The 60948-nt window shown below is 55.9% G+C and overlaps 7 protein-coding genes across 23 annotated transcripts in view; 5 read left to right on the top strand and 2 right to left on the bottom strand.

Annotated features, from left to right (window-relative positions):
- AGFG2 (ArfGAP with FG repeats 2) overlaps window positions 1–11447 on the top strand; it is a 17181-nt gene extending 5734 nt beyond the window's left edge. Inside the window, exons 2-13 of one of the 3 annotated variants that reach the window (XM_016193306.2) lie at window positions 2875–2968; window positions 3601–3716; window positions 4710–4863; window positions 5298–5466; window positions 5961–6086; window positions 6580–6612; window positions 8506–8614; window positions 8700–8779; window positions 8931–9014; window positions 9710–9838; window positions 9954–10036; window positions 10622–11447. In XM_016193306.2, the coding sequence (XP_016048792.1) occupies window positions 2875–2968; window positions 3601–3716; window positions 4710–4863; window positions 5298–5466; window positions 5961–6086; window positions 6580–6612; window positions 8506–8614; window positions 8700–8779; window positions 8931–9014; window positions 9710–9838; window positions 9954–10036; window positions 10622–10681 (1237 nt within the window). In that variant the 3' untranslated portion in view covers window positions 10682–11447. The remainder of the gene's footprint in view (window positions 1–2874; window positions 2969–3600; window positions 3717–4709; window positions 4864–5297; window positions 5467–5960; window positions 6087–6579; window positions 6613–8505; window positions 8615–8699; window positions 8780–8930; window positions 9015–9709; window positions 9839–9953; window positions 10037–10621) is intronic. The other 2 variants (XM_060173407.1, XM_007534814.3) reach the window with 2 other exon arrangements.
- A 3314-nt stretch (window positions 11448–14761) lies between these two features.
- Window positions 14762–16293, top strand: LOC103124145 (insulin receptor substrate 1-like). Its single transcript, XM_007534837.2, is given in 2 exon segments — window positions 14762–15225; window positions 15277–16293. Coding segments are annotated over 2 exon segments (1377 nt in total). The 5' UTR covers window positions 14762–14865.
- A 327-nt stretch (window positions 16294–16620) lies between these two features.
- SAP25 (Sin3A associated protein 25) lies at window positions 16621–17998 on the bottom strand. 3 transcript variants are annotated; one of them, XM_060173412.1, is made up of 5 exons: window positions 17718–17998; window positions 17561–17640; window positions 17370–17476; window positions 17023–17286; window positions 16621–16952 (listed from the first exon to the last, which is right to left on the bottom strand). In XM_060173412.1, the coding sequence occupies exons 1-5, from the start codon at window positions 17858–17860 to the stop codon at window positions 16686–16688; spliced, it is 861 nt and encodes a 286-aa protein (XP_060029395.1). In that variant the 5' UTR covers window positions 17861–17998; the 3' UTR covers window positions 16621–16685. The 3 variants fall into 3 exon arrangements, with proteins under 3 accessions (XP_060029395.1, XP_060029394.1, XP_060029393.1); XM_060173411.1 differs by having other exon boundaries at window positions 16621–16886; window positions 17370–17640; XM_060173410.1 differs by having other exon boundaries at window positions 17370–17640.
- Window positions 17999–18087: 89 nt separating this feature from the next.
- On the bottom strand, window positions 18088–26638 carry LRCH4 (leucine rich repeats and calponin homology domain containing 4). Of its 4 annotated transcripts, none has more exons than XM_016193304.2 (18): window positions 26345–26637; window positions 23835–23979; window positions 23616–23742; window positions 23412–23517; window positions 21884–22020; window positions 21672–21787; window positions 21460–21559; window positions 21072–21162; window positions 20923–20999; window positions 20787–20848; window positions 20589–20711; window positions 20450–20503; window positions 20260–20366; window positions 20093–20176; window positions 19799–19884; window positions 19569–19706; window positions 19402–19479; window positions 18088–18347 (listed from the first exon to the last, which is right to left on the bottom strand). In XM_016193304.2, the coding sequence occupies exons 1-18, from the start codon at window positions 26562–26564 to the stop codon at window positions 18243–18245; spliced, it is 1956 nt and encodes a 651-aa protein (XP_016048790.1). In that variant the 5' UTR covers window positions 26565–26637; the 3' UTR covers window positions 18088–18242. The 4 variants fall into 4 exon arrangements, with proteins under 4 accessions (XP_016048790.1, XP_060029391.1, XP_007534897.1 ...); XM_060173408.1 differs by lacking the exon at window positions 18088–18347 and adding an exon at window positions 18663–19142 and having other exon boundaries at window positions 20260–20363; window positions 26345–26638; XM_007534835.3 differs by lacking the exon at window positions 18088–18347 and adding an exon at window positions 18663–19142.
- A 481-nt stretch (window positions 26639–27119) lies between these two features.
- On the top strand, window positions 27120–39264 carry FBXO24 (F-box protein 24). Of its 5 annotated transcripts, XM_060173415.1 has the most exons (11): window positions 27120–27239; window positions 30243–30445; window positions 30954–30989; window positions 31237–31420; window positions 32757–32995; window positions 34244–34478; window positions 35830–35988; window positions 37701–37822; window positions 37952–38083; window positions 38384–38554; window positions 38702–39264. In XM_060173415.1, exons 4-11 carry the CDS (start codon window positions 31342–31344, stop codon window positions 39062–39064), a joined length of 1500 nt encoding a protein of 499 aa, XP_060029398.1. In that variant the 5' UTR covers window positions 27120–27239; window positions 30243–30445; window positions 30954–30989; window positions 31237–31341; the 3' UTR covers window positions 39065–39264. The 5 variants fall into 5 exon arrangements, with proteins under 5 accessions (XP_060029398.1, XP_060029399.1, XP_060029396.1 ...); XM_060173413.1 differs by lacking the exon at window positions 27120–27239 and having other exon boundaries at window positions 29239–30445; XM_007534813.3 differs by lacking the exons at window positions 27120–27239; window positions 30243–30445 and adding an exon at window positions 30655–30784 and having other exon boundaries at window positions 30954–31052.
- Window positions 39265–40965: 1701 nt separating this feature from the next.
- On the top strand, window positions 40966–46609 carry PCOLCE (procollagen C-endopeptidase enhancer). 2 transcript variants are annotated; one of them, XM_060173417.1, is made up of 10 exons: window positions 40966–41147; window positions 42043–42151; window positions 43791–44049; window positions 44185–44259; window positions 44770–44894; window positions 45283–45419; window positions 45506–45759; window positions 45888–45965; window positions 46057–46230; window positions 46362–46609. In XM_060173417.1, the coding sequence occupies exons 1-10, from the start codon at window positions 41053–41055 to the stop codon at window positions 46526–46528; spliced, it is 1473 nt and encodes a 490-aa protein (XP_060029400.1). In that variant the 5' UTR covers window positions 40966–41052; the 3' UTR covers window positions 46529–46609. The 2 variants fall into 2 exon arrangements, with proteins under 2 accessions (XP_060029400.1, XP_016048779.1); XM_016193293.2 differs by lacking the exon at window positions 44185–44259 and having other exon boundaries at window positions 40969–41147.
- A 9600-nt stretch (window positions 46610–56209) lies between these two features.
- MOSPD3 (motile sperm domain containing 3) lies at window positions 56210–59378 on the top strand. 5 transcript variants are annotated; one of them, XM_060173420.1, is made up of 6 exons: window positions 56210–56305; window positions 56710–56977; window positions 57211–57286; window positions 57498–57727; window positions 58856–59059; window positions 59155–59378. In XM_060173420.1, the coding sequence occupies exons 2-6, from the start codon at window positions 56773–56775 to the stop codon at window positions 59184–59186; spliced, it is 747 nt and encodes a 248-aa protein (XP_060029403.1). In that variant the 5' UTR covers window positions 56210–56305; window positions 56710–56772; the 3' UTR covers window positions 59187–59378. The 5 variants fall into 5 exon arrangements, with proteins under 5 accessions (XP_060029403.1, XP_016048782.1, XP_060029404.1 ...); XM_016193296.2 differs by lacking the exon at window positions 56210–56305 and having other exon boundaries at window positions 56502–56977; window positions 58984–59059; XM_060173421.1 differs by lacking the exon at window positions 56210–56305 and having other exon boundaries at window positions 56506–56977; window positions 58920–59059.
- Window positions 59379–60948: the final 1570 nt, after the last annotated feature.

A 60948-nucleotide genomic window follows, 5' to 3' on the forward strand; every position in this document is an offset into this window, starting at 1 on the left:
AGGGCCTGGGGAAGGGCTGTTGGTTTCATCTGCTGGAAGGCAAGGCCTCTCTGATTCAGAAAGCAGCGCTGTGACTCAGACCTGGGTACAGCAGCGCTGCTAGGTGGTGAATTCTCCCTGCCCCACCTCTGCTGTGGCTCCTGATACATGCAGCCTCCAACCTGCAGAGTTCTGCCAGGTTCATTTGGCTCAAAACAGGGAATTACTCCTTATTTTCCTCTGCCTCCTCCACTTTTCCTCCAGCCCAGCCCAGGAAGTTCTGTGGCTGGAGACCCCTCCGCCCTCCCTCACGAGGAAGCAGCAAGCAGCCTCCCATGTTCAGTCTGTTAACAGTTCCTCCTTGTCCTTTCAGGAAATGTCAGTGACCTTCTTGTGATGGGATTAGGGCCCATTTTTCTAGTGTAAACATAATACCTTCTCCCGTGACCACACTTCTCTTTCTTCTGCCCCCCCCCCCCAATCCTGGAGCCACATTTTCCTTAATCTTTCCTTGTGTTACCTTCCTACCAGGAGTGCCCTCTGGACCCTGGGGAGGGAGCTCTGCCCCAGACATCCCAGGGCTGGCCTGCCTGAGGCCCCAGAGGTCCAAATTCTACCTCTGCAGACACCCTACACCAGGGCCCAGCAAAGCACCATTCTCTCTCGGATGAACAAAGCTTTCAAAGAAAAAGCAGTTAACAAGAGCACAGGGCTGGCATGTGACGGTTCATGAGATGGAGTACCAGCCCAGCCAAAGTGACACATGTTCTCTCTTGCTAACCACAGAATAGATCTTTTGCAAACAGAGCAAGGCTCCCCCCTCCTGCCCAGGCTCCTTGGGTCCCTTATGTGAGCAGTACCCGGTGACTTGACTAGATCTTCCTCCCCAAGGTGCCCACCATAGCGCCTTGTGGGCAGAGAGAACTTTTGTCCAAAGGAGGTGAAGGCAAGGAATCAGAGAAATGCTCTGCACAGCTGGGGCTCCTGGTTCTGGTTGTCTGGGCCTCATCTGGTGCTCAGGTTAAGGGCCCGGAAAGGAGAAGCAGGCTGTGTGAACCGAGGCCCTGTGAGGACACTGGGGTTGGGAGTTTTGTGTTTAGGGAGGGTGGGTAGAGGGCGGCTGGCTGCAGGTCTCAGAGCTACTTTAGTTCCAGTGCTGCTGTTTCAAGGGTGGCAGCAAAGCTGTCTCTTGGGGTTTCCTTGTGGGTCATCAGCCCATTTTAAGGGGTGTTTGGGGAATGCTGTGCGTCAGAATCCAGCCGAAGAGTTGCAGAAAACGCCCTCAGCTGCAACCTCTAGTGTCCTGCCCTTTTAAAAAAATATTTAATATTTCTATTTACTTATTATTGAGACAGAGAAAAATTGAGAGGAGAGGAGGAGATAGGGAGGGAGACAGAGACACACCTGCAGCCCTGCTTCACCACTCGTGAAGTTTTTCCCCTGCAGGTGGGGACTGGGAGCTTGAACCCGGGTCCTTGTGTACTGTAATATGTGCAGTTAACCAGGTATGTCACTGCCTGGCCCCTCCTGCCTGTTTGTTTTTTTTTAAACACCCCCCACTCAGTCCACAAAACAGCACCTAGAAGGCCAACCTGGTCTTCTTGGGTCACTGGCACTGTCAGCTGTGCCCCACACACTCACACGAATGCCACCTGGCATACACGTCCTGGCCTCACATCTGCTCGAGCCCATGTGTTCTCTCCGCCTCCCTGTGGGGTCTCTGTGTGGCAAATGTCATCTTTCTCTTCCTCTGCTTTCCTGAGGTTACCATCTGGGACCCTGTCCTCCTGTTACACCTGTACATCTTTTTAAAAAAAAGGTATTTTAAAAATTTATTTCACAGGATAGAAATCAGCTTAGGAAGGGGTGCAGCAGCTCGGCTGCCAGATTTGCTAGCATGAAGCCCCACATGCCATCCCCAGCATCACCCCATGTCGATAAATAAATCTTTAAAAAGGAGAACAAGGTGGATAGAGCTAGAGCACCACTGTGGTCAGGTGCTGCGGGGTGAAGCCAGGACCTCCTGCAGGGCGGGCACTCTACCCTGTGCCACCTGGGACTGAGTGCTTCCCAGTGCAGAACTGCCACTGCCTCAGCAGTGGCCTTTCAGGGACTCTGTCACTCGCTTTGGTTTGGCCCATTTTGTTTTAATCTGAGAAAGCAGAGGCAAGCCTAAAGACTGAGGGGAGCAGCACCAGGGGAATCCTGCCTATTTCACCCCAGACTCCCTGGTAGAACACTCCGGAAGGCAATGGGGACGCCTGCTGGCCTTTCTCCCTGCACCACAGGCTCTGTGGGCAGGCGTGGACTCCCAGGGGCGAGAGGAACAGAAGCCTCTCCACAGGGCACACGTTCCTGACTCATGCCAACCTCCCAGCTCACAGCTGACCTTGACTTCTCCCTGCTTTATTGAAAGATCTAGAAATGAGAGAGGACTCATTCTTTTCTCAGCATGCTGACAGAGAGAAAGTATGTGTGGGGGAGAGAGGCCTCCCACACCCATTCACCTTCCCCATCAGGGGCTCTGTCCTCTGTTTCCAAATCCTACCTCCTCTGCAACCTTTATCCTGTCCCCCTCAGCCTCAGGGGCTGTGTCTTCTGGGCCTTTGATGGTGGGCTGTAGGCCTAGATCAGTGCCCACTCACTTGTGGGTGGGGGGTGAGTCTCAGTGGAGGTGGAGAAGCTTCTGGATGAACAGGTGGGCTCGCAGGCTCTGCCTTCCTCACCAGAGTGACGGCCACTGGTGATGTGTCCTCCCTTCCTCTCCAGAAGCCTCCCGGAGCTGCGAGGCTGAGGCCAGCAGAGGGCTCTGCTGGGCTGAATCCCTTCCCGTTCTCTCCCTCTCCTCCCACACACAGACCTGGCTACCACATCAGGCCTCTTTCTCTCCTGCAGGAGAGGCCTGAACCCCCCTCACCGGGTGAAATCCATCTCCATGACAACTTTCACGGAGCCTGAAGTCCTCTTCCTGCAGTCCCGGGGGAATGAGGTGAGGAGAGTCACAAGCTCCAGCTGTTTCCTTTCCAGCCAGGAGTTCTCTACCATGGGGATTTCTTGTGGAGACAGCTTACCTGGTAGAGTGCAGGCTTTGCCTCCCACCAAGACCTGGCTTCCTGCCCCCAGCCCCCCATGGGAACACCATGCAGGGGGAAGCTTCATGAGCACTGGAGCAGTGCTTGGTGCTTCTCTCTCCCTCTCTGTCCCCGCCCCCCCTTCTCTGATACTGAGAAGGGAGGAGAAAGGGCCTCCTGGTGCTGGGCCAAGGCTGAGCAGCCTAGGCATCAGCCGTGTGCTTGGAAGGGAGTTCAGCCCCTTCCCCAGAGGCTCTAGCTCGGTAGTGAGGGTGCAGAAAAAGCACCCCTGGAAGGGGTCCTGGGCCCCAAAGCCCTGACCCCACCTCCATCCACACTGACTCCTCCTCACTCCTTACCCTGTGGTCCTTCCTAAGATATGTCAGCATGTGGGTGAGAAATCCACTTCTTTGAGGTTCCACTGGGGGGTGCAGGGCCCCCATCTGTCCTGAGGAACCCTAGTACTACCCACATGCCTTCCTCCTGGCATTACTCACCACACAGTGTCCTCGTGCCCAGTCGAGCTCTCTGCCCTACCTGCCCTCCTCAGGTCTGCAAGAAGATCTGGCTGGGCCTGTTTGATGCCCAGACATCTCTGATACCAGACTCCAGGGACCCACAGAAGGTGAAGGAGTTTCTCCAGGAGAAATATGAGAAGAAGCGATGGTAAGGGGGCGGGATGGCATGTGCTGTTAGACTTCTCTCAGCGGCAAGCCTTGGGTGGCATCTGTTCCACTCAGATTCCATTCAGGCTGAATCCTGACTTCAAATAAGACCAGCACAGGAAAGGACAGCTTGTGCTCTGTCACTACCTTCAAGAGAGACAGGATGATGGGAGAGACAGTGGCCTGTGGGTTTCCATAGCTCAGTTGATCCCTGGTGGGGAGACCCCTGGAAGTACACGGCCGGTGCCTTCCTGAGGAGAACTTCACCCATGCTGCCTGGCCTCTCCCCAGAGTCACCTCCCAGCCTCTTCTCTAAGGCATAGCCTGTTGGGGCCCCTCCAGGATAAAGGAGTGTCGTCCAGATAAGGAAGCAACGTCAGGGCCCAGGCCACACACCCAGTGGTGGAAGGGCTTTGCCTCAGGAGTCACTGGAGAGACTGAGGGCACCTACACAACGAGGTGGTGCCACACACACCACAGATCCCCCTGAAATCGAGTGGCTTCGAGCAGGATTGGGCCTAGGGCCGCCTGTCAGCCGACAGTATACCAGTGTTATTACTAGAAACCCAGTGGTTTGAGGTGTTGAGAAAAGAGGGGAAAGAGCAGAACTGGAGCAAACTGACCCAGCAGGAGAGTGAGCGGCTGAGAGAAAAGCAGAAGCTCAGGGTCACAGAACTTGGCCAGCTTGTTGAATTCCTTCTATTCACAAGAGAACCACAACAACCCTGACCCCAGTGTCCACCCAAAACCCAAAGTCAGCCCTAACTCCAGGGCTAACTCAGCCCCTACCTCTAAGACTAATGCTAACCCTGGTATTGACCCCAGCCCTACTGCTAACCTAACCCCAGCGCTAATTCTGAAGCCAGTGCCAACCCCAGCCCTAAGTGAAAACTGGGAAAAGACTCCTGCCGTGGACCTTGTGTTTACCCAAGCACCTGAGCCCAGCCCCATCTGAAACCCCCTCCCTCTTCAGACTGACTCTGCTTTCCCAAAGGTATGTTCCCCCAGACCAAGTCAAAGGGCCCACTTACACCAAAGGCAGTGCCTCCACCTCCAGCCAAGGCACCAACCCAGAGGGGCAGACCCTGCGGACACTCCTGGGAGACCCTGTGCCATCTCTCTCAGCTGCTGCCTCCACCTCCAGCCAGGTAACACTCCCACCCCACCTGCCCTTTGAGGAATTTTGGGGGGTGGTCCCCAGGACCAGGCAGTCACCAGGACAGGAGCTGGGGGTTGGCCCTCAGCCCCACTGCCATTGGTACTTGTCTCTGTCCCCCTAGACTTGTATCTTGTGGAAGAAAGAGCCCAACTGGAAGTAGTACTTGGGGAGTGAGAGTTTGGCTCCAAAGGTGACCACTTTCTGCCAGAGCACACAGGGTGGGGATGGGTGACGAGGGAGCCTAGCATCACTGTCACTGTGACAGCTTGCTCTAAAAGGGGCTCTTGGAGCCTGGGGCTAGGTCAGCTGCCCAGAAGCTTCTGGCTCCATCCTCTTTCTGCTTCTCAAGGGGCAGCATAGGGGTAGGGGGCTAACAAAGGGAGCAGGTCTGGGATGAGCTGTTTGTGATTTCTCCCCTCCTAGCCTGCCAGCCAGCCCCAGGCGCGACCGGCCCAGCCCCGGGGCCCTCAGCCAGCTCCCCACTCCTCGGGCTTGAAGGCCAGCACTGACCTGCTGGCTGCCATCGGTGGAGACCCTTTTGCTGTCCCTCAGACAGCGCCTGCCTTCGCTGCTGCTTTCCCTGCCTTTGTGGGTACGTGGGCCTGGGCGAGAGCCTTCCTTCTGCCAGTGTCCCTCCAGAGTGGGACACCACTCAGTAGGCTGGAGTTGGGGTGTGTGGGTTGTGTTAGGGGTCTGGCCAGAAAACATTAGTCCGCTCCATGCACTGTAGGAAAGTACAGGTGCGCTTTTTGTCACTTCTCTTGAAGTGGGGGCAGCAGCCCATCTATATTCTGTTCCTCATACCTGCTCCCCCACACACAGCCACCAGTAGCCCAGACAGGGTGGTGTCTGGTTCTCCCTTTTCCTTTCTAAGCCCCTCACCCCTACAAAAATGGTTTTCACGTGGTTTTTCCCAAACGGGGCCCTGACAAAAGTGTGAATGCCTTTTGAGTCAGGGACCAACCAGTGAGGACTGGACAGGGCAGCCATGTGCCCCTTCCCTCTGCGTGTCTCACTGCCTGGCCGCTCCTGGGGGGCTCTGGGAAGCCACCTCATGTAGACCCCCTTCCTCTCTTTCTCCTGCAGGCCAGATGCCTGCCCACAGGGGCTTTGCCAACTTTGAGGCCTTTGGTGGTAGCTCTGGCTCATCTGCATTTGGAAGCATTCCTCCAGCTGCTCACGCCCCATTCCAGGCCCAGCTAGCACCCCCAGGTAAGCCGCCCGCAGCATCCCTTCTCTCCCCGTCAGCACAGCTTGTGCAAGGGCTCTGGGTCCCACCCCAGCACCACCAAAGCCAGTCGATAAATGCCATTTATAACAAGAAAAAGGGCCTGTGCATTGGAGAAGGGCCCCAGGAGGGCCTGAGAGCAACTGGAGTCACGTGGGAGAGGCTTCCTTATTAGGAAAATGGTGAAAGTCTCAGCAGTAAGACCCAGGTTCTAGAAAGATCCAAGTGGGCAAGGGCCTGGATTATCTTGTAGTCTGGCCAAATGGTCACAGGCTGGGCAACCCCAAGGTGCTGTGTTGTTCTGTGCTGGGAAGAGGCCGAAGGTCACATGTCAGACACTGGGAGCTTCTCATCTTCAGGCCCCCCTCTTCCTCTGCTGTCCTGGATGGGAGGGGTGAAGTGCTTTCTGGGGGAGCAGTGAGGGGGAGCACTCTCTCCCCCTCCCAACCTCACCCTTGACTCCCCCCTCACTGCCAGCCAGTCGGATGCTCACTGGAAGTTACAGCTTTGGTAAGTTCTCCCTCTACCCACCCCCCCACATAAAGTGGATGCTGACCTCAGGCCTCTGTGGTGGGATTCTGGGATTGGAAGGAGCCCCTAGAATGTTCTAGAGGTGAGGCAGTTTGCCTCCTTTCACAACCACAGAGCCTTTGGCGGGGAGGGTGGAGTGCAGGCTGGAGTCTTCCTTAGAATTCACAAAAACTGGGGCCTGGTCCTTGCTGGTATGTGTGTGGAGGGCATATTCCATGTATGCACGATGGCAGGAAAGGAAAATGGAGCCTCATTCCTGGGAGCTAGGAGCGAAGGCACACCCAGCCTTCCCTGCTTCAAAGAGCGGACTTGGGGCAGGACAGCACAGGGCTGCCAGCCTGAGGCCCCAGGTTCCCTCCCTAGCGGCTCAGCTGCAGTGTGGCTCGGGTTCTCTGTCTCCCCCTTTCTCTATAAATCTTTTTTTTTTCTTCCTGCCACCAGAGTTATCACTGGGGCTTGGTGCCAGCACGACAAACCCACTTATTCTAGCAGCCTTTTTTCTTTCTTTCTTTCTTTTTTTTTTTTTTTACTATTTTATTTGATAGCATAGAGAGAAATTGAGAGGGAGGAGATAGGGAGAGAGCAAGAGACACCTGAAGACCTGCTTCACTGCTCATGAAGCTCCCCCTGCAGTTAGGGAGCAGGGGCTTGAGCCTGGGTCCTTGCTCATGGTAATATGGCACACCATAGCCCTACCCCTGGCTCAGTAAACACATCTTTTTAAAAAGAAGGCATGCAGGCGTGGGTAGTCACACAACTGGTTAAGCACACAATTTACCATGCTCAGGGCCTGGTTGGATTCAAGACCCCAGTCCCCACATGCAGGGAGAAGCTTCACAAGGAGTGAAGTAGGGCTGCAGGTGCCTTTTATCCTCTCTGCCTCCCCCTTCCATCTCAGTGTCTCTCTGTCTCTTTAATAAAAAAAAAAATATTAAAGTAAGTTAAAAAAAAACAAAAAAACAGGGCTTAAAGGGTCAGGCTGTGTAGAGAGAAGGCAGCCCCTGCCCAGCACCCCCCCCCCCCCCCCCCGTTGTACCTTGTCCCCTGCACAGCCAGGCAAGAAGCTCCTCCTCGCACTCCGGGAAGGAGGACTGGGGACTAACCACCCACCACCACACACACCCCTCAGCTGTCAGGGTTCATGGCTGTCAAGTGGGCCTGTTGAGGTGAGAGGCATTGTCTCTTCTGACTGTCCTGGTGTTGTTTCCATAGTTCCGAATGAAGGGTGGAATGAGGAGAACTTTCTAGAAGGCACAAGGCCAGGCCCAGAGCCATTGTGCACACCCCAGCCCCCACAGGCCAGGGCCCAACACTGCCCTCTGGTGTCCACAGAGGCACAGCACTCCCAGTGGCTTTTTTTTTTTTTTTTTTTGATTGGACAGAAAAATTGAGAAGGGAGAGGGAGGAGAGAGACACCTGCAGCCCTGCTTCACCACTTGTGAAGCTTTCCCCCCTGCAGGTGGGGAGCAGGGCTTGAACCTGGGTCCTTGTACAGGGAAACGTGTGTACCACTGCAAATCTCCTTTTCTTCAAATGTCATGGTCTGAGCATTTGAAAACTACACCTATAAAGATGCCCCGGGCAGCGGGCTTTGCCCAGTGGGGTCACAGTTGAGGCCGAAAGAAATAGCTCTCCCTGCACAAACGTCAGGTACACTGAGAAGGAAGGGGCCAAGGTGCTTGGAGCAGAGAAACAGGATCAGAGTCACCTGGGCTCAGCCAGAGGTGTAGCAGTGGTGGCGCACTGGTTCAAACCCCAGCACCTGTGCTCCGGTCACATAAATGAGTAAAAGCCCAGAGGAGGCTCGGCATCTATGAAACCTCCCCTTCCCCCTGCCCTTCTCAGCAGCTCTGTGCCTTCCCTCCTTCCCAGGCAACAGCCAGGTAACTCCCTTTGGTGCCTCACCCCTAGCCCCGGCCAGCCAGCCAGACATGAGTGGCCTCCTGGGTTCCCGGCCACCAGCTGGAGGGCTCCCTGCCAGGTAGGTCTGTACCGAGAGCTGCCCCCACCCCGCCCCATCCCTGAGGTCTGGGCAAGGTGTACTCCACTTCTCTCCTGTATTGCAGCATCTTCGAGGGGGCTGGCCCGGTGCCCCTACTCCAGTCGGCCATGAGCGGAACTGGTGGCCCAGGACCTGGCTTCGGAGGTGAGTCTAGTCTCCTGGCAGGGCCTGGGGCACCATCCACAGTAGCAGGGACTGTGGGTCTTGGGGACGGGTGGCGGCAGGCTGAGCTGCCCTAAGGAAAGAATTTCCTATAACCCCTTTTCCCCCACCACTGCACCTGTGCCCCGAGCAGCCTTCACCAACCCGTTCACTGCACCTGCAGCCCAGCCCCGACCGCCCTCCACCAACCCTTTCCAGCCCAATGGCCTGGCCACAGGTAAGCCCCCAGCAATCACTCTGGGTGCTGGCACCCCAGCCGGCCCTGGGGTTCTGCCCACACCACGCACCCCAGCCCAGGCCGTGACTCAGGCCACCTTGAGGCATCGCTGTGAGGAATCACAGAGCCCAGAAGTTAGAAGCAGCCCCTGCCCATTTTGCCAGCCCCAAGGCTGCTCTGGCAGACAGGCCAGGCGTCTCTGCTGTGTCCTAGGCTGAGCCACCGGAGGCCACCACCCTGCTCCCCAACCCTCCACCTTCTGTGATCTGTGGCCTCACAGTGCAGCTTCATGGCTCCAGATCTTGCTTCCACTAAGAAAGGGGGAGGGAAGCGCCAGGGCTAGAACCTGGGCTGAGAGAAAGCAGACACATGCCCTGCCTGGTGGGCTGTCTCTGCAGCCTATGTCTCCTCCCCTCCCCTCCTGGGAGCACTGAGTGGGAGAGAAATAGCTCATGGACGGCAGCACCAGGGGACAGTGGGTGGCTGGTGTCCCTGGAGTGGGGAGCCGGCCCTGTGCCCATACTTTGCCCGCAGCCTGGCTGGCTTGTACAGAGCTGAAGAGCTGGTGGGGGCACCCAAGGGGAGCCTCTAACCGAGGAAAACTGGATCTTGCTTTCCCATCTGGGGGAGTTTCTGGAGCCCTGTCCTCCAGCCAGGCCCCCCCAACTTCATCTGAACCCTGCATTCCTCCACAGGGCTCACCTTTGGGGTGAGCAGTGCTGGCCCTGGCTTCCCCCTGGCTGGCCCACCCGGCGGGGCTTTCAGCAGCACCTTTGCCCCTGTGCCCTTCCCCCCACAGGCCTCCCTGGTGCCACAGCAAAACAGTGAGTGCCCCTGCATCCATGGGAATTGGGAGAACCCCAGGCAGATCCCTGCTGGGACAGTAGGGGGAGTCAGGGCCAGGCCATGGCTGGCAGCTGAGCTGGCCCTCTCCTCCAGGCTCCTCCTTCGGGGACTTGGGGACAGCCAAGCTGGGACAGAGGCCGCTGGGCCAGCCCTCAATCTCCACCAACCCCTTCATGGTGAGCGCCCAGCTGGGCTGGGGACCCGCACCTCCCAGACCACATGGGCGGACCCCTTGGGACCCCAGTGACATCATCCTCCAAATGGGGTTCCCCCCCCCGCCCTTAGCCCCTCACTTCTCACTTCCCAAGCCAGTTCTTTTTATTTATTATTTAAAATTATTACTTTAAAATTTAAAGACATTGTTTTGCTTTAGTGAGAGGGAGAGGGAAAGAGAGAGAGAAAAGAGCCCTGTTTAGCTCAGGCTGATAGTGGTTCTGGGGATTGAACCTGGGACCTCAGGGCCTCAGGCAGGAATCTTTTTGCAGAACCACTAATGCTGTCTCCTCAGCCCCACTTTTTGTTTTTATGAGAGCACTCACATACTCAAAAGAGAAACCAGAGCATTGTTCGTCTCTGACACATGAAGATGGTGAAGACTAAACCCAGGGCCTCAGGCATGCAAGTCCTGTGCTCTAACACTGAGATGCCTCCCTACCACTCAGCCCCGGCTCCCCCCCCCCCACCTCTGGAGGCAGAAGAACCCCATCTGCATTTCTTCCACAGCCTCCCCGACTTAACAGGTTGTTCTTGTGTCTTTGCAGACTGGACCATCATCAAGCCCGTTTGCCTCCAAGCCTCCCACCACGAACCCCTTCTTGTAGCACTGTGTTGGGGGGTCCTCTACCCCCCGAGCCCCAGTGACCACTGGCCTGAGAGTCTGAAACCAGAGAGGGGTCTCGGTGGTGGATGTGCTGATGCTTCGCTGGGGCTACAGACCAAGGGGCAGCTCCCCCACCCAACACACCCAAGTAGGGCAGGGTGTCACCCTGGAGTCATGGTTCACTCCTCCAGCTCTGCGTGAGGATGGCAGTACCCTGTTTTTCCCAGCCCCTGAGTGGACAAAGCTGGGGCAGTCTGGAAACACCCCCCCCCATCTCTGCAGCTGCTCTTGCTCTTGGTGGCCAGAAGCCCAGCAGAAAAATGGGGCAAAGGTTCTGGGTCCCTACCACCCAGGCCCAGCCGCCACAACCTCCAACCTTCCCAATCCACCCCTGGACCTCCTTGTGCTTCCCGGCTCCCCGCTCAGTCCTGGGCCCTGGGGCGCTCTACAGGGGACAGAGGCGCCCGCCCCCCTCAAGCACTTTAGTCTTCAACTCCGGAGACCAGTGTTTTATATTTATACATAGTTTTCTAACAGCCTATTCTATAGACACGTCCACACATGCTGCTGTGCTCCCCTCTCAGATGTGCCACCCCCCCATCTGTGCCCGGGCCAGCAAAGCCAGAGCTGGGGGGGGGTGCAGGGAGGGTGCCCCAGGCTTCTCTGGGGAGCACTGTGCAGCTGGCCTGCTCCTCTCTTTCCCAGCCCCAGTCTCTACACCAAAGTTGTTGCCCCAACGCTGGAAAAGAAATGCATTTGAAAGGAAAGACTGAGCTTGCTCATGTTGCTTGGACCCGGCTTCAAAGGGTGGCTGGTGTCACCCATGTGTGACCCCGGACTGCCCAGTCACCAGTGCATTGATCAATCCCCAGGGTGAGGTGGGCACAGGAGCAGAGGGGGCAGTGAACCTCACAGAACGACCACCCCAGGTCACCTATGTCTCCAGAATCCCCGCCTGAACATGTTGTGTCAACAGCCCCAAGTCAGGGCCGTTTGTGTGGGAATAAGACACCACCGGCTTGGGCTAAACACATCACCTGACTGGCCACTGCCCCCACTGCTGTCCTAAAAACCCCTGGGTCTCCCCTCCCATGACCTTCAGCAGCAGGGAGAAGTGGGGGACTCTGCTCTCACTTTACTGACTGAGGAATTTTCTGAAAACACCTCCACCCGCTGCTCTTGGCCTAGCCAGCCCCTCACCCCCTTTCCCAGAGCCAGTTGAGTCTCCCAGCCTCTGCCCCCCACTCAGGTGTGGTGCCTCAAGGTGGACTGCCTGCCTTCTCCAGATGTGTCCTGGGGTCTGTTCTGTCCTCCCAGGACTTTTCTCTTGCCACCCTTGATCTCTGTCCTGAGCCCAGGAGAGCAGAGCCACTGGCATCTGCTAGACATTAGGGGGAGGGGGATTTTTTTTCTATAGCACCCCCTTCCTTATCCCCAAAACACTGCAGTTTGGAGAGGATTTTTATTTTTTAACTATTTTCCAATTAATTTATTGGACAGAGACAAATTGAGAGGGAAGGGGAAGAGAGGGAGACACACCTGCAGCCCTGCTTCACTTGCAAATCTTTCCCCCTGCAGGTGGGGATTAGGGACTTGAACCCAGGTATTCTACCAGATGTGCCACCACCTGGTCCCTGGAGGGCAGCTTAAAAGCACTGGAGCTGGGGGTGGGTAGGCGGTAGCGCAGCAGGTTAAGTGCACATGGCACGAAGCACAAGGACTGGCGCAAGGATCCCAGTTTGAGCCCCTAGTTCCCCACCTGCAGGGGGTTCATTTTACAAGTGGTGAAGCAGGTCTGCAGGTGTCTATCTTTCTCTCCCCCTCTGTCCTATCCACAAACAACAGCAGCAATAACAAGGGCAACAACAACAAAAAAAGGTGGCCTCCAGGAGCAGTGGATTCTAGTGCAGGTACTGAACCCCAGTAATAACCCTGGAGCTGCAGAACCTCTGTGAGCTTCTGTCATGCCTGTTGGTTCCGGGTCTCTCCTCACTTTGGGGTCCCCTCCCCTGCCTCCCATCACTCTGCCCCACATGGGCCCTAGCCAGCTCGCCTCAGAACTGGGTGACCAGTCAGATACCAAGGCAGAGTCACTGCATGGGCGGAGTCTGGGACAGCAGCGGCCCTGCCTTCTCCACCCGCCCCCTCCCCAGTATCCCCTCCTCCTAGCATGGCCCAGCCCAGCCACCTCTACCTTTGACCTCCCTTCAGGCAGGCAGCAAAGGGAAATGCCCCTGGCCTGTCAGAAAAAAACCCAAATGACACCACCCCCCTCTTCACCCCAGGGTGGCTCTGCCTGGCAGTTGCAGATTGGAACCCTGCTTCATGTGTGACAGAGGAGCTGGAGGGACTAGGGTGTCCCCCACCAGGCTTCCAAGTCCTGCCCCTCCCTGACACAGCTCTGCAGGAGTCTGCCCCCAGAACCCCTCAAAGGGCTCAGTCCCCTCCACATGGGTGCCTGGGAGAGGTGGAGAGAGCTGAAGGGCCACAAGGCCACTGTCATCCTCCCCCCCCCCCAAGATTGACAGTGCAGATAGAGGGGCACTTGGCCTGGGGGCTTAGCAGGTGAGCCCTCGGGTTACAGAAGGGGTTCTCACCCAGCAGAGCTCTGCCATCTCCCGTCCCTGGGTAGGCACTAGCGTTACCAGGGCAGTGGGCCAAAAGAAGCCTTGACTGTGGAGGCCAAGGGCATCGCTGCTGCGGGGGCGGCTGACAGGGCCGGCTGTGTGTCAGCAGAATCACCCTGCCTGGTGCCCCCAACTCTAGCAGGAGGCACCATGGGGCATGAGCATCTCAGCCCATTCCAGGCCCTCGACACTGGAGGCCACATAGGGGCTTCACTAGGGTCCTGCCCCCCACATGGTGGCAGCTGCCTGACTGGCACCACCCAGGAGGTACCAGCTGTAGGTGGGGGGGGCGCTGGCTGCCCAGCAGACATTCTGCACACTCCCAGCTTTCCTGGTATAGCGGCTCACAACTGACCCCCTGCCTTCCAGACCCGAAGTGGGGGCTCCCAGCACAGGCTACCTGGCCTTCACTCCTCCCCAAAATCTTTCTAGCTGGGGACACAACTGTCCCCCATAATTAGTGTCTTACTGGCCATCCCCATGTCTGCTAAAGGGCCTTGCAGAGCGGACTGAGCAGCATCAAGACCAGCACCGCGTAGGTGGTCCTGGGGGGAGGTGGGGGAGAGAGTGTAAAGGACTCTGAACCCCAAGCCCATCTCAGACCTCTCAAGACATAAGGGCTGGGGTCAGGCGGTAGCGCACCTGGCTAAGCACGCACATTACAGTGTGTAAGGACCCTGGTTCAAGCCCCTGGTCCCCACCTGCAAGGGGAAAGCTTCACAAGTGGTGAAGCAGGGCTGCAAGTGTCTCTTTCCCTCTCTCTCTCCCCTCTCAATTTTTTTCATCTCTATGCAATAATAAATAAAAATATTTTTAAAAGATGGAGTTGGGCGGTAGTGCAGCAGGTTAAGCGTATGTGGCGCAAAGCGCAAGGACCAGCGGAAGGATCCCGGTTTGAGCTCCCAGCTCCCCACCTGCAGGGGAGTCGCTTCACAGGCGGTGAAGCAGGTCTGCAGGTGTCTATCTTTCTCTCCCCAACCCCACCCACACCCACACCCACACCCCCGGTCTCCTCTCTCTGTTTTGTTGTCCTACCCAACAATGACATCAATAACAATAACTACAACAATAAAATAAGGGCAACAAAAGGGAATATATATATATATATATATATATGTATGGCAAAGGGCAGAGGGTGTGGCGGCCATAGCGCCCCACCCCCCTCCGGCCAGGCAAGGCTAGGGCCCCATAGAGAGCCGCCTCTGTCCCAGGATGATCTGTGACCACAGAAGCCTGAGCCCAGCCCAGGGCCCCTCCCAATCCCCTTCCTACATCCCCCAAAGCGGACACGCGACGCGCAGCTCCTCCCAGGTCGGGGAAAGGCGGTGTCCAGGGCCGGCCCCCAAGGGAAGAGGCGCTGGACACTGGGGGGGGTGGGGGGGTGGCGGCAGACACACCCCCTGTTCCCGCCCCTGCAGCCGCCCATCCGAAGGCACAGGGCGGAGTGCGGGACCTAGATTCAAACTCGGGTCCGCGGCAGGGCGGCCAGAGCCCGGGGCGCGCAGGCTGCAGGCCGCGGGGTGGGGATCCAGACGGCAGCCTCCCTTTCGCGGCCCCCATGAAGCCGGCGAGCCCACAGCCCGAGCCACCCCCCGGGGCCTGCCCAGCCGCCGTGCGCCTTTGCGGCCACCTGCGCAAACCCGCGTCGCAGAGCCGCCGCTTCTTTGTGCTGCACGCCGCGCCGCCGCGCCTGGACCGCTACCGCAGCGAGGGCGCCTTCCGCACTGGCCACGCGCCCCCGCAGCGCAGCGTCAGCCTGGCGGGCGCGTGCACCGTGAGCAAGCGCGTGGACGCGCGCCGCCGCCCGCTCTTCGTCGTCTACACCCGCGAGCGCAGCCTGGGCGCCGTGGCCGCCAGCGAGGCGGAGCAGCAAGCGTGGTACAGCGCACTGCTCGAGGTGCGCGCCGCCGCCGCCGCCGCGGGTGAGGCCCCAGTGCAGCCCCCTGGGCGCGCCCCCGGGGATGTGGAGGCGGCGGGGTGACTCCCCACTGTCTCCACAGGGCCCGGTCCCCCCGACGACCCCTGCACCTGGCTCGCCGCCCGGGCGCAGGACGTGTGGCCAGTGACACTGCAGCCCAAGGGGCTGGGACGCGCGCGGGGCCTGGGCGGCGGCTACCAGCTGTGCCTGGGCCCCGGGGTGCTCAGCCTGCTCCGCAAGCCCCGCCGGGCACTCCGGGCACCCCGCGCCCCGCCCGCCCTGCGCCTGCCGCTACTCAGCGTGCGCCGCTGCGGCCACGCCGATGACTTTTTCTTCCTGGAGCTCGGCCGATCGGCGCCCACAGGCCCCGGGGAGCTGTGGCTGCAGGCGCCCGACACCGCGGTGGCCCGGAGCATCCACGAGGCGGTGCTGGCCGCCATGAGACGGCTCGGGGACCCGGGGGCCCGCGTGGAGCCAGCGCCCAGGGACCCGCCGGTCGGCAGCGCCAGGCCCGCCGTCCCCGCACCGGACGAGGCCCGGGTCTCCTCTCGGCCGAGTGGCCGCAGCCGTCGAAGAGCTTCGGGCGAGTCAGCAGCGCTCCCGGCCTCCATCTCCATGGGCACGGGGAGCGACTATGAGCCCATGGGAGGGGGCGGCGAGGCGGCTGGCTACATGGTGATGGCGCCCCCGGGATCCCGGGAACCCGAATACGAGCCCATGAGCCTCTTCCCGTCAGGGGCCCCCTCCAGCTGCCTGCCGCGCTCCCACAGGGATGGGGCGGGGGCCAGCCAGGGACCCGAGGGGCCAGCCGGGGAGTACGTGTGCCTCCGCCGTGCGCCCGGCGGCCGCCTCAACTACATCGACCTGGAGCTGGTGCCGCCGCTGGAGGCGCGGGGCGGCGCCCGGGGGGGCTGCGCTGGGAGCGCGCACAGCTACGCGCACCTGGACTTTCAGAGCCTCAGGGAAGCGCGGGTGAGCACGCCCGGCGCCCCGCACCCTCCAGCGCCTGGGCAATTGGGGCGGGGGGGGGGGGGGGTGTGTGTGTTCCTGCAGGAAGCTATTCTTTGAAGAAAGAACAGCGCCTCCTCAGCGAGTCCTTGCTCCTGTCCCCTCAGAGTCTCCGCAGCCGCCCCTGACCCCACCCCGCCCTGCCCCGGATGACCGCGCGAGCCCACCGGGACCGGCCCCTCGCCCCGCGCTCCGGAAAGTGTCTCCCCAGCGCGGAAGAACCAAAGCGACCCTCCTCAGAGAGCAGGGCCTGGGCAGGCCCCATGGCACTCGCAACCCCACCCTGTCCCCAGTTGCCCCCTTCCCGCCCCCTCCTCATTAAAGTGCCCGCAGAGGTCTGGAGTGGGGAGTGACCCGCGTGGCCCGAGGGTGAATGAGAGGCACCTGTTTGCAAACTAACGCTTTTACTATTAACAGAATCCTCGCGGGGAAATGCCGGGCCCCCAGAAGGGCTAAGGGGTGTGGGGGTCTCCGGACCCTGGGGGGGAGGGGTCAGTGCCGTGGGGACAGTTCCGGTCGCCACTGGGCCCCGAGTGGTCAGCGCCGCGGTCCGGGGGGCTACGCCTGGGCTCCCCCTGGCTCATCAGCAGGAGGCCAGTGAGGGCGATGAGCTCGGGCCCGGTAAGCCAGGCGAGGGAGCGGCGGCCGGAGACCTGCGGGGGCAGCACGCAGGGGGTGGCGACGGGGGGCGGGAGCAGCAGTCGGAGAGAGCCCCGCGCCTGCGGACAGAAAGGAGGGGCCATGGCTCCTGCCCGGGCGGGGGCTGGGGGGCCGGCCGGAAATGCTCACCTGCTGGGGCGACAGGTACAGGGGCACGCGCTGGCCCGCGGGCAGCAGGGGGTCCAGGAGGAAGTCTTCCCGGCGCAGCGCCGGCAGCGGCGGGGAAAAGGTCTCCCCGGGCATCGAACCCGGGGCGCCCAAGCCCGCACCCGCGTCACAGGGCAGCAGCTCCCGGTTCTCGGGGCCCCTGAGCAAGGCGGGCTCGTACATGGGCCAGAAGGTGGGGTGACACAGGGTCCGGCAGGTGAAGGAGGTGCAGGAAGAGCAGCGCCCCTTGGGGGGGGGCAGGAGCTGTCAGGGCCACTTCCGGCCCCCTCCCCTGCCCCTCCCCCCAGGGCACAGGCACCCCGACTCACCCCCAGCAGCCAAGTTCCGGCTTTAGGCTCGTAGTTGGGGTCCCAGGGTGCCGGCAGGGCCATCCGTGAGGGGGCCACCTCCCAAGCCACCCTGGGGGAGAGGGGGGCTGGGGGCGGCAGGGCCTTGAGCAGGGCGACGTGGCGAGCGCGGCGCGGGGTCTTGGGGCGAGCGCGGCGGGGCCTGCACCTACCTGGGGCTCCGCGGGGCTGCTCCGCGCCCAGGCTGGGCTGCGCCTCGTCGCGGCTCCAGGAGGGGCGCCGGGCCCTCGGGCTGTGGGGGGCGGCACTGAGCGGCGGTGGCCCGCACCCTGCCCCCCGCCCCCCCGCCCCCCCCCCCCGCGCCCTCACCTGTACTCTCGGGGAGACCCCGGCGCCCCCGCAGCGTGCGCTACGCTCCAGGCCGGGCCAGGGCCGCCGCCCGCCGAGGGTCCCGCCTCGTCAGGGGCCTGCTCGTCCCCCGTGCCCCAGCGCCGAGGGGGCCAGGGCTGCATGCCGCGCCCGGGGTGCAGCGGCCCTCGGGGCCCTGCCTTAGGTCAGTAGATGCCGCCTCCCGCCTCCCACCTCCCGCCTCGAGGGCTTCGTCGCGACGCCGCTGGCGCGTTTCCGGGCCACGAGGCGCGCTCCCGCGGGCGCCCCCTGGCGGCGGGAGCAGAACGGGGGCGCGCACGGTCTGTGGCGCAGACACACACACACACACACACACACACCTGCGGGCCGCTGGAGGCGTCGCATCTCTTTATTGCAGGGGCACAGCCCCGCCCCTTTGCCACCCTGACCCGTGGCGCGGGTCCAAGCGTCCAGGGCCGACCCAGCGCCCTCACCAGTCCTCCGCACTGTCTTCTGTCTGGCCCGGCCGGCGGGACCCCACCGGCGCTAAGGCCGCTCCAGCAGCGCATGGACCACAGCAGCAATGTGGGGGAGGCCCCTGCCCGGGGCCCCCTCCTCCTCCAGGATGTGGTGGGGCTGGCACAGGGACTCCTGGGGGGAGGGGCCAGGTTAGGACCCGGGGGGGGGGGGAGGGCACCTTAAGGGAGCCTGGGGGTCACTCACAGCAAGGCCAAGGCCAGGCCATCGGCAGGGGAACAGATGGCAGGGGGCAGATGCGGAGCCTTAGCCTTAGCCTGGGGACACTGAGATGCGAGGAAGCTGCCAGCAGATAACAGGAGGGAGGTGACACAGGGCGGGGGGGGGGGGGGGGGGACCTGTGCCCCGCCCCCCGCCCCCCGCAGGCAGGTGGGGGGGCTGGCACACAGAGCCGGGCGCGCAGCAGACACACACACACACACACAAGCGACCAGTCTGTACAGTTTATACAAGAGACCCAGCCTGGGTCCTGCACCCCTACAAATATAGCGCTCTCTCTACAAAATATAATTTCACCCCACAGCAGGTGGAGCAAGGGCAGAGGGTGGGACACCCCCCCCCCCCGGGAGGCCTGAAGGCATGGGGCAGGCTACAGGAGGGGGCCCAAGGTCAGTGGGGGCTCGCTAGTGTCTTTGGTGGGGGCTGAAGGCACCACGGTGGGGGCAGGTCGCTCAGGAGTCATAAATAGAAATAGGGGGTGGACTTCCGGTCCTAGGAGCCCAGGAGCCGAGTGTAGACGACACAGAGCAGCAGCATGAGGACCACGTAGAAGAGGACGAAGCCGCCCAGACCAGAGGGGGGCCAGAGGGGAGGGGGGGCTCTTCCCCCCACCCGCTCCACAGCCTCCAGGGTGGTCCACAGCCCCCGGGTGGTGCCCTGGAGCAGGTCTGAGGGCGAGCACAGGTCAGCCTGGGGAGGGAGTGGGATAGATGGACAAGGACAGAGGACAGACGTCAGCGCAGGACAGCCTCCCCAGCCCTGCCCCCAAGGTCTGAGCCAGCAGCGCAGCAGCGCAGGGAGGGGACAGCATGCGGGAGGGCGTGAGGCTTCCTTCAGGGAGCAGCCCCCCACCCTGTAACTGCGCAAGCCGACCTGACTGTGCAAAGTGCCCACCAGGCCGCCCTCCACAGGAGATGAGACCAAGCCGGCTCCAGAGAACAACCCCTACCTCCGGCACCCCCATTTTTCGACAGGCTTCTAAGAAACTCTCCACATTCTTCCTCGACTTGAGAGCACTGAGTTTTGGCTGCGTGGAGAGGGAGATGGAAGTAAGGGGAGACCCCAAGTGTGTGTTGGGGGGGCCATCTGTCCCAAACTTCTGCCCTGGGCACTGACCACAGCAGGAGAGGGCACGTGGATGAAGGGCACAGAGCGGGGCCGCAGCTGGTTGGCTAGCTGACAGAGGACGACCCCGCTGGCCAGAGCCTCGCCCAGGTCCTCAGGCAGGGGTCGCTGCAGGCGAGACTCCAGGACCTGGGAGCAGAGTGGGTGTGGCAGGGTCAGCCTGTACCCTCATGGACTGCCCCCCTCAGCAGAAGCACCAGGGTGGGTGGGGCTCTACCTACCTGTCGCAGCTGAGCCATCAGCTCCTTCTCGTCCAGAAGCTGGGGGGGGCGCCTGGCTCGGGGGGCCGCATCTGGGGAGGAAGGGCCTGGAGAAGGTAGAGGAGGAGAGTGTGGGCTGTCTGTCCCCTCCCCCGGGCTGGGTGGTAGTGGCTGGCACCCATATCTCCGGCCTCCTGGGGGATTTTCCACACAAAGAGCCAATAGATCCAGAGAGGCAGGGCAGGAGGGGCAGTAGAGGCCCAGGGGTGAGTGGGGTGCATAGGCAGAGGCGGGGGTGGGGGAGGGTGGAGGCACCTGAACCGCTCTGGGAGGCGGATCGGAACAGGAAGCTGTTTGGTCTCTGGATGGAGCCGAGTGGCCGGGGAGTGGGTGCTGACACTGTGGGACCAGAGGGAAGGGCACAGTGAGAGAGACCCGCCCTTGGGACCCCTACCCCCAGACCCCCAGGCCCCTTGTCCCACCTGGTACAGCTGCAGGGAGGGGCTCCCGGGGGGCAGGGGTGGAGGTGGGGGCTCCCTGCCCCCCGGGAGCCCCCAGCTGGGTGACAGTAGACTTTGCAGTGGTGCTGCTGAGGAGAGAAAGGGAGGAAGCTGAGGGGCTGAGGGAGAGGAGGTGAGGGGGGGCAGGGGCCTCAGTCCCAGGGACACCTACTTGGAGGGGGACTGAACAGAAGTGACAGTGGCCCTGTTCCCCAGCTTCAGTGAACTAGAAACAGTCAAGAAGACAGGGTCATCAGGGACAGGTAAGGAGCCTCTGCCACCGCTGAGGAATCCACCGCCCTGAGTCCCACCTGTCCTTCCGGGGGGCTCCCCACATGCCAGTCTGCTGTTGCTGCTGCTGCCGCCGCTCACGCTCCTGCCACAGCTGCAAGGTGTCGGGGCGCCGCCGCTCCTCCCCTGCCAGCTCCTCCCGCCTGAAGGGTGAGGAGCAGAGAGGTCAGGGCAGGGGGTGTCTGGGGAGAGGGGTTGCTCAGGGGGTGCTGGGATACCTGCTGCCTGGTGCCCGCTCCCCATCCTCCACCACAGAGCTTGATTCTGGGGGCCGCTGCTCCTGAGAACCGAAGAGCAGAGGGTTGAGGGGGTATCCTCCCCCAGCCCCCCAGCCCCTCCCTCCTGCCACCTCACCTCGGCAGCACCTCGCTCCTCATCCTCCCCAGGCACCTGGCCGTCGACGTAGTCGATCTGCTCGGGGTCCCCGTCAGCTGGAGAAGCCGGGTGTGTCAGCAGACAGGTGAGGCCCTTCAGCTGGCTGCCAGCCCCCCCCCCCCACTCACCTAAGCTGTCCTCCTTCCGTTCCCGGGGCCCCCGAGGCTCCCGGGCCAGCTCTGATATCCGGAAGGACAGCTCAGAAAACTCATCAGTTGACTGTCCATGGAGACACAAAGCAGACATGGGGCGATGGGGGAAACTGGAGTCAGAGCACGGGACCTGCCTTAGGCCCAGACATCCCTGACACCACACAGAAGACCTCCTTCTCCCACGAAACTAAATGCTAATGGAGAAATGCCGAGCCATGCATACCCCCCACACGTCCCTCAGCAGGATAGTGTGGGACTGCGGACCCCAGGTTCAGTCCCCTCCCAAGTAGCAAATATGCCAAAGCTGAACAGTCTCTGGTCTCTCATAATAAACCAACCCTAAAAGAAAGACAGCAGCCCTCACCTCATTTCCAGACCACCTCTTGCTGCCGCTGTCAACACTGTGGAAGCCGGAGTCCAGCCCGCCGTCATACCGCCGTCCCGGGAATAAGTCCTCAGCCGGGCTGCCAGGCACACGGGTCAGTGCCCACAGGGCAGTGCCTTCCTCCCCAAGACCCTGGGCCAGGAAGGGGTGCTGGGGACCCAGGGGCTTCCTTTGTCTCCCCTGGGACTTACCAGGGACTGAAACTTGGGGGGCGGGAAGGGGCCAGATCCCCTAGGGAGGCCCCCCCACGCCGCCCGGCCTCGGTTGACAAGTACTTGAAGATGTGAAGCTTCCCCTTCAGGCAGATCTGGGTGTGAGGGGGGCAATTAGGGGAGGGGCAGGAAGGGGGCACCCTACCCTGCTCAGCTATCTGGGGCCTTGCCCCTGCCAGGCACCCTCTCACCTGGGCGGGTGGGCTCTGCAGGGGGTTGCTGTCCAGCAGGACGACCTGCAGATGCCTGAGGCGGCAGAAGGAGACTGGGATGCGGGACACTCGGTTACAGGAGAAGTCCAGGCGGACAAGAGGGAGGTCCCCTAGTGCTGAGGGGGGGGTTTGGCAAGTCAGGGGGTCCTTAGCTGGGGCTACACTGGCCAGTCAGCCTCTGCACTCTGGCTGAGGGCCCCTGGAGTGCCTGCCCTGCCCTGCCCCATCCACCCTGCCCACTGTGCTGCCAGCCATTATCCCCAAGCTGACAGCGACCCTGCTCCAGAGCCTTCCTGCAGTGGGTAGGCGAGGCTGTACAGGTGGGAGTGGCTGCCGTTCCCGCATGCCCAGGGCACTCTGCCCGCTCCAGCCTTGCCCCAGGCATTCTCTTCATTTTTCCCTCAAACAGTGCAGGGAAGACTCCGCATACCACCCCAGATCATGCAGCATGCCCCGCCTGCAGTGCTGGCGTGTGCACCCAGGGAGGCGTGGGCTCTCACAGGCGAGCGTCTCCCAGCTCTGGCATCCCCTGCTTGGCCCAGAGTCTCGAATGCCACTCTGTCTCAAGGCCAGACTTCCAGCTCTCATTCCTGAGTCTCTTGAACTGTCAGGGCACTCCTATGAATGGCCCCCCACTTCCCCTGAGTGGGGCTCAGACACTCTCGCCTAGGCAGAGCCCCTCCCCCCGCATGCCCTCGTCTTGACACGAGCCCATCTGTTACTCCCCTCCACTGTCAGTTCTGCTTCTCAGCACAAACACCTCTTCCCTTAGCTGAAGAATACAACTTTCCCCCCAATTCTTTGTCACCCTGCATATTTTCCTAGTAGGGTTCACCTCCCATCTCAACCGGCCTGGCATCATCCTGCCTTGCCTTTCTGACCTACCTCAGCCTGACAGCGACTCCCCCAGCCCCGGCAGGAAGATGGAAGATGTATACCCCCAGGTTCCTGCCCACCTGGGGTGCCGGCTTCTCAAATTCCTCCCTAGTCGGTAGCTCTGAAGGATCCAGTTTCTCCCTGCACTTTTCCTCTGTTTGTCTCGCCCCTATTAAGCCATTAAATCTGAGGAGCTGGCCAGGGTCTGGGTGACATCACTCCGGCCACCTGGCCCCACCCACAGTTCGCCGAGCACTCAGAACCCTGAGGAAGAGGAGGTGCACTGTTGGCACAGAGGCATCAGATGTCAGCACCTCAGTTACTTCTTCAGACCAGGCTGCGGGCCCCAGAGGAGTCACAGAGGAGCTGAACAGGCCATCCTGTGATGGGGTGGGGGTGGGGGGAGCCCTCCCCCATTCCCCTTCCTCTAAACTCCAGCTACAAACCCAGCCTCTACTTCTCAGTCTCTGTAACTCTTTTGAACTCCCAAGAGACTCTGGAAAGAGCAGATGAAACCCTGTCCAGCCTATCTCCTGAGCAAGCCCTAGGCATAAAGCTGTCACTGCCCCCCGCCCTACCCCCCCAGCCATCTGAGGCTTCTAGGAGGTGGACACACCCTCTCCCTCCTCACCATCAGGCAGGGCGCTGAGCTGGTTTCTTCGCACATTGAGGTCCCGAAGGGCAGGGAGGCTGCACAGCTCCACTGGAAGGGCCTGCAGCTCGTTGCTGCTCACGTCCTGGGAGCAGAGTGGGGGGAAGAGGAGCAGGAGCTGAGCACAGGCTATCCTGGCCCCACACCCAGCCCCGAGCTCCACTGCCCCAGGCTTGTCCTCACAAGCTGCCGCAGGCTTCCCAAGGCGCTGATGTCTGGGGGCAGGGTCCCCAGCTTGTTGTTGCTGACGATGAGCACTCGAAGGGGCAGCTGGCAGATGTAGGGGGGCAGTGAGGACAGCTGGTTGCGGCTGTGTGTGGGGGGGTGGAAAGTGGATTCACTCGAGTGGGCAACCGGAGAGCCCACAGCAGGCTCCGCCTCCCCATCCCGACCTGTCCCCACCTGAGGTTGAGGTAGGTGAGTGCTGTGAGGTTCCCCAAGGCTGGGTTCAGGCAGCGCAGGCAGTTGTGGTAGAGGCTCAGGCCCTCTAGGGACACCAGCTGGCACGCGGCCTCGGGCACCTCGGGGAACCGGTTTCGGGACAGATCTAGGGGAGGCAAGTGAGGGAGGCTGTGAGCGGCCGGGGCTGGACAGCAAGACCAGCAGGACCCAGCTGCCACCTGCCTGCAGAGCCAGAGTAGAACCCCGCTCGACTGGAACACCCCGTGCCTGAAGTCAAGGCCTGGGGCCAGTGCACAAGCGGTACAAGAGGCCAAGGTGGGGTTGGGGGTGGAGCTCCAAGGCACACGGGGCGGGTGGTGCACTGGGGGTCTGCAGCCCCTGGGCTCTTGGCAGCCTGGCTGCATGCTGGTCACCAAGTCAGGTCCCGGGGACCAGGTGTCAGGGACTTCAAAGGAAGGAGGGTGGGCCCTGTGCTAAAGCCCCTGCAGCCCCACCCATCTCCCCCCATTTCCACTGGGGGCCCAGCTCCCACAGGGGGCTTTGCCACCACCTCCTTAGCTCATGGGTGGCTCATCCTCCCAGTCCAAGGAGTCAGGCCTTGGAGTCCCCACCCATCCTCGGCCCTCAGGAAGCCTGGTTTCTGCTTCCTCAGCCCAGCCCCAGCCTGTGGGGGAAGTCTTGGGGAGCAGCACCTGGAGGAGCAGCAGCTAGGGAGGCCCCAGGAGGGAGGTGCAGAAAACCCAGGGGAAGGCAACAGGTACAACCCCCACCCCCCTGAAATGAGTGTGGTGACAGGAAGTGCAGAAGCAAGATGGCCCTTTGGGTCTAGGTCTGTGTTCACCAGGGCAGAGGGCAGTCTGCAGGCTGGAGGACCGGCTTGGCTCACAGAAGACCCCACACAGAATGGCTGCCCAGGAGGGAGCACCTGTGAGCCCTGCGCTTGCAGCCTACCTGCCTGGGGCTCAGCAGGCATAGGTGTGGGGGCAGGCTGGGTGCTGAGCAGGGCTGCAGAAAGGGGCACGGCTAGAAGAGGCAGGGCACAGGAGAGACAGGATGTGGTCTGGGAGAGAGCGAGTGAGAGAGCAGCGGCACTTCTCCTTAAGAGGGCCCCTCCCCCAGCTCAGAAGTCCTCCCAGGCAGGACAGGATGGGGTGCACCAGCTGTGGGGAGCCCTGTTGTGGGTGGGGAGTCCTGCCTTGGGAAGCACAGACCCCAGCCAGGGGAGAGGCAGGAGAGGGTGCCTGCAGAGCGGGTGCGGGCAGTCTGGGTGGGCGGGCTGAGGGTGTGGAGGGCAGGGTGGCCACTTCCCCTTAGCCGCCCAGCTGGGGAAAGGGGCCTGGGAGCTGCCAGGACTCGGTAGGGAGCAGGCCCCTGGGGGGAATGCGGGAGCTGGGCGCGGCCTAGGGGTAGCTGAGAGTTCTCCCCCTGCGGCCACTGCAGACATTCGGCTGCCTGGGAAGTAAAGGATAACATTTGGTCTTTGTCAAAAAACAAGCCGGGGGAGGGGCATGGGAACAGAAGGCGAGTGTCCGCAGCTGCTGGGGTCAATCTGGAGCTGGGCTGCGGTGGCTGCGGGAGGCAGACGGACAGAGGGACAGGAAGGAGTCCTCCAGACTTGCCCAGCCGCCCAGGGCCAGGGAGAGGCCTAGATGCCCACCCAGCTGTCCCCATGGCAGCAGCTCTCTCTAGGCGTGGCCGCGGGGGGCACCCTCACCAGCCAGGCCAGGGTGGGGCTCGAGTAAAGGGGCTGCACTGTCAGGAGCCCCGCTCCCCAGCTGCCAGCCCCAGGTCAGAGGTCGCCGCCCAAGCAGCTGCAGCCTGACTCACCTGTCACAGCGAGTCCCCCCCACACCCCAACATCACGGGCTCCCATGGATAGGGGTGGAGGGTGGCAGGACCGTGACTTCCCGGCTAGGAAAGCAAACACCGAGGGGAACCCGAGGGTCCCCCTGAGGCCACCACAATGGGGGAAGTTGGGCGAGGACCCAGGGTCCCCAGGGCTGGCAGGGCGAAAGCCCCGGACCTCAGGGTGCGCAGAGCAAGCAGAGGAGTCCTGCTGGCTGCGAGGGGCGCGTCCCTGAGGATGGGGGTCTGCTCGGATTTCGGTCCTCGGGAGGAAGAGTCCGGGATCCAGGGGAGAGAGGGAGAACCAGGAGCCCATATTCTGGGGCGAGAAGTTGGGGAGAGGGACCAGGTTCAGGAAGCTAGGCTGCAGTTTATGCAAATAAGCCGCCCAGGTGAGGGGCGGGGCCTTACAGCAGGTGCGGATATATGCAAACCAAGGGGCGCGGAGGATGCTGGGGGAGCTCTCTCCAGGCCGGGCTGGGGGCGCGAGGCATTTGAGGGGACGAGTCATGCCTCCCCATTTCGAGAGTCCTCCGGGTGGCGGGGGAAGCCAAGGGCTTATGCAGATCAGGGAGATCGGGACCCCGAGAGGCAGGTGACAGGGCCTGGCGGGGGAGGGGCAGTGGGTGTGGTTATGGAAATGAGGGTGGGCCCCGCGCACTCACCAGCCTGGGTGATGTCTGACAGGTCGTAGCTGCGGGCCGCGCCCCGAGGGAAGTGCTTCAGGCGCCGGTTGGACAGGTTCAGGGTCCCGGTGGCCACGGCCTCCTCCAGGGCCCGCTCGGCACTGCGGCTCCCGGGCAGGCCCAAGGTTCCCGGCACGGCGCTGGTGGGCGCCGCCTCCTCGCTCCCGGCAGCGAGGGGGCCCGCTACAGCCGCCGCCATCCGCTCCCGGCGGCTCCCGCTGCCTGACTGACGGGCCCGGGCGGCCCTCCAGACCCCTCCCCGCCTCGCAGCCGCCGTAGTCGCGTCCGGGAGGAGGAGGCGGGCCCCTGGAGGCGACAGACCAATCCTGCCCAGAGGACGCGCCAGCAGTGGCTAATCAGAACGCGTCAAGGGGGCGGGGACTCCGGCGCTGGATCGGGGAGGGAGAAGGGAGGGGGACTGGCAGAAAGCGCTCGTCAACGGCCGGCGCTGCAGGTCGGCCCGCCCCACGTAGCCCTGTCCAATCACAACGCTTAGTACTGGACATGAGCCAATCAGATGTATTCCGGGGACGGGGACGCCACTGGGAAGGACTCAGAAGCCGTGAGCTCTCACGTCGGGGAGGGGCCTCTTGCAACAAAGACCAATAAGAAGTCAGAATCCGGAGAGTGATCGTCAAATAACCAATCATAGTCTCAGGAGGGAACCTGACCGGATTTCTTCTCTGAGAGACGGCTCTAACTACCAATAGCATGGGCGGGAAGGCGGTCCCTTTCCTAAGTGGTGGGTGAGCTACAACTTTTGAGAATGCGGGGAAGAACCCGCCTGCACTGCGTCTTTCCACTGTGGTCCCTCCGAGCTGGGGAACGAGCGGGGTCCCAGCCCCCGGGAGAGATGGGCTGTGAAGCAGAAACGGTAACCACAGCCTTGCCCGGGAGGCTAGAGGGGGCTCTTCTAGATGACCCCCCATCAGGAAGCCCCTATGTTTATTTGTTTGTCTATTTACTTATTTATTTTCTCAGAGCCCTGCTCAGCTCTGGCTGGTGATGCTGCTGAGGACTGACTGAACTTGGAACCTTGGAGCCTAAGGCATGAAAATCTGTTTGCGTAACCATTATGCTATCTCCTCGGCCCAAAGCCCCCATTTTACAAAAGGGCAAAGCCGGTCCTTCCTTAACGTCCTTAGCTCTCATTCACAGTGGGGCTTTTCTAATGTGTGTGTGTGTGTGTGTGTGTGTGTGTGTGTGTGTGTGTGTGTATGTGTGTGTTTATTTATTTATTTTTTTAGAGAGAAAGATAAAGAATGAATCCAGAACACTGCTCAGCTCTGGCTGATGGTGGTGCTGAGGATTGAACCTCAGCATCAATCCTTATATTGTCTCCCCATTCCCACAATGGGCTTTCTTTTTCTTTTTCTCTTTTTGCCTCCAGTGTTATCGCTGGGGCTCGGTGCTGGTACTACATATCCACTGTTCCTGGTGGAGATAGAGAGGGAGAGAAAAAGACACCTGCAGATCTCCTTTACCGCGTGTGAAGCGACCCTTGGCAGATGGGGAGTCAGGGGCTCAAATCTGAATCCTCAAGCAGGTCCTTGAACTTAGTACTATGTGCACTTAACTGGCCTGCCCCCAGTAGAGTTTTCCTATGCCAGACCCCCTTCCCCTTTACCTCCCCAGGTGTATTGAGGGATGGACGGGGGCCCAAATACAGGGAAGGTGGTGCAGCTTCTGTCTACAGAGAGATCTGAACGTCCTTTTAGGTGGCCAGGTACCTAAGATACTCTTCAGATCATTTGGTTATGGAGGTGTTCATAACCAATTAGCCACAACCTCTGATTTCTATAAATTATCTTAACCCGAGCACTGCTCAGCTCTAGCACATAGTGGAACTTTGAAGCCTCAGACATGAGAATCTCTCTGCATAACCATCATGCTATCTACCTCTGCCCTTCTTTATTTTGTGTTATTATTATTATTTTGATAAGAACCCTGCTCAGCTCTGGCTCACAGGGATGCTGGGGATTGAACCTGGGATCTCAGAGCCTCAGGCACAAAAGCACTTTGCATCACCACTATGCTATCTCCCCAGTCTTCCCCTCCCCCATCCAAGTCTTGAACTTTATTTCTCAACCTTATATCTGAGGTTGACATCTCAACTGATCACAACACTAAAGGCCACCCTAGTTGTCCCAAACTAGCTGTTTCCTGTCTCCATGAGCAGGGGCAATTGATTGGAGGGTTAGGCGCAGTAAATTAGAGGTTCTGTGACCTTCATGCTGACGGAGGCAGCACTTTGAGCCGCTTCGAGAGGCAACTGCTTCTTGGATTTAGAGGTGTCTGTCCCCTGCCCTGTCTGGAGAGATGTACTTCTCAAATTGTCCTCTTTGGTCTCTTATGTACCACCCCCACCGCCATATAGGCCGAAGTCCTAAAGCTTAGTCTCTGGGAGGTAACTTCAGCTGTACAGCTGTCTTTTTCTACCCTGTCTTGACAGGACTGTCCCAAGAAAACAAACTGCCTGTGAGCGGGAGGTGTTTTTGTTTTTCCATGAACCCTGCTCAGCTCTAGCTGATGGTGGTGCTGGGGATCGAATCTGGGACCTCTGATCAGGCAGGAAATTTTGTTGCATAAGCTGTTGTACTATCACCACCAACCACCACCCCTCATTTTTTTATTTTTATATTATTTTCCCTTTTGTTGCCCTTGTTTTTCATTGCTGTAGTAGTTATTATTGCTACTGTTATTGATGTCATCGTTGTTGGATAGGACAGAGAGAAATGGATAGAGGAGGGGAAGACAGAGAGGGAGAGAGAAAGATAAACACCTACAGACCTGCTTCACTGCCTGTGAAGCGACTCCCCTGCAGGTAGGGAGCCGGGGCCTCGAACCGGGATCCTTATGCTGGTCTTTGTGCTTTGTGCCACTTTTTTTTTTTTTTTTTTAAGTACAGCACCAGGAACTGAACCCAGGGCCTCACACTCATACCGCTGAGTGACCTCCAGGTCCATGTCTTTACTGTTTTATTTCTTCAACGGAGAGAAAGAGAGACATCTTGTGCTGTCCACAGACCCAGGAGCTCATGCAGGGATAGCCACTCACTGTACTAGGTGGGCCACTTCATGACCCCTGGATGTGTTTTTTTTGTGTAACTCTGGAGTCTATACTAGGGGTTGGGTGGTGGCACAGCCAGTTGAGCACACAATTACCATGCACAAGGACCCAGGTTCCAGCCCTTGATCCCCACCTGCAGCAGGGAAGCTTCATGAGCAGGGAAGCAGGGCTGCAGGTATCTGTCTTGCTCTCTCCCTATCCCCTCCCCACTTCAGTTGTTCTCTTTCCTATCAAATAAAACAGAAAAAATGGCCTCCAGAATACGATGTGCCAGCACTAAGCCCCAGCGATAACCCTGGTGTGGCAATTGAAAAGAGAGAGAGAGTGTGTGTGAGTCAGTCAGTCTGCGCTAGGCGCTAGATGGTGGCACACCCAGTTAAGCACACAAAGTATGAAGTGCAAGGACCAGATCAAGAATCCAGGTTCAGGCCCCCATCCCCCACCTGCAGGGGGAAGCTTCACAAGCAGTGAAGCAGGTCTGCAGGTGTCTGTCTTTCTCTTTCCTCTCTATCTCCCCCTCCTCTCTCAATTTCTCTCTGTCCTGTCCAATAAAATGGAATAAGTGGCCTCCAGGAGCAGAAGATTCGTAGTGCCTGCACCGAGCCCCAGCAATAACCCTGGAGGCAAAAAAGAGAGGAGAGAGAGAGAGAGGGAGAGAGAGGCTGTGCTGAACCTGTTCCTGCTTTCAGTTAAGCTAGCTGGTCTTTTAAGGGGCCACCTTACCCCACTCCCTGCACTTCCACCTGTCAAACAGTTTATAATATTTTTGATTCTTTGTTCCATCTCTGACACCCCCCTGCTACCCCAGCCCAGCTATGAGGGACCCCCCCCCCAGTGTTTCCCTGCAGTCAATACTGAAGGCAGGCCTGTGGAAACACCCGCTCTGACACCCCCAAAACAGCAGCCTCAGTCACCAGCAGCTGCCCCTTTACTCCAGCCACCCATGAAACACATCCTTTGCCTGTGTGTAGAGAGCCCAGCAGAAAGCCAGGCCCAGCATGCCCCGGCCAGGTCAGAGAGACAAGTCACAGTGGCTGGGTGGTGGGATGAGGTCACAGTAGCCCCACCTGAGGTCACTGAGAGTTTTGTCAGTCAGGGTTCCAGGGGGGAGGGGCTAGATGGCTGGGGAGGGGGGTGGGTGGGATCAGAGGACCCCTGAGCCCGGGCAGGGGGCATGGTCTGGGAAAGGCTGCAAGGATGGGGGCCAGGGAGCTGAGTGCAGGGGGCCTGGGGACCCAGAGAGATGAGGGCAGGGCCGGGGAGGGGGCAGTGATCAGGATGCTGAGGAGGAGCCCAAGACGGAAGCGCCCCAAATTCACCGGGTGGTGCGGCTGGGAGGAGGGGCTCAGGGTGAGTGTGTGTGAGAGGGGGAGAGGTCATCAGGAGAAAGGACTCCAGGGAACCAGAGTCATGGACCCCCCACACACACACTGGACCGCAGCTCCTCAATAGCTATGCCTAAGAGAGCAAAGGTGGCCTTTACCCCCAGAGAACCCCCGTACCCCCTTTCCTTGGGTAGGTGAAGCGGATCTGCCCTTCCTGTGGCCCAGAGCCTGTGAGTGAAGAGAAGAAAGGGAAAGGGACCCCTATTTCTGTTCAGTTGTTCCCCCCAGAGCTGGTGAGTTGCTGGGGACCAGGGAGGTATCCAGGATAAGTGACTGGGGGCCTGAGAGAGAGCTCACAGGGAGGCCGAGTGTTGACCCAGGCACCAGCAGGGAGGCACTCTGGAGCCAGGGGAAACTCTGACACTGTGGCGTCTCCCCTTTTCTCTATCTGAATTTGACGCCACCCCCTCTCCCCAGGTGGAGCATATCATCTCGTTCCTGCCTGTCCGGGATGTGGTGGCACTGGGCCAGACCTGCCACTACTTCCACGCAGTGTGTGACGCCGAGGGCGTGTGGAGGCGCATGTGCCGCAGGCTCAGCCCCCGTCTCCGGGAGCAGGGCTCGGGGGTCCGGCCCTGGAAGAGAGCCGCCATCCTCAACTGTACACCTGCCACCCCAGCCCCTCTGCCCCCCATAACCCAAGTAGCCCGAGCACTCCCAGGGCCCCTTCCTCTGGCCGGATTCTAGGACCACTTTCTCCTGGGGTCTCCTGACCCCAAGGCTGAGCTATAGGCATCCCCGCCAAATTGCCCGCCTTTTTTTCTTTTTTCTTTTGCCAGAGTGCTGCACAGTTCTAGCTAAGAGTGGTGTTAGGGGCTGAACCTGGGGCCTGGGAGCTCTGGTACCTCAGCAAGAGAGGCTTTTTGCATAAACGTTATGCTGTCTCCAAAGCTGCTAAGATAAAGAATTATTTACATGAGAGAACCAGAGCACCTCTCTGGCTCATAATGCTTATACAGGGGATTGAACTAGAGACCTCATGTTTGAAAAGCCAACATTTTATCTACAGTGCCACCTCCTGGACTGCTAGATTCTTTATCTTAAAACCTATGTATTTCAGTGGTCTGGGAGGTGGCGCAGTGGTAAAGCTTTGGACTCTCAAGCATGAGGTCCCAAGTTCAATCCCCGGCAGCACATGTGCCAGAGTGATGTCTGGTTCTTTCTCTCTCCTCCTATCTTTCTCGTAAATAAATCTTTAAAAAAAAACTATGTATTTCAGAGAGAGAGAGATACTAGAGCACAGCTCAGCTCTGGTTTATGATGGTTCTGGGGCCTCTGACCCCCAAGCCTCCTGTCCTTGAACATTTTGAACCAACTTCCTGTCTGAGAATGATTTTTTGGTTGGTTGGTTGGTTAGTTGGTTGAACAAGAGCAGCACTCTGGCACATGCAGACCCTCACCCATGCCAGCCCTGTGCGCTACCCACTGCGTGGCCTCTCAGGCTTCCCAGGTCTCCCCTCTTCAAACTCCCTTCCACGTCTCCCCCCTGGGGCCCCTTATACGTCATGCCCAGAGGACCCCACACACATACCCATTTTGTTTTTTCTTTTCTTTTGGACCAGAGTTCTCTGTACTGGTGGGACCTCTGCTATGCAGGCCCTGTCCCCGTGTCACCCTGTGCCATCTCCCCAACCCTTTTCTTTTTTATTTACTTTTTTTTTTTTTCCTTACCAGAACCCTGCTCAGCTCTGGCTGATGGTAGTGCAGGGTCTTGAACTTGGGACCTCAGAGCATCAGGGCATAACAATCATGCCGTCTTCCCCAACCCATCCCTTTTCTTCTACCCATTCTCATCTCTCTCAGGGGAGGTGGGACCAGAGATGTCATGTGGAGCGTGCCTGCGTGTCCCAGGGAGGGGAGGGAGGGGCCGCACCCTGGGGAGTCGGACATGCCCAGCGCCTGCCCCAGCCCTTAGCCTGCCCTGTCCCTGCCCGCAGACACCAAGGGGCTGTACTACCAGGCGTTCGGGGGGCGCCGGCGCTGTCTCAGCAAGAGCGTGGCCCCGCTGCTGGCCCACGGCTACCGCCGCTTCCTGCCCACCAAGGACCACGTCTTCATCCTCGACTACTCAGGGACCCTCTTCTTCCTTAAGAATGCCCTGGTCTCCTCCACACTGGGCCAGATCCAGTGGAAGCGGGCCTGCCGCTACGTGGTGCTATGTCGGGGAGCCAAGGACGTGAGTCCCTGAAGCACCCTCCTCGGGGACCCAGGGTGTCCTGAGCCTCCACACCCAGCCCCAGACCCAGGGTTCGCACTTCGACCTGACCCCAGAGAGAGACACCTACAGCACTGCTCCACAACTCAGGAAGCTCCCTCTCCCCCGGGGGGCGGGGACAGGGGCTTGAGCCCAGGTTCTTGCACATGGGGAGGTATGCACTCTACTGGGTGAGTCATCTCCTAAATCCCCATCTTTTCCCCTTTTTAAAATGATATATAATTGGGGCGGGTGGTGGCGCACCTGGTTGAGTGACATGTTGCAATGTGAAAGGACCTGGCTTCCAGCCCCTGACCCCCACCTGCAGGGAGAAAGCTTTGCAGGTGGTGAAGCTGGGTGGCAGGTGTCTATCTCCTCCTTCTCTCTCAATTTCTGACTGTTTCTATCCAATAAAGATAATATATATATATAATTTAAATTATATATATATGTACATGTATTGGATAGAGACAGAAAGAAGTTAAGCGGGAAGAGGAGATAGGGAGAGACACTTGTAAGCACTGCTTCACCACTCTTAAAGCTTCACCCTGAAGGTGGGGACTGGAGGCTGCCCTTTCATTATTTTTTTTACTAGAGCACTGCTCAGCTGTGGCGTGTGGGGGATTGAACCTGGGACCTTGGAGCCTCAGGCACTAGAACCTCTTTGCATCACCTATATGCTATCTTCCCTGCCTATTCTTTTATTTATTTTTTATTATCTTTATTTATTGGATAGAGATAGTCAGAAATTGAGAGGGAAGAGAGTGATAGGGAGAGAGACAGACACACACCTGCAGCCCTGCTTCACCACTTATAAAACTTTGCCCCTGCAGGTGGGGACGGGGGCTTGAACCTGGGTCCTTGCACACTATAACATGTGTGCTCAACCAGGTGTGCTGCCACCCTGCCCTCTTCCCACACCTACTCTTTTTTCATTCTTTTCCAAATCACTCTAGCCTTCCCTGTCTTTTCTGAGTAGTGTTCTGGCCAAAATAGTAGTAGTAATAATAATTATGAGTTTGTTTAGTACTCTAGGAGGTATCTCAGCACGCAGAGTGCCAGAACTAGCCTGACATCCCAGGCTCCATCCCCAGCACCACATACGTGCTGCTCTTCATAGATCACCACTCAGCTCTGACCTTTGGCGGTGCTGGGTATAGAACCTGGGGCCTCCCGAGTGTGAGGCATTGAGCTCCTTCCTGGGCCCAAACACCTTCCCTATCCCTGTAGTTTGCCTCCGACCCGCGATGTGACACGGTTTACCGCAAGTACCTCTACGTCCTGGCCACGCGGGAACAGCCGGGCATGGTAGGTGCCACAGGGCCGCGGGCCTGCGACTGTGTGGAGGTCTACCTGCAGTCCAGTGGGCAGCGGGTCTTCAAGATGACCTTCCACCACTCCATGAGCTTCAAGCAGATCGTGCTAGTGGGCCAGGAGACGCAGCGGGCGCTGCTGCTGCTCACAGGTAGGCCTGGACCAAGACAGCACCTAGTTTCCTGCAGACTCTCGGGCCCTGCTGGGGGTACCTGGGGGGAGCCCTGCACAGGGCTGTGCTGCCCCTCATTCTGGTCTCAGGCCCAACTCCCCCAGAGTTTATCCACCTCCTAGGCCTGGAGCCTGCAGACCTCGGTAAGCAAAGGGCCCTGCGGCAAAGGATTGCCCAGAAGCCACAGTTCCAGAAGTGCATGGTGCTTGAAACACTTTATTTAGAGAGAGTAGTGGTGTATCTGGTTGAGTGCACACATTACAGTGTGCAAGGACCTGGGTTCAAGTCCCCAGTCTCCATCTACAGGGGGAAGCTTCACCAGCAGAGAGAAAGTGAGAGAGAGAGATCAGAGCTTTGCTCAACTCTGGTATAAGATGTTGTAGGAATTGAACCTGCAGCCTCTGGGGCGTCAGGTGTTTGGGTGGGGGCCGAGCCATCACCTGAGTCCAAGTCATGCTTAAAAATTACTTTAATATCGGGCTAGGGGAGATAGCATAATGGTTCTGCAAAAGACTTTCCTGCCTAAACCTCCAAGGTGCCCGGTTCAATCCCCAGCACCGCCATCAGACAGAGCTGAGCAATGTTCTGGTCTCTTTCTGTTTGTATCTCTCTGGTTAAGATAAATAAAATAAAGGGCCGGGTGGTGGTGCTCCTGGTTAAGTGCTCACATTACAGTGCAAGGACCTGAGTTCAAGAGCCCAGTTCTATCTTCCCTGGTGGTCTGGAGGTTAGGATTCGGTGTTCTCAAGCTCCTGGTCCCCTTGTGCAAGAGGGAAAGCTTTATGAACAGTGGAGCAGTGCTATAGCTGTCTGTCTCCCAAGAATTTTTCCCCCAAGAATTCCTTAAAAAAAATAAATAAATAAAGGGTGGGATAGATGGCATAATGGTTATACAAAGTGATTCTTATGCCTGAGGCTCCAAAGTCCCAGGTTCAATCCCCCACACCACCATTAGCCAGAGCTGAGCAGTGCTCTGGTAAAAATAAATAAATGAATAAATAAATAAAGCAAAAAATAAAAAATGAAATGAAAATGTCCTGGAAAAAGATGACAGGGGACCTACTGGGGGTTGTATTGTTATGTGGAAAACTGAGAAATGTTTTGCATGTACAAACTATTGTATTTACTATCGAATGTAAAACATTAATCCCCCAATAAGGGAAAAATTATTTTAAAAAATGAAATGAAAATGCTTTAAAAATGATAAATAAAAAAAACTTACTTAAGATTAAGGTTTTGTCCTGTCTGCTCAGGGACCCCAGTGGGGAGTTGATGTGGTTTTTGGAGGGCTCTGGAGGGCCCCCCAGATGACTGTCCCCCCTGCCTGCAGAGGAGGGGAAGATCTACTCACTGGTAGTGAATGAGACGCAGCTGGATCAGCCCCGCTCCTACACGGTGCAGCTGGCCCTGCGGAAGGTGTCCCGCTGCCTACCGCACCTGCGTGTCACCTGCATGGCCTCCAACCAGAGCAGCACCCTGTACATCACAGGTGAGGAGACCCACCCCACACCATGACTGGGGCAGTGTAGCCACTGGAGCGCCAGACTCTCAAGCACAAGGTCAAAAGTTCAATCCCTGGAGTCACCTGTGCCTCACTGCTGTCCTAGGGCTCTCTCTCTCTCACTCTCTCTCTCTCTCTTTAAATTTTTTATCTTTATTTGCTTATTGGATAGAGACAGCCAGAATTTGAGAGGACAGGGGAGAGAGAGAGAAACCTGCAGCACTGCTTCACCACTTGTGAGGCTTTCCCCATGTAGGTGGGGTCTGGGAGCTCAAACCTGGGTCCTTGCGCTCAACCAGGTGCACCACCACCCACTCTCTCTCCCTCTCCATCTCCCTCCCCCTCTTCCTCTCCCCCCCCCATCACTGCAAACAAACACATTCTTCCTCTGCACTCCCCCTCTGGGGTTCCCCCAGGGCAACCCAGTGAAAAGTTAAGATGGGAGGCAGGTGGTGGTGCACCTGCTTAAGTGCTCACATTACAGTGTGTAAGGATCCGGGTTCAAGCCCCTGGTCCCCACCTGCAAGGGGGAAAGCTTCAGGAATTATGAAGCAGGGCTGCAGGTGTCTCTCTGTCTCTCTCCCTCTCTATTTTCCCTCCCCCTCTCAAATTCTCTCTGTCTCTAGCCAATAGTAAATGTAAGATATTTTTAAAAGACTTACAAAGTATTTCAAAATATTTTTAAAAGACTTAAAAAATATTTCTAGGGTGGGGTAGATAGCATAATGGATATGCAAAGAGACCCTCATGCCTGAGGCTTCAAAGTCCCAGGTTCAGTCCCCCACACCATCATAAGCCAGAGCTGAGCAGTGCTCTGGTAAAAAAAAAAAAAAATTCTGGGAGTCAGGCAGTAACACAGTGGGTTAAGCACACGTGGTGCAAGGACCTGCATAAGGATTCCAGTTTGAACCCCCGGCTCCCCACTTGCAGGGGAATCGCTTCACAGGCGGTGAAGCAGGTCTGCAGGTGTCTGTCTTTCTCTCCCCATCTCTGTCTTCCCCTCCTCTCTCCATTTCTCTCTGTCCTATCCAACAACAATAACATCAACAACAACAATAAAAACAACAAGGGTAACAATAAATAAATATTGAAAAATCTTTTAAAAATATTTCTAAAAGTTTAAGATCTGGGAGCTGAGAGGTGGCACACCCTGGTTAAAGTTCCACGAGTGAGGACCTGGGTTCGAGGCTCCACTCCTCACCTGCAGGGGGAAAGCTTCACAAGCAGTGAAGCAAGTACTGCAGGTGTCTTTCTGTCTCTCTATCTCCCCTTCCCTCTCAATTCCTCTCTGTCCTATCTAATAAAGAAGAGAGAGGAAAAAAGGCCATGAGGACCAGCGGATTCATTGTGCAAGCACTAAGCCCCAGCAATAACCCTGGTGGCAATAATCAACCAACTAACCAACCAACCAACCAACAAATAAATAATGAGCAGAGGTTGATAGCATAATGGTGATGCAAAGAGACCTTCTTGACTAAGGCTCCAAAGTCCCAGGTTCAATCTCCTGAATCACCATAAGCCAGAGCTAAGTGGGACTCTGGTAAAATTGAAAATAACTAAATAACTTAACAAATATCCCCATAACATCCAACCTGATGCCTTTCCAGTAAGGGGGTGGGGGACCCCCCAATCTTCTGGGAGTCTGCTCCCTAGGAGATGGGAGCCCAAAGCTACTGGACTGAGGCCTCCTGACCCCCCAGACCAGGGGGGAGTGTATTTTGAGGTGCATACACCAGGGGTGTATCGAGATCTGTTCGGGACCCTCCAAGCCTTTGACCCCCTGGACCAACAGATGCCGCTTGCTCTCTCACTTCCTGCCAAGGTAGGAGCTTGGACAGGGAGTTGGGGGGCTTGGATGGAGTGAGTGGGGGGGCAGGGGTCAGAGAGAGGGACTGTGGGCTGAGATGGAGGGCTCTGGCTGCTCATTGTCCCCCACTTCCCCCTACCCCAGATCCTGTTCTGCGCTCTTGGCTACAACCACCTGGGACTGGTGGACGAGTTTGGCCGGATCTTCATGCAGGGGAACAACAGATATGGGCAGCTAGGGACAGGGGACAAAATGGACCGTGGGGAACCAACGCAGGTGAAAGGTCACCTCTGACCTCCTCCCATCTCCCCGCCCCCGAACCCACCACCTCTTCCCAAATTCACAGACCTGGGAGCCCCCTGCTCCTGCCTGGGGAAGTTAAGCCTCCCATGCAGAGGCTGGTGACACTGTCATACCTGGGTAGGGAGGGCATGGCTGCATGGCAGGTTCTGGGGGGCTGCACTCGCCTTGGGGGGGTGGCAGAGCTGGGCCGAGAGGTCCCGAGTCCTTGGTTTCTGGGGGCCTACAGCCCCCACCACCCCCTGCTCCCTGCTCAGGGCCCTCCTGGCCCCCCAGGTTCAGTACCTGCAGCGCCCCATCGCCCTGTGGTGCGGCCTCAACCACTCCCTGGTGTTGAGCCAGGACTCTGACAGCAACAAGGAGCTGCTGGGCTGCGGCTGCGGCGCGGGGGGCCGACTCCCCGGCTGGCCCAAGGGCAGCGCCTCCTTTGTCAAGCTCCAAGTGAAGGTCAGAGTGGGGTCTGGGGAGCCCCACAAAGTTGCAAAGCCCGCCTCGTCCCCACTTGGCCCCTGAGGCCTGTCTGCCCATGTCCCCTGGGAGGATGGAGGGGGCCTACCTGGGGCCCCCAGCTCAGTCCCCCGCACCCTCCCCCAGGTCCCCCTGTGCGCCTGCGCCCTGTGCTCCAGCCGGGAGTGTCTCTACATGCTGTCCAGCCACGACATCGAGCAGCACCTGGCTTACCGCGACCTGCCGGCTGGCAGGACAGCGGGGACTCCCGAACTTGGCCCAGCCGCCGGAGCCCCCCAGGACCCCGGCGGGGCTGCGCGGGCCCTCGAGGAGTATCTGAACCAGGTGCACAGCTGCCCCACGCTGCAGGCCCGCGTGGCCAAGATGAGAGAGATCGTGGGCTGGTTGCCCCTGCCCAGCGCCCAGCGCGACTTCTTCTGGGGGGCCCTGGACATGCTGCAGAGGGCAGCCGCAGGGGGCAGCCCTGGGTCCCCCGCCCCTGAGAGCTGACCCCTTGCCAGAGCCGCCTCACCCCGGGGGGGCCAGGTGCCCAGGGATGCAGCGAACCCTGGTGGAAGGGCCGCAAGGCGTGGCCCCCAGGGCAGAGCTCGGATTTAGACAATGTCGGGGGGCTGCCCAGGAGGTCCCCCCACCTGACTAGCATGGACAACAGAGTTCATGGACGAATAGAATAAAAGGCTGAATGGAGACCTGGTTTGCCACCCTGGGGCCTGAGGAGGAACATGGGGGTTGGGGGCGCCTGACTGGATGAATAGAGAGGCCTGGGGGGCTCCTAGGATCAGACTTGGCTCAAGTCCTCTAACACTGCAGAAGAGGGGACCCTGGATTCCAGACCTGACCCAGTCTACTTTTTTTTTTATTGTTGTTGTAGTTATTGTTATTGATGTCATTGTTGTTAGATAGGACAGAGAGAAATAGAGAGAGGAAGGGAAGACAGAGAGGGGGAGAGAAAGACAGACACCTGCAGACCTGCTTCACCGCCTGTGAAGGGACTCCCCTGCAGGTGGGGAGCCGGGGGCTCAAACCGGTTCTTTACGCAGGTCCTTGGGCTTCGCAACATGTGCGCTTAACCCGCTGCACTACCACCCAACTCCCCCCAGTCTACTTTTTTTAAAAAGTTATTTTTCAAATATATAGAGACAATGAGAAGTTGAAAGGAGAGGAGGAGATGGAGTAGGAAAGAGCCAGGAAAAGATACTTTCAGCCCTGCTTCACACTCATAAAGATTTCCCCACTGCAGGCTTGAACCCTGGGTCCTTGCACACTTTAGTGTATGTGTACTTAACTAGGTGCGCCACTGCCTGTCCCCCCAATATCAAATTTAAGAAAATATGTACCCATTTATTCTTGAAAATATTTAAGTATTTATTAGAGAAGCAGAGCATACTCAATGCTAAAGATTGATTTTGGGACCCCATGTTTGAGAATTCAATGCTTTATCCGACGTACCACCTTCTGGGCTGCAAATAGCTTTTACTTTATTATTATTTACATGCTCTAGTTTCTTTGTTTTGTTTTGTATTTACCAGAGCACTGCTCAGTTCTGGCTTATGGTGTGGAGGATTGAACCTGTGACTTTGGAACCTCAGGCATAAGAGTCTCTTTGCATAACCATTATGCTATCTACCCTGGAATTATTTATGAGAGATAGAGAGAGATTGAGACCAGAGCACTGCTCAGCTCTGGTTTGTGATGGTGCTGGGGACTGAATCTGGGAGCGTGGGTTTATTCCATTTCACACAAGATGCCAGAGCCTCACTCTGGTAAATGTGGAGCTGGGGATCAAACCGGGAGCCTCAGACATACAACTCTGGTCCTCCATCTGCTATGCTATTTCCCTGGCCGGCCACTCTGTCTTCTAGACCCCCCAAGCAGTCTTCTTGAACATATGCCACCTGGCTCCCATGTGAGCCTGATCCCTGTCCCAAAGAAGCCACTTCCTGCCCCCTCTCCTCCTCCTCTGATAAGTTGCCCCTCCCTCTCTGCCCTTCCTGGACTGGCTTTACATCAAGTGTGTGTCGCCCTACTCTCTCATGAAGGGGGCCACTCCCTTTATCCACTGTGGTTCACCCCCTTGTGTCCGAACTGGAGTGAGTGAAGACAACTAAGGGAAGTCTTTGTCCTTGACTTAGGCTGGGAGCGTGACCCGCAGGAAGTGAGGGTGAGTGGTTAGAGCTCAGGAGTCCAGCGCATAAGAGGCCTCTCCTGCAGGGTCCTTGCAAGGACCAAAAAAATTTTCCAGAGACCAGAATCTCTCTATCCTCATTGCCCCACCCCCACTCAGGTCAATGTTTATGTCCTGGACCTGCAGAGTCCGCTGTCCCGCTCTGCTCTCCCGGCCCGCCTTCCCGCCGCCCGTCCCACTGGCCAGTCCCCACGCCCACAGCTGCCTGTCTGGCCCTGATTATCTCTGCTGCCGCCAGCGCCGCTGCTCGGTTGAGTCTGTGTCCCCAGACCCGGCACTCAAGGCCCCAGCCATGCTGCCTGCGGCCACAGCCTCCCTCCTGGGGCCCCTCCTCACTGCCTGCGCCCTGCTGCCTTTCGCCCAGGGCCAGACCCCCAACTACACCAGGTAGGTCTCTTAGCACCTTCCAGAAGCCTCCAGTGAGTTTCAAAAGTCCCATACCCAAGAGAGGTCACGTCTGCAGAGCTTCTGGAATCTTGAGGACTCGGGCTAGTAAACCACCCTCCCAGATCACTACACCCTTCTGGGGTCCCTAGGATGAGCGCCCGCTTCATCCAGACCACTGTCCCCTGCAGGTCACTGCCCCCCAACCCCGTAACCCTCCAGAATGCTCTGCCTCCTGAGTTGCCCAGACCCTCAACCCACCCACCCAAACCCTCAACCAACCCACCACCCCATCTGCCCAGACCCTCAACCCACCCACTGCCCCCCCAGTCTCCCATGGAACCTGAACTCACCAAGACCTTGAACCTGCCTGAAACATCTGGATTCCAGCAGGGAATCCGAGACAGAGGCAGGGTTGAGGGGTGGGGGTGGCAAATAGGGGTGGTTGGGGAGGGTCTGGGGGAGTCTGACATGGGGGACATCCACTGAGGCGGGAGCAGGGCAGAAGTTCTATGCCCCGGGGAGCCTGGTGACCAGGTCCAGATGAGGCCCATGGCTGGAGAGCCTTGGCTCCCGCCCCCTCCCCCCCCAATGCCTCGTGGCTGGTGTCCTCCACATCTGGAAGCACTTAGGCGGCTCCTATCCCTGACTGCCAGGCGGGGCTTGGAGAGCGGGAGGGGGGCTGAGGAGGAAGATTCCCGGAATTCCTGGTGGAGTGGGGGGTGGGGGACAGCCAGCCAGAACCCCACTTTTTCTTGACCCCCCCCATCCCATCCTGGCTGAGGTCCTCGCCCCCAGGCTCTCAAGCCCTCTCTTCCTCTTCTACCAGGCTCCCTTCCCTGCCCCCCCCTCATGCTCACTGCTCCCCAGTTCTGGTATCCCCGATTCCTTTCCACAGACCGGTGTTCCTGTGCGGCGGGGAAGTGAGTGGGGAGTCAGGTTACGTGGCCAGTGAGGGCTTCCCCAACCTCTACCCCCCCAACAAGGAGTGCATCTGGACAATCACGGTGAGGGCGCCCCTCCCTGGGCTCTGGCCCCAGCCCCCCTTCCCCCCTCCCCCCTCCCCCGTCACCCTGAGGCTCCAGCCCTATCTTTGCGGAGTGCCCACAGTAACACGTGGCAAGCATCCTCACGCCTTAATTGTTAAACTCACACACCTCCAGGGGGAGGTGAGGAGAGCTTGGAGTCAGACCTTGCATGCCTGGATGCCCAGAAGTCCCAGGTTTGATTCCCAGCACTGACGTGTCAAAGCTGAGCAGTGTGCTCTGGTCTTTCTTGCCTTCTCCCATAAAACTAAATGTTGGGGGCAGGAGATGGCTCACCGGGTAGAACACACACAGTGCTATGGATGAGGACCTGGGTTCAAGTCCCTGGCCACCACATGGAATCACTGTGCAAAGGTCTGAAGCAATCAGTGGTGTCTTCTCTCTCTTGATGTGTCTTTCACATTCTGGAAGAAAGAAAGAAAGAAAGAAAGAAAGAAAGAAAGAAAGAAAGAAAGAAAGAGAGGAGAGACAGCATGTGGTGATGCAAAAGACTCTCATGCTGGAGGCTCTGAGGCTCCAGGTTCAATCCCAGCACCAACATGAACCAGAGTGGAGTCATGCACTGGCCTCTCTCTCATTAAATAAAATATGAGCTGTTGAGGCAGCATAGTAGTTATGGAAAGGACTTCATGCCTGAGGCTCTGAGGTCCCAGGTTCAATCCCCAGCACCAATCATAAGCCAGAGTTGAGCAGTGCTCTGGCTCTTCTCTCTGTATTGGGGTCTCTCATTAAAATAAAAAAATACAGTGGTCCGGGAGGTGGCACAGTGGATAAAGCAATGGACTCTCAAGTGTGAGGTCCTGAGTTCAATCCCCGGCAGCACATGTACCAGAGTGATGTCTGGTTTTTTTCTCTCTGTCTTTCTCTTCCTATCTTCTTCATGAATAAATAAAATCATATATATGGGGCAGGAGTAGATAGTATAATGGTTATGAAAACAAACTGATGCCTGAGATTGCAAAGTCTCAGGTTCAATCCCCTGCACCACCATAAGCTAGAGCTGATCTGGTGAAAAATCTAAAAAATTATACACACACATACACCAAAGCACTACTCAGCTCTGGCTTATGGTGGTGCTGAGGATTGAACCTGGGACTTTGGAGCCTCAGACTTGAGAATTATTTTGCATAACCTGTATGCTACCTCCCCCACCCAAAATAATATTTTTAAAAGGCTGGTTGGGGATACGGTGCAATGGATAAAGCATTGGGCTCTGAAGCCTGAGGTCCCAAGTTTGATTCCTAGAAGTGCATGTACCACAGAGTGATACCAGGTTCTCTTTCAATCTCCCATCCTTTCTCACTTTCATGAATAAAATATTAAAAATAAAATAGGGACCAGACAGTGGCACACCTGGTTGAGCGCACATATTACAGTGCTCAAGGACCCTGGTTCGAGCCCCTGGTCCCCACCTGCAGGGGGAAAGCTTTGCAGTGGTGAAGCCGTGCTGCAGGTGTGTCTGTCTGTCTGTCTGTCTCTCTCCCCCATCCCTTTCGATCTCTGGCTGTTTCTATCCAATAAAGATAATAATAAAAAAATAAAAGCAACAGGCAGAACTGCTTCCCCAGCTGTGTCCCTTCTGTCCCTGTCCCCACCCCAGGTCCCAGAGGGCCAGACTGTCTCCCTATCCTTCCGGGTCTTCGACCTGGAGCTGCACCCCAGCTGCCGCTATGATGCCCTGGAGGTCTTCGCAGGATCGGGGACCTCTGGGCAGCGGCTCGGCCGCTTCTGTGGGACGTTCCGGCCGGCGCCCGTGGTGGCCCCGGGCCACCAGGTGACCCTGCGGATGACCGCGGACGAGGGCACCGGAGGACGCGGCTTCCTGCTCTGGTACAGCGGGCGGGCCACCTCGGGCACCGGTGAGCCCCCCTCCACCCCCCGCCCCGCACCCTAACCCGGGCCTAGGCCCCCCTCGCCCCTCCCCTCACTAACTGCCCCTCCAGCCCCTCCTCCCCGACTTCTCTCCCCCTCCCGCCCCGCACCCCCTCTTCCAGGCCCCCCCCCAGGCGCGAGGCGGAAGTGGGTCACCGACCCGCGGGTGGAATGGGCGGCCTGGGGTTACTGGGATGGTGAGTAACTGCACCCCCGTCCGCAATCAGGCCCCCGCAGGCTGGCGCGAGGGGGGGACCCCGAGGCTGGGGGGGCCAGGCGCCCCCCACCCCGGAGCACCCCCTGCACCAGCCCTGGGCTCCCGATTGCGGTCCCATCACCCGCTCCTGGCAGCAGAAGTCTTCCCCAGAATATTGAAGGCAGGGGGCCCCCCAAAAGGGCTAGGAACACCCTCAAAGCTTGGGGGCCCCCCCAGCCTGCCTGGGGGACCTTCGCGCCTGGAGGGGGGATGGGGCCAGCCCGGGGGAGGGGGGCTGTGGTGGGGCGGGGCAAGAAGGGGCGAGCCCCCCATCCTGTTTCCCCTTCCTCCAGCCGCAGCCTGACACCCCAACCCCAGAACCCCACTCTTCTGCCCTCCACTAACCCTCCACCCCCTCTTCATAGACCAGGCCTCTGAGCTCTCCTGGGGCGCACCCTGGGTCCCCAGCGCCCCACCCCACACTCCCTCACCTCTGTCCCCTCCCCCCCAGAGCACCAGTTTTGCGGGGGGCGTCTGGAGAAGGCGCAGGGGACCCTCACTACACCCAACTGGCCTGAGTCCGACTACCCCGCGGGCATCAGCTGTTCCTGGCACATCATCGCGCCCCAGGACCAGGTAGCACCCCCTGCCGGCTGTGGGGATCGGGAGACCCCAGAGGCTGCCTAAGATTAAGTGAGCATCTCCTACCTCTCAGCGCTGCTTCGCCTGCTTCGCCAGGGTGCGAGCAGGCCCAGCAGATACAGCTGTGACTGGGACGAGTTCTCCGGGGCAAAGGATGGGGTGCTGGAACTTGGGGGGCACTGTGAGTCCTCTCCTTGAGAACGAGCCTCAACTAGACCTTGTGGCCAGGCATGCCACTGCAGGTTTTCCTCCCATGAGCGTGGTCCTCAGAGCCAGGTGTCCACCACCAAGATGGAAGATGGATTCATTGTGGGGGCGTGAGGTTCAAGGGGTGCTGTGCAGGGTCCCTCCCACAGCCTGTCCACTCCCCTGATGCCATCAGGTGATCTCGCTGACCTTTGGGAAGTTTGATCTGGAGCCAGACACTTACTGCCGCTATGATTCTGTCAGTGTGTTCAACGGGCCTGTCAGCGATGATGCCCAGAGGCTGGGGAAGTTCTGCGGGGACTCGGCCCCGGGGTGAGGGTGTACCCCTGGGGGAGCCGGAGCAGGTGGGCAGAGCAGGTGCTTAGCCAGCCCTGACATCCTCCCCCTCTTCCCACCAGGCCTATCTCCTCCCAAGGCAACGAACTTCTGGTCCAGTTTGTCTCTGACCTCAGCGTCACAGCCGATGGCTTCTCAGCCACCTACAGGACCGTCCCTCGGGGCGCTGTGGAAGTAGCACCTGCGGGGGGACCCAAGAAGGACCCCCAGCCTGCCAGCCCCAAGCCTGGAACTGGTCCCAAAGTCAAGCCCAAATCCCCACCAACAGAGAAGCCCAAGGTCTCTCCTGAGTCCGCAGCCACCCCGGAGGAGCCCAGTGAGTCCTGGAGACAAAGAGAATCTGGGCCAAGTTCAAACAAACCCACCAGCTCTGGGGAAATGGCTCCTTCCTGCCTGCCTAGGGGTGGGGGTCTCCTTCCACTAACAGCCCCTCCTCCCTCCTAGATGTGCCCAGTGTCCCCTGCCCGAATCAGTGTCGGCGGACTGGGACCTTGCAAAGTCACTTCTGTGCCAGCAGCCTGGGTAAGAGGCCCCCTCCCACTCTCCTCGGGCCCCCTCCTAGTCCCCCCTCTTGATTCCTTCTCACCTGCTGCCCTCCCTCACCCACCTGCAGTGGTGATCGGGACAGTGACCTCCATGGTTTGGGGCCCGGGGAACGGCCTGACCATCACCGTGAGTCTCCAGGCCGTCCACAAAGATGGTGGCCTGAACCTGCCCAACCCACCGGCTGACAATACCAACCTCAAGTTTTACGTTCCCTGCAAGCAGTGCCCAGCCTTGAAGAAAGGTAACATGTGGAGGAAGGGGTGGGGGGATGAGAGCAGATCTGAGGGCCCTAGAGCACACAGACAGACAGACTGACAGACAGAAAAGGAACCTACTCACTGGCATGCTTGCCCCCCCCCCCCGCCTCCCCAGGAATCACTTACTTGCTGCTGACCCAGGTGGAAGAGGGCAGAGGGCCCGTGCTTTCTCCCCAGAGCTTCGTGGTGGCCTACCGACCAACCCAGGACCAGATCCTTGCCAACTTCAAGAAGAGGAAGTGCCCCGCCCAGCCTGTGCGTGCCACCAGGTCTCGGGCCTGAGCCTCGGGCCAGCTGCCAACCCCTGTGTGTGGGAATCAACCCCTTTCTGTCCAAATAAAATGTCTATTGACCCAGGAAGAAGGTTACATCTCTATTTTCTCTGCTTTGTGGGCCATCTTGGGAATGCTTTTTCACTCACTAAATCAATAGATATTTATCATGCAAAATAATTGAGAGAGGGGACACCAGATGGTGGCACAGCTAGCTGAGCATACATGTTACAATGTGTGGGATTCCAGGTTTAAGGACCGGGTTTCAACTTGCAGAGGGAAAGCTTCACAAGTGGTGAAGCAGTGCTATGGTGTTTTACTTTCCCTCTCTCTCTTACCCCCTTGTTTTCTCTCTGTCTCTGTCCAAGAAATAAGTAAATGAAAAATTTCTAAAATAATTTAGCAGGGGCCTGGTGGTGGTGCACCTGGTAAAGCACACACATTGTAGTGTGCAAGGACCAAGGTGTTGTTTTTTTTTTCCTTTTTTTATTCTCCAGGGTTATTGCTGGGGCTCAGTGCCTGCATTACAAACCCACTGCTCCTGGAGGCTATTTTCCCCTTTTTGTTGCCCTTGTTGTTTTATTGCTGTAGTTGTTGTTGTTGGATAGGACAAAGAGAAATGGAGAGAGGAGGGGAGACGGAGAAGGGGAGAGAAAGACAGACACCTGCAGACCTGCTTCACCATTTGTGAAACGACCCCCCCTGCAGGTGGGGAGCCGGGGGCTCAAACCAGGATCCTTACACTAGTCCTGTGCTTTACACCATGTGCGCTTAACCTGCTGTGCTACCGCCTGGCCCCAGGACCAAGGTTTAAGCCCCTGGTCCCCATCTGCAGGGGGGAAGCTTGACAAGTGATATCTTTATACTAAAGAAATAAAATGTTTAAAAAGAACTTAGCATAGAATAAGCAGCTACAAGAATTTACAGATATTAAAAGAGGGAGAGAGGCAGAGACAGGGATTGGGGTAGATAGCAAAATGGTTATGTAAAGAGACTTTCATGCCTTAGGCTCCAAAGTCCCAGGTTCAGTCCCCCATACCACCAGAAGCCAGAGCTGAGCAGTGCTCTGGTTAAAAAAAGAGAGAGAGCCACTTAGAAAAGCCAGAACTCCCACCTTCTGCACCCCAAAAAGAATTATGGCTCATACTCTTAGAGGGAAAGAAATATTAGGGGAAGATGATCAGAGGGTTCAGAACCCAATTCCATCAGGATCCAGAGAGAAGAGAAAAAAAGGAAGGACACTTAGAAGTAGTAAGAGGTGTAGGTGTGACTTAGAAAGGAAAAGAAGACAAGACCATAGGGGGAAAAAAAAAAAAAAGGACAAACATATAGATAGTTCTAGAAATAATAGTCAATCTGTATCTGTGACCTTGGGAGAACCACTGCAGTTTCCATTAGAGAGAATGGGGACACAGAACTTGGTGGTGGAAACGATGTGGAATTATACCCCTACCCCTGTTATATTGTTTTGTAAATCAATGTTAAATCACTAATTTAAAAAGGAGGAAAGAGAGATTTCTTTATTAGCTGAGGTGCGGTGGGAGTGGTGAGGGTGGTGGGGGTGGTGGGGGTGGTGAGAGGAGGGAGGAGAACCAGAGCATCACTCTGGCATTTCATGCCAGGACCTCAAGCTTGAGAGTCTAAAACCTTATCCACTGCACCATCTCTTGGCTGCAATAAATCTTTAAAAATAGATATAGGGGGTTGAGTGGTAGTACAGTGGGTTAAGCACACATGGCATGAAATGGAAGGACCAGCTTAAGGATCCCGGTTCAAGCCCCCAGCTCCCTACTTGCAGGGGAGTCACTTCACAGGCAGTGAAGCAGGTCTGCAGGTGTCTATCTTTCTCTCCCCCTCTCTTTCTTCCCCTCCTCTCTCCATTACTCTCTGTCCTATCCAACAATGACGATATCAATAACAACAACAATAAAACAAGGGCAACAAAAGGAAATAAAAGCAAAATTAGAAAAAAAAAACAAATAGATATATTGTAGGGCCAGTAAAATAGCTCACTAGGATAGTGCACCTTCCATACACATGACCCAGGTTCAAGTCTGACCCCTGCCACACTGGAGGAAGCTTCAGTGCTGTGGTGTCTTTCTGCATGTCTCTGTTCTCTCATCTGAAAAAGTCAGCCCAGCACTATGAAACTCCACTGCCGATCAAAAAAGAATAAATAGTAAAGACACTAAGGGTGGGGAGGTAGCATAATGTCCGAGGCTCTGATTTCCCAGGTTCAATTCCTCCATACTGCCACAAGCCAGAGCTGAGCAGTGCTCTGGTAAAAATAAATAAGTACATAAAATAAAAATAAAAGACAGCTCAAAATGATTAAAATGTTTATTACACATAAGATTTCTTTTAAACTTTTAAAAAATTTTATTTATGTATTTTCCCTTTTGTTGCCCTTGTTTTTATTCTTGTTGTCGTCGTTGTTAGATAGGGCATAGAGAAATGGAGAGAGGAGGGAAAGACAGAGACAGGGAGAGAAACACACCTGCAGACTTCTTTCACCACCTGTGAAGGTGACTCCTCTGCAGGTGGGGAGCTGGGGGCTCGAACCAGGATCCTTATGCTGGTCCTTGCGCTTTGTGCCCAAACCTGCTGCGCTACCACCCAACTCCCTACACATAAGAGTTTTACATGAATGAGACAGAGAGAGAGTGAGAGATGGAGATATCAGAGCACCATTCCTGTACATGTAGTTCCAGGGATAAAGGGGAAGTTTTAGGCATGAAAGTTCAATCCTCTACCAGCTGAGATGTTTCCCTGACTGCTGCAAAAAGTTTCTGATCTGAGTCTCTGAGGTCCTAGGTTCAATCCCCAGCACCACTACCAGCCAGAGCTGAGCAGTGCTCTGGTAAAATAAATAAACAAATATTAAAAATAGTTTATCCCATGAGGTAGTCTGAACAAGACAGGGAGAAGCCAAGACACCATTTTGCACAGGTGGGTGGGGATCAAACTGGGATGTCAGGCACCCACATCCTGAGCTTTATCAACTGAACCATTTGCCCAGCTACAAAATCATTTTTTTTAAGACTACAAATTGGAGGAGGGAAGAGCACAATGATTTATTAAACAGATTCACCCACCCCCAGCATTGCTCAGTTCTGATTTATGGTGGGACTGGAATTGAACCTGGGACTTTGGAGCCTCAGGCATGAAAGTATTTTGCATAACTATTATGCTGTCCTAAATAACAGAATTTCAATCCCCATAAGCCAGAGACAAGCAGTGCTCAGATAAAAAGGAGGAGATGCAATAAGAGAGGGAAAGCAGGGCGGTGGCGCACCTCGTTGAGCGCACATGTTGCAGTGCACAAGGACCCGGGTTCGAGCCCCCGGTCCCCACCAGCAGATGGAAAGCTTTGCAAGTGGTGAAGCAGGGCTGCAGGTGTCTCTCTGTCTCTCTCCCTCTCTATCTGCCCTATCCTCTCGATTTCTGACTGTCTCTATCCAATAAATAAAGATAATAAAAAAAAAGGTTAAAAAACAAAAGAGAGAGGGAAAGGGAGGGGACAGAGATAGCCCTGGAGGTGGTACAGTACAGTGCTGGATTTATAAACATGAGGTCCTGAGTTCTATTCCTGGCATTTCATGTACCAGAGTGATGCTCTCATTCTATGTTTTTGTTGTTGTTGTTGTTTTTAAATTTATTTCTTTATTGGGGAATTAATGTTTTACATTCAACAGTAAATACAATAGTTTGTACATGCATAACATTCCCCAGTTTCCCATTTAACAATACAACCCCACTATGTCATGTATCATCCTTCATGGACCTGTATTCTCCCCACTCACCTACTCAACTTGACAGATCATCCAGGAAGAAAATCAATAAAGACATAAGGGAGCTAAATGAAGAGATAGATCAACTAGAACTATTGGACATTTTCAGAGTCATTCATCCCAAGAAACTGGAATACACATTTTACTCAAATCCACATGGATCATTCTCAAGGATAGACCATATATTGGGCCACAAAGACAGCATCAGCCAATTCAAGAGCATTGAAATCATCCAAGCATCTTCTCAGACCACAGTGGAATTAAACTAACACTTAACAATCAACGAAAGATTAGTAACAGTTCCAAAATGTGGAAGCTCAACAGTACACTTCTTAACAACTTCTGGGTCAAAGAGGAAATCAAGGAAGAAATCAAAATGTTTCGAGAGTTCAATGAAAATGAAGATACAAGCTATCAAATATTTGGGACACAGCTAAAGCAGTCCTAAGAGGGAAGTTCATAGCTATACAAGCACACATTAGGAAACAAGAAAAAGCACAAATAATCAGCCTGATTGCCTATCTTAAAGACTTAGAAGAAGAACAACAAAGGAATCCTAAAGCAACCAGAGGGACAGAAATCACTAAAGTTAGGGCAGAAATAAATAACATTGAGAATAGGAAAACCATACAAAAGATCAATGAAAGTAAATGTTGGTTCTTCAAAAGAGTAAACAAAATCGACAAACTTTTAGCCAGACTCACAAAACAAAAAAGGGAGAAGACCCAAATAAATCAGATAGTAAATGAAACAGGAGATATCACAACAGACACCGCAGAAATTCAACATATCATGCGAGGCTTCTATGAACAACTATATGCCACCAAGCTAGAGAACCTGGAAGAATTGGATGGTTTCCTAGATACCTACCAACTTCTAAAACTAAGTAAAGAGGAAGTGGATAACATGAACAGGCCCATCACAGCTAATGAAATTGAAACAGTTATCAAAAATCTCCCCAAAAATAAAAGTCCTGGACCAGATGGTTTTACAAATGAATTCTACAAAACCTTCAAAGAAGAACTAATACCTCTACTTTTAAAAGTCTTCCAGAAGATTGAAGACACTGGAATACTCCCTGCCAGCTTCTATGAAGCCAACATCACCCTGATACCAAAAGCAGACAGGGACACAACAAGAAAAGAAAACTACAGACCAATATCTCTGATGAACATAGATGCGAAAATATTAAACAAAATTCTAGCCAACCGGATACAGCAGTACATCAAAAAGATTGTTCATCATGACCAAGTGGGGTTTATCCCAGACATGCAAGGTTGGTTTAATATACATAAATCAATCAATGTGATCCACCACATCAACAAAAGCAAGACCAAAAACCACATGGTCATATCAATAGATGCAGAGAAAGCCTTTGACAAAATACAACATCCCTTTATGATCAAAACACTACAAAAAAGGGGAATAGATGGAAAATTCCTGAAGATAGTGGAGTCTATATATAGCAAACCTACAGCCAACCTCATAGTCAATGGTGAAAAACTGGAAGCATTTCCCCTCAGATCAGGTACCAGACAGGGCTGCCCACTATCACCATTACTATTCAACATAGTGTTGGAAATTCTTGCCATAGCAATCAGGCAGGAGCAAGGAATTAAAGGCATACATATTGGAAGAGAAGAAGTCAAACTCTCCTTATTTGCAGATGACATGATAGTATACATGGAAAAACCTAAGGAATCCAGCAAGAAGCTTTTGGAAATCATCAGGCAATACAGTAAGGTGTCAGGCTATAAAATTAACATTCAAAAGTCAGTGGCATTCCTCTATGCAAACACTAAGAAGAAATTGAAATCCAGAAATCAGTTCCTTTTTCTATAGCAACAAAAACAATAAAATATCTAGGAGTAAACCTAACCAAAGAAGTGAAAGACTTGTATACTGAAAATTATGAGTCACTACTCAAAGAAATTGAAAAAGACACAAAGAAGTGGAAAGATATTCCATGTTTATGGGTTGGAAGAATTAACATTATCAAAATGAATATATTACCCAGAGCCATCTACAAATTTAATGCTATCCCCATCAAGATCCCAAGCACATTTTTTAGGAGAATAGAACAAATGCTACAAATGTTTATCTGGAACCAGAAAAGACCTAGAATTGCCAAAACAATCTTGAGAAAAAGAACAGAACTGGAGGCATCACACTCCCAGATCTCAAACTGTATTATAGGGCCATTGTCCTCAAAACTGCTTGGTACTGGAACATGAATAGACACACTGACCAGTGGAATAGAATTGAGAGCCCAGAAATGAGGCCCCACACGTATGGACATGTAATCTTTGACAAAGGGGCCCAGACTATTACATGGGGAAAGCAGAGTCTCTTCAACAAGTGGTGTTGGAAACAATGGGTTGAAACATGCAGAAGAATGAAACTGAATCACTGTATTTCACCAAATACAAAAGTAAATTCCAAGTGGATCAAGGACTTGGATGTTAGACCACAAACTATCAGATACTTAGAGGAAAATATTGGCAGAACTTTTTTCCGCATAAATTTTAAAGACATTTTCAATGAAACGAATCCAATTACAAAGAAGACTAAGGCAAGTATAAATCTATGGGACTACATCAAATTAAAAAGCTTCTTCACAGCAAAAGAAACCACTACCCAAACCAAGAGACCCCTCACAGAATGGGAGAGGATCTTTACATGCCATACATCAGATAAGAGTTTAATAACCAACATATATAAAGAGCTTGCCAGACTCAACAACAAGACAACAAATAACCCCATCCAAAAATGGGGGGAGGACTTGGACAGAATATTCACCACAGGGAGTCGGGCAGTAGTGCAGCGGGTTAAGCGCAGGTGGCGCCAAGCACAAGGACCGGCATAAGGATCCCGGTTCGAGCCCCCGGCTCCCCACCTGCAGGGGAGTCGCTTCACAGGAGGTGAAGCAGGTTTGCAGGTGTCTATCTTTCTCTCCCCCTCTCTGTCTTCCCCTCCTCTCTCCATTTCTCTCTGTCCTATCCAACAACAATGACATCGATAATAACTACAACAATAAAAAAAACAACAAGGGCAACAAAAGGGAATAATAAATAAATAAAAATAAAATAAAAATAAGAAAATTAAAAATAATGTAAAAAAAAAGAATATTCACCACAGAAGAGATCCAAAAGGCCGAGAAACACATGAAAAAATGCTCCAAGTCTCTGACTGTCAGAGAAATGCAAATAAAGACAACAATGAGATATCACTTCACTCCTGTGAGAATGTCATACATCAGAAAAGGGAACAGCAGCAAATGCTGGAGAGGGTGTAGGGTCAAAGGAACCCTCCTGCACTTCTGGTGGGAATGTCAATTGATCCAACCTCTGTGGAGAACAGTCTGGAGAACTCTCAGAAGGCTAGAAATGTACCTACCCTATGACCCTGCAATTCCCCTCCTGGGGATATATCCTAAGGAACCGAACACATCCATCCAAAAAGATCTGTGTACACATATGTTCTTGGCAGCACAATTTGTAATAGCCAAAACCTGGAAGCAACCCAGGTGTCCAACAACAGATGAGTGGCTGAGCAAGTTGTGGTATATATACACAATGGAATACTACTCAGCTGTAAAAAATGGTGACTTCACCGTTTTCAGCCGATCTTGGATGGACCTTGAAAAAATCATGTTGAGTGAAATAAGTCAGAAACAGAAGGATGAATACGGGATGATCTCACTCTCAGGCTGAAGTTGAAAAACAAGATTAGAAAAGAAAACACAAGTCGAACCTGAAATGGAATTGGAGTATTACACCAAAGTAAAAGACTCTGGGGTGGGGAGAATACAGGTCCATAAAAGATGATGAATGACGTAGTGGGGATTGTATTGTTAAGTGGGAATCTGGGGAATGTTATGCATGTACAAACTATTGTATTTACTGTTGAATGTAAAACATTAATTTCCCAATAAAGAAATAAATTATTAAAAAATAAAAGATGGTGCAGGATTGAACCTGGGACTTTGGAGCCTCAGGCACGGGAGTCTCATTGCACAATCAAATATACCCCCGCCCTGTCTTTCCTTCTCTGTCATTAATAAATGATATCGTTTTGCTGCATGGCCAGACTGTTGGTGATTTCCACCCTCCCACTTCATCTGTCTGCCTTGCCACCTCTGTGCCAGTCACACTGGCTTCCTGAGCATTTCTGTGGCCAGGAAGTAGCCTCTGCTAGACTGCTCTTTCAGAGAACTCAGGGCTCCTACTGGTCAATCAGAACTCTGTCCAAAGTTCACCCTACTCACTCATTCATCTGTTCATTCCAAATGACAGACTCATTTAAGTGCCATAGAAAACACAACAAGGGGAGTCGGTATTGCAGCGGGTTAAACGCACATGGCAAGAAGCAAGGACCCGCATAAGGATCCCGGTTTGAGCCCCCCCAGTTCCCCACCTGCAGGGGAGTCCCTTCACAGGCGGTGAAGCAGGTCTACAGGTGTCTGTCTTTCTCTCCCCCTCTCTGTTCCCCATCTCTCTCCATTTCTCTGTCTCCTATCCAATAACAACAATAATAATTACAACAATAAAACAAGGGCAACAAAAGGGAATAAATAAAATAATAAAAAAACACAACAAAGTCCTTGCTCTTGTGAAAGCTATACACTCTTACTGGAGTCAAAGATCGTGGAGTAGCACTGTGAGAAAAACAAGATTAAGAGAACAAAGAGGGGAGGACTCTTCAATTTGACGGTGTGCTCAAAGGGAGAACTCCAGATGAGATCAATTTCGTTTTACGTTCCACCCATAACTAACTGCGTGGTGTAGGAGAGGAACAGTCTCATTTTTAATATTTTATTTATTTATTGTTGTAGTTATTATTGTTATTGATGTCGTCATTGTTGGGTAGGACAGACAGAAATGGAGCGAGGAGAGGGAGACCGAGAGGGGGAGAGAAAGATAACACCCGCAGACCTGCTTCACCGCCTGTGAAGTGACTTCCCTGCAGGTGGGGAGCCAGGGGCTCGAACCGGGACCCTTACACAGGTCCTTGCGCCAGTCTCTCTCTTTCTCTCTCTCCTTCCCTCTCTTTCTTTTTTTTTACCTCCAGGGTTATAGCTGGGGCACGTTGCCTGAACTACGAATCCACTGCTCCTGGAGGCTGTATTTCCCATTTTTGTTGCCCTTGTTGCCTTTGTTATCGTTGTTATAGCTTTGCTGTTGTTGGATAGGACAGAGAGAAATGTAGAGAGAAAGGGAAGACAGAGAGGAGGAGAGAAAGATAGACACCTGCAGACCTGCTTCACTGCTTCTGAAGCGAGCCCCCCTGCAGGTGGGGAGCCAGGGGCTCGAACCAGGAGCCTTACGCTGGTCCTTGTGCTTTGCGCCACGTGAGCTTAACCCGCTGCGCTATGGCCTGGTCCCAGAACAATCTCCTTTATAGAAGGAACTGAAGGTATGATTAGATGATCTAAATGGAAGGGCTAGTAAATTTTTTTTATTTAAATACTTTATTTCAGTGAAAGAGATACTGAGAAAACGGTCAGAGCCCTGCTCAGTTGTGGCTTATGGTGGGACTGGGGATTGAACTCGGGACCTCAGAGCCTTAGGGATGAGAATCTTTTGCAGAACCATTCTGATACCTCTCCAGCTCTTGGTAAATCATAATCCCCTGTGCAAGTGTGAATTATTTCCGAGTCGCAAGCAGAAAGGAGAGAATGATGAGAGGAAGCCTGGGCCGTGTTCAACGAAAAGCCACCTCTACCAGTACTACAGAAAGCAGCTTTGATTTCCGCAGAGATGGTTTCCTTGTGAAACTTGTTTGTGCCTCTGGGTGGAGACTTGCAGCTAGAGCCATCCGTCCGTAAAGTTTGACGCCACTGTCATGGAACCAATTGCGTCTTATAAACGAGCCAATCGGCGCACAGCTCTGGCGGAAGTCAAACTTGTCTGGCCAGTGGCAGAGGCTGTACGGCGGAAGTGCAGAAACGGTCTCCCAGGAAGATGGCGGCGCCTGTGCAGCCACAAGTGTATCAGGTGAGCATCCCAGCACGAGCGGCCTTTCGAGGTGGGCGCCCGGAGAAGCGTGGGCCTGGGCTCAGGAAGGGGTCGGAGGCAGCCCTACGGGGCGGCCATCCGCTTGCTCGGGAGGAGCCCGCGGCGGCGGGCGGGGAGTGTCTGCGGCGCCGTGGGGGCGTGGCCTGTGGGGCGTGGCTGTGGCTGCCCGGAGTCCGGCCTCCAGACTAGGCCTGGGCCGGGAGCCGCGAGGGGCAGGGTTTCCGGGGTGGGCGTGACCGAGGTGGGCGGGAGACGGGTTTTAGGGGCCCGGGTTAGTCAGAGCCTCCCCTAGCGGGTTTCCCAGCCGGCGGCGACCGCCTTTGTCCAGGCCCTGCCCGCCGGCTTCACCTCGCGCCGTCCCGTCCCTCTCGCCCCCCACCCAGCTCTGAACTCGGGGCCCAGTCCCCTGAGCTCTGCCCTCGGATGTCCCAGCGCCCGGAGCCTGCATGCGCCGTGGGGCGCTCCAGGACCAGGAGCTGGTGGGTTCGGGGGCTCTTGGACGCGGGCCCCGGGGCGCCCCTGCCTCCTCAGGACCTGTCGTCCCGGTTCTCGTCTTCCCTCCGGATCTGGTATTCAGGGCAGACCAGCGGAGCGGCCCCCGACAGCTGCTGACTCTCTATAACCCCACAGGAGCTGCACTTCGCTTCCGAGGTGAGGGATGGGCGCCTCGTGCCAGGGGCTTGGGGGCTGGAGGCAGGACAGAGGGAGCACGCAGGTGGGGTAGGAGTCACATGAGGGTGACCAGATGTCCAGCCTTGGCGGACTGGAAGAGGCACGTCCATCCGTGGGGTAGAAAGCAGGGAGGGCTCTACTACCCCTCCAAGGCTGTTGTGGAGTCTCGACATGAAAGTGGTAATCAGGCCCCGTGTACGTTTATCCCTCAGTCCTGTGCACAGCACCTACCAAATACACCGTGTTTGACGCCGAGGGATATGTGAAGCCTCAATCCTGCATTGACATGTGAGTCAGGGGTCTGGAGACTGAAGGAGACATGCGTCATGCCACTACAATTCTCAGATGATTGTGGCTATCAGAGGTCTGAGACCAGTCCCGTTTAACCTGCTCTGTCTGTATCCCTAAGGGAAAGGCTGCTGAGAGGGTGGATCCCCGGGGGTCACTGCCTCTCACTCATTGTCCTTCTCTACTGGTCTCTCTCCTGCCTTGGGACCAGTGTGATTCGCCACGTGGCCCCCATTCCTAGCCACTATGACGTCCAGGACCGCTTCCGGATTGAGCTTTCACAGGAGGGAGCTGAGGGCAGAGTGGTGGGGCGCAAAGACATCACCTCCGTCCTGAGGGCCCCCACATACCCCCTGGAGCTTCAGGGACAGCCTGACCCAGCACCCTGCCCAGAACATCCTTCCTGGACAGCACCAGCCCCAGCCAGACATTTGCCCGAGAGTGAGTTGGTGCTGGGGTTGTCGGGGAGCTCTTGAGTCCTGTGTGGAGGGAGGAGCTGGGGTTTTCTGCCTGGCCAGGGGAAAGCAGGTGTCGCTGTTTCCCTGGCTTCTGCCTCTAACTAGAGGGGAACAGTTGTTCTCTGTTCCAACTTGCTGCATCCTATCATGTGCCTGCTCAGTTCCACTCAGTGAAAAACCAGGATTGGGGTTGGGAGCTGACTTGGGGGTCAGAGACCTTCAGCAGTAGGTGGGTTCTAGGATAACATGTGAGAACACGGAAGATGAAAGCCAGTGGGCTTCTGTGGATGATAGAGCAGTGCTCTTTGTCTCTTTGAGAAAAAAAAAAATCAAAAATTGGCCTGGGAAGTGACTTAGTATTGCACATGCATGAGGTCATAGGTTCATCTCTGATACTGCATGAGAAAGGAGACAAAGAGTTGGCTGTGGAGACAGCATAATGGTTATTATGCAAAGAGGCTCTCATGCCTGAGGCTCTGAAGTCCCAGGTTCAATCCCCAGCACCAATGTAAGCCAGAGCTGAGCAGTGCTCTAGTAAAAAAAAAAAAATTAAAAAGGGAGCGGTAGCACAGTGGGTTAAGCGCAGGTGGTGCAAAGTGCAAGGACCAGCGTAGGGATCCCAGTTTGAGCCCCTGGCTCCCCACCTGCAAGGGAGTCACTTCACAGGCAGTGAAGCAGGTCTGCAGGTGACTGTCTTTCTCTCCTCCTCTGTCTTCCCCTCCTCTCTCCATTTCTCTCTGTCCTATCCAACGATGACATCAACAATAAAACAACAAGGGAAACAAGGGAATAAGTAAATAATATTTTTTTAAAAATTAAAAAATACATATATAAACACATAGATATAAAAAAGAAAGAAATCGACCTGAATTGAACTGCTGAGTTGTATCAGGTTGTGATCTGGGCATGGGAGCCAGAGGTCTCTTTGGTGGGGACACGGGAGCTAGTTCTAAAAGCAGAGAAACTGGTGAAAGAGAGAGAAGGGATGGGGAAGGGGCCTGAAGAAAGAGGGAGAGCTGGCCTCTTGTGGTGTGGGCGGTCACCCAGTCCCCAGGAGAAGAGGACCCACCCCAAGGTTTCCTCCTGCTTGGAGGGTCTGGCCGGGCCAGAGGGTCTGGAGCTTCCAGTCACCTGGAGCCGCATTTCCCAGCCCCCCACCCACCACTGGCCACCAGCTCCTTCCTCCTCTTCCTGCTGGCGGGCGTCGTGTCCATGGCATTCCTGCTGCTCCCACTCCAGGACGAGCTCGGCAGCCAGCTACCCCAGATCCTGCACGTGTCCCTGGGGCAGAAGTTAGTGGCAGCCTATGTCTTGGGTGAGTATGACGAAGAGTGTGGAAGGGGGTGTGGTGGGGGAGGACAGCCCCAGGGCTGGTCACGTGATACTGCTCCGTCTCCCCCCCCCCCCCAGGCCTCCTCACCATGGTGTTCCTCCGAAGCTGAGCAGGTGCTCGGCCTCTGCCCACCCCCTGGGCTGCATCATGGGACGCAAGCCAGCCACTGTGATGCCCGGACCTTGATTCCTGCTCCTTTTCCCTCCTTCCTGCCTTCCCCTCACCCTCAAGGGGGAAAAATAAAAGCAGGGATTTGTAGTCACTCTCCTGTTGAATAAATGAATTGTTTTTTTTAAGTAAACTGAAAACCAGTTCTTTCTCCATGTCTTCATTGCTAGGGGCCCCGGGGTGCAGTAGAGACCCAGGGAGCATGAGGAGACCCAGGTTCTAGTCCCAGTGCTGCTCACAGGCACCCTGTGACCTCGGGCAAACCAGTCAGTGCCTCAGTTTCTAACTCCGAAATGATGAACTGGGGAACCAGCAAAACCCCTCATTTGGATAGTGCACGGCTCTGCATGTGTATGACCCAGCTCCCAGCCTGGCTCCCACTGCACTGCAGGCAGCTTTGATGCTGTGGGCTCTCCCACAGCCTCTCTGTCTTCCTGTCTATTTACTACAGAAGGAAGAGAGACAGAAATGATGAAATGGGGTGGCTGAGAAGGTGGCTCAGAAATGAAGTGCAAAACGGATGTTGGGGCCCTGGGTTCCGTCCTGGCACTGCATATGCTGGTGCAGTGCTCTCCCCCCCCCCCCCCCCAGTAGGCTTTTAAAAAATAAAAACTTTGGGCACAGGGAATCTCAAGATTCCTCTTAGCTCTAAAATAGGATGGGCTCACCTACACTACAAAGAAACCAAGAAGACACCTCCCCACTCAGACCTGCCACAGCAGCCCCTCCAACCCCCAGACTCCTCCTTTGTCTCTGTGAGCTTTGTCTGTTTCTGTCTAGTCTTTCTTTAAGACTTCCACCCCCAGGGTAGGGGTATAGCATAATGGTTATGCAAAGAAACCCTCATACCTGAGGCTCTGAAGTCCCAGGTTCAGTCCCCTACACCACCATAAACCAGTGCTGAGCAGTGCTCTGGTCAAAAAAAAAAAAAAGACTTCCACTCCAAACTCCAAGGTCACAGCCAAAGGTGGGGAACTGGCATGGCCTGAGCTTCACGTGCTGCAGAAGAAACTGAGGCACAGGAAAAGGATCCTGGGAAGGCAGATGGGCGGATAGGAATAGGGAAGGCCGAGGGACAGCCAGTGGCATTGCCAGGTCCTGGATGGAGGCCAGTGGAACAGTGTGTTAGGCTCAGAACCTTATCAAGGTTCAAGCTTGACTCGGGACCTTGGTATGGCTCCAGTGCACAGGAGTGTCCCTCCCTCAGTTCTGCAGTAGGGGTAGGGGTACAGCAGCTGTCTGTAGAGGGGTTCAGAAAGGCTCTCATGTTGGTCCAAGGAACCCCCTGCAAGGGAGGCTGGGGGCGGGGGCACACTTTAAGCAAATAGTTTAAAAAGACTTATTGGTTTATTTTTTGTTTATGTTAACAAAGTACTGCTGAGCCTGGTTTATGGTGGTGCCAGGGACCTGTAGTCCAGGAGGTGGCACAGTGATAAAGCTTTGGACTCTCAAGCATGAGGTCCTGAGTTCGATCCCTGGCAGCATATGTGCCAGGGTGATGTCTGGTTCTTTCTCCTATCTTTCTCATTAATAAATATATATAATATTAAAAAAAAAAAAGAAGAACCTGGGACTGTTGGTGCCTCAGGCATGAAAGTCCTTTTGCATAGCTATTATGCTGTCAACCCAGTTCAAAAAAAGATACGGTTTATTTATAAGAGGGGGTAGGGAGAGAGAGAGAGACTAGGGCACTAGTTTCTGGC

This window comes from Erinaceus europaeus, chromosome 15 (assembly GCF_950295315.1).
Source record: "Erinaceus europaeus chromosome 15, mEriEur2.1, whole genome shotgun sequence".
NCBI classification, from domain to species: domain Eukaryota; kingdom Metazoa; phylum Chordata; class Mammalia; order Eulipotyphla; family Erinaceidae; genus Erinaceus; species Erinaceus europaeus.

Excerpts from the sequence above, each read along its gene's own strand:
- SAP25 (XM_060173410.1), bottom strand. The coding sequence starts at position 17,860 with ATGCAGCCCTGGCCCCCTCGGCGCTGGGGCACGGGGGACGAGCAGGCC. Across the intron at positions 17,641-17,717 it reads GGGTCTCCCCGAGAGTACAG|CCCGAGGGCCCGGCGCCCCT; the intron begins GTGAGGGCGCGG and ends CGCCCCCCACAG. Across the intron at positions 17,287-17,369 it reads CCGGAACTTGGCTGCTGGGG|GGGCGCTGCTCTTCCTGCAC; the intron begins GTGAGTCGGGGT and ends CCCCCCCCCAAG.
- PCOLCE (XM_060173417.1), top strand. The coding sequence starts at position 41,053 with ATGCTGCCTGCGGCCACAGCCTCCCTCCTGGGGCCCCTCCTCACTGCC. Across the intron at positions 44,260-44,769 it reads GGCCTGGGGTTACTGGGATG|AGCACCAGTTTTGCGGGGGG; the intron begins GTGAGTAACTGC and ends CCTCCCCCCCAG. Across the intron at positions 45,966-46,056 it reads CTTCTGTGCCAGCAGCCTGG|TGGTGATCGGGACAGTGACC; the intron begins GTAAGAGGCCCC and ends ACCCACCTGCAG.
- MOSPD3 (XM_060173420.1), top strand. The coding sequence starts at position 56,773 with ATGCGCCGTGGGGCGCTCCAGGACCAGGAGCTGGTGGGTTCGGGGGCT. Across the intron at positions 56,978-57,210 it reads AGCTGCACTTCGCTTCCGAG|TCCTGTGCACAGCACCTACC; the intron begins GTGAGGGATGGG and ends TTTATCCCTCAG. Across the intron at positions 57,287-57,497 it reads CCTCAATCCTGCATTGACAT|TGTGATTCGCCACGTGGCCC; the intron begins GTGAGTCAGGGG and ends CCTTGGGACCAG.
- LRCH4 (XM_007534835.3), bottom strand. The coding sequence starts at position 26,564 with ATGGCGGCGGCTGTAGCGGGCCCCCTCGCTGCCGGGAGCGAGGAGGCG. Across the intron at positions 23,518-23,615 it reads TGGGAAGCCTGCGGCAGCTT|GACGTGAGCAGCAACGAGCT; the intron begins GTGAGGACAAGC and ends CTCTGCTCCCAG. Across the intron at positions 21,788-21,883 it reads TGCAGAGCCCACCCGCCCAG|ATCTGCCTGAAGGGGAAGCT; the intron begins GTGAGAGGGTGC and ends CCTCACACCCAG.
- FBXO24 (XM_007534813.3), top strand. The coding sequence starts at position 30,713 with ATGCTGAGGAGGAGCCCAAGACGGAAGCGCCCCAAATTCACCGGGTGG. Across the intron at positions 32,996-34,243 it reads TATGTCGGGGAGCCAAGGAC|TTTGCCTCCGACCCGCGATG; the intron begins GTGAGTCCCTGA and ends CTATCCCTGTAG. Across the intron at positions 38,084-38,383 it reads ACCGTGGGGAACCAACGCAG|GTTCAGTACCTGCAGCGCCC; the intron begins GTGAAAGGTCAC and ends CTGGCCCCCCAG.